General features: G+C 48.4%; 2 protein-coding genes across 9 annotated transcripts in view; one reads left to right on the top strand and one right to left on the bottom strand.

The window, feature by feature from the left end:
- The window catches only part of MYH10 (myosin heavy chain 10), a 141,504-nt gene extending 130,339 nt beyond the window's left edge, over positions 1–11,165 (top strand). For 3 of the 4 annotated variants that reach the window (XM_032801672.2, XM_032801670.2, XM_032801669.2), the window contains 8 exons: positions 1,041–1,202; positions 3,566–3,694; positions 4,990–5,078; positions 5,331–5,454; positions 5,575–5,783; positions 6,809–6,917; positions 7,913–8,085; positions 9,475–9,705. In XM_032801672.2, coding sequence (XP_032657563.1) covers positions 1,041–1,202; positions 3,566–3,694; positions 4,990–5,078; positions 5,331–5,454; positions 5,575–5,783; positions 6,809–6,917; positions 7,913–8,085; positions 9,475–9,619 — 1,140 coding nt within the window. In that variant the 3' untranslated portion in view covers positions 9,620–9,705. Of the gene's footprint in view, positions 1–1,040; positions 1,203–3,565; positions 3,695–4,989; positions 5,079–5,330; positions 5,455–5,574; positions 5,784–6,808; positions 6,918–7,912; positions 8,086–9,474 lie in introns of all 4 variants that reach the window. The other variant, XM_032801673.2, reaches the window with a different exon arrangement.
- Positions 11,166–22,507: 11,342 nt separating this feature from the next.
- Positions 22,508–66,210, bottom strand: NDEL1 (nudE neurodevelopment protein 1 like 1). Of its 5 annotated transcripts, none has more exons than XM_032801678.2 (10): positions 66,099–66,183; positions 47,114–47,211; positions 45,656–45,809; positions 44,128–44,276; positions 42,653–42,789; positions 39,856–40,029; positions 38,877–38,968; positions 36,352–36,503; positions 33,021–33,055; positions 23,791–23,883 (listed from the first exon to the last, which is right to left on the bottom strand). In XM_032801678.2, exons 2-10 carry the CDS (start codon positions 47,197–47,199, stop codon positions 23,876–23,878), a joined length of 987 nt encoding a protein of 328 aa, XP_032657569.1. In that variant the 5' UTR covers positions 47,200–47,211; positions 66,099–66,183; the 3' UTR covers positions 23,791–23,875. The 5 variants fall into 5 exon arrangements, with proteins under 5 accessions (XP_032657568.1, XP_032657569.1, XP_032657565.1 ...); XM_032801674.2 differs by lacking the exon at positions 33,021–33,055 and adding an exon at positions 34,256–34,387 and having other exon boundaries at positions 23,797–23,883; XM_032801676.2 differs by lacking the exons at positions 33,021–33,055; positions 66,099–66,183 and adding exons at positions 34,256–34,387; positions 65,392–65,554 and having other exon boundaries at positions 23,797–23,883.
- Between the last annotated feature and the right edge of the window lie 4,808 nt (positions 66,211–71,018).

Below are 71,018 nucleotides of genomic sequence, written 5' to 3'. Positions count from 1 at the left end.
TTTTCTCCAGAACAGTGAGGGCTAGAAACTTGCTTTTTTTTTTTTCTTTAAAATTAAAGCAATCCCATAATCACATGACTCAAGGAGCTGGGTCTTAAAAGAAAAGCATCAGCTATCCCCAAACTCTTGATAAAACTGTGAGAGTTGGAAACACTGGCCCGATTCCAGCTTCTATGGGACTGTTATAAACAATGGACAGAGAAGGGCATTTTTTTAGGCTCCCTACCTCATTCTGTTGTAAGCGTGCAAATTGCTGTATCACCACTGGAAAAGAGCTCTTGACATTCTAATACAAAATAGTAAATTCGATTCAGTATACAACAAAGTCAGTTTTGTGTGTTTCCTTTCACTATCCTCTGTGTAACAACCAAGTTTTCTGGCTCAATTTTAACATTGTTGCATAACTTGTTAATCTGTTTTGTCTTACTGTTGGCTGGTTGCTCATATATTTGATACTACTTAAATTGCTCTTCGTTTTTGCTTTGAATAATTATGGTTGAGATACAATGTCTTACTGTATGTGTTGGTGACAGATGTGCCTGAAGTAACCATTTAATTATAATTCTGTATTAAAAATGTTCAGGTTATTCTATTTTGTGTAAGAGCAGTTTAATAAGCTGAAATATTAGTTTCTGCGCTGGAACAAAGAAGGTAGATAAACACTGATCAGAAAATTGATCATGAAGTAGTCGAACGAGTAGAACTGTTTTTAGTCCATAGGCTGTTTAGCGTATGAATTTTCAGAAGTACTTCAGAAATTCCCTGGAGGTCATGTTTGCTTTGAGATCTTGCTTTGCTTCTCATTGCAAAAACTTCTGCAGAGATCACAAGCTGTCAAGATTTCCATAAGTTGTGTATGGGTTTTCTCCCTCATACTTACCTTTTGTAGTATTGTCAACCGGATAATGATCAAGAGCTGAGTTTTTCTCATGTCAATCCATGTGTTATCAAGACCTTCCTTGGTTCTTATCCTTTTAGATTCATTCCGAGATCTCCTTGGGTTTTCCCATTTCAGTAACAGAGCCTCTGTCACTTCACAGGTGCGGGAGCTTGAAACGGAATTGGAGGATGAGCGCAAACAGAAGGCTCTTGCTGTAGCTTCCAAGAAAAAAATGGAGATGGATCTCAAAGACCTTGAAGCTCAGATAGAAGCTGGAAATAAGGCTCGAGATGAAGCAATCAAACAGCTGCGCAAACTGCAGGTGTGTGAAGCCAATCCATGAATGAATTTGGAGTGTTTCTTGCTTTAGAGTGCTGCTTTTGGTCAAGTTTCCTTGCAGTCTGAGGGTGAGAACAGCTCCCTATCCTCAAGCTTCATTCTTGCCCCTGAATGGCTGCTTCCTGCAGCATATTGCAATAGTGTCTGTAATTTCAGTTCATTAATGTGTTTGTCAATGAGACGGTTAAAATTGCCTTATTTCAGTATTTTGTGTAAAGGACTCAGTTAAATATCTCTTCTCCCCACCCAAGGACCTCATAAAACAACCAGGTCAAAATAACTGATTGATAGCTGAGCAGTGACTTGAGAATGTGTGTTCAAATGTGCTAGGTGGGGCTGGTAACACTGGCTATTAAGGTTGCCCAGCACTTCTCATTATACTGTCCTGTTTTGAGTTGCTTATCACTTTGCCAAACTGTTTGGCCTGAAATTTTCCAGGCTGGGTGTCTGTCTCAAGCTGAACCATTTTTGGAAAGTTTTGGCTGAAACTGTTCAGGCATTTCCAAAAATGAGACTGGGAGAAGATGCATAGCTTTGCCCATGGTGGGGTGTGTGTGTGTGTGTGTGTGTGTTTTTTTTTTAAATAGTAATAATTCTGGTGACCTTTTCTTTGAGAAGCTCTAGTGCCCTCATGCTTTGGAACAAGGTTTGAAATTTGGAGAAAGAAGGGCAGAAATGACTTTTTTTTGTCAGGGATGTGCCTTTCCCATCCCTGTGAAAATCTGCCTAAATTTGGCCAAGTGGTAAACCTTTGAAACATCACAAGTCTCGCATTCTCAGTAGAGACTAGCTGGAGCATTGCAGCTTACATTCCCTGAAGATTCTGTCCACACTGAACATGCTCCAGTCTTGGGCAGTAAGGACGTAAACAGGACTTCCTCTGCAATTGCAGTTCCCGGCTGGTTTGGTCTGGGTCTGGATCTGGGTCTAGGCACCGGAACTGAGAGCAAGTAGCCTGTCTCTCCTGTGCTCTGTGCCCCACTGCTGCACCCAGGCAGTGTGGTTCAGGCAGCTTCTTCCTCTAAACGCAGAGGGGACAATTGTCAGACTGGGTGGGAGGAGAAGATACTGGGAGTTTGGGTAGGGGGGAGGACTGGGATCCTGTGGTTGGAGGGGGAAGGGGAAATGGCTCTGACAAAGAGCCGGGGTGTGGTAATGGAGGGGAGACCTGGGACTGGCTGGGCAGAGCTGGATTGATGGGGAAACACACTGGACAAAGACTAGGACAGGGAGCTAGTCAGGGCAGGGAATGTGGGCGTAGGGGTGCTTGGAGGCTGTGGGGAAGACATCTCAGATAAAGAGCTGAGAAGGGAACTGAGACTGGATGAGCAACCTCAATTCTGGTAACGGAGTGATTCGCAACCTTAATATTCTTTAATGTATTTTTATTTGTAATATAGCTATTGACTCCGAATCTCTGAGCATTTTGTGCATGGTTCCAGTATACAGAGGAAGCATGAAGTGCAACCTTAGGTTTTACAGTGAGACACAACTTTTTTCTTACCTGAGTGTTTAAGGATTAGATTCCTAATTTCAGAACCCCCCAACTGTGTAAAGTTTGACATCTCTTTATATCCCACAAAAAACCAGGTATATGACAGCATCAAATTTGGACTAGTTTTTAGTAGGGCAAGCCAAATGTGCGGTTCCATACCCTAACATGTACTGCTGTGTATTCTTTTAGGTATGTATAAACTAAGTCGTCCCATGGCTTGCAGATTTTGGCTTGCATCCATCACTTTAAAACAACTTAGTGCCATTTTTCTTAAAGGAAATTGAAGTTTGAGTTGTTTTTTGGGATCTAACGATATCCACAGTCAAGCCAGATTTTATGGAAAATCTGATCAGTAACTGTAATGTTCAGAACATTAAGTACACACTTTAAAACTATATTTTGCTAAATTTAATGTCACATATTCAGATTAATGGATCTTTTTGTGCATTTACAGACCTGAGGACATTTTCTATTACAATGTTCATTACAACATTTTTCAGTCAATTTAGGTAAATCAAACCTTTTTTCTCTCCAAGCCCGTTGAAAGCATGAGATCTCAATAAAATTCCTGCCGATTTTTATCCAAGTTTAAGCAGGCTTTTTTTTTCTGTAGCCCTGTTTCTTTATTAAAAATAAACACGGAAAGTTGAATAGAATCCAGTGGTGGAGTATGAGACCAAAAATGTGTGTTTTGGGATTACAATGAATAGTGATCTCAAACAGTAAGTAGGACTAGGCCCCTTCTGTGTATGTACTCTCATTTACTAAATGCTGAACTCCCAAAGGGATTATAGCAAATTCCTGCAGTTGTCCTCTTACAGATGATGGTTTTTCCTTCTCTTAAATTCCAGGCTCAGATGAAAGACTATCAGCGGGAGCTGGAAGAGGCCCGTGCATCTAGAGATGAGATCTTTGCTCAGTCCAAGGAGAACGAAAAGAAGTTGAAAGGCCTTGAAGCAGAAATACTCCAGCTCCAAGAGGTATGATTTAGTTGCCTTTGTGAGCGGCATGTATATTCTGTAAAGCTGTCTGGTGATTAGAACACTGGATTGGGAAGCAGGAGATCTGGGGTCTCTTTCAGCTCTGCTGTGAGCAGCCTGTGTGACCTTGGCTGTCATTTAATCTTTCCGTGCTCCGTTTCCCCACATGTATAACAAAGATACTGTCCTACCCCGTGAGGGGACATGAGACTGTATTGATTTCAAAGTGCTCAGACATTTCTCTGATGGTAGGTGCTTGAAATGCAGAATGTCAGTATTGCTAATAGAGAATTAGTTTGGTAAATGCACAGGAATTTTTTAATGCCTCATAACATGGATACAGAAAATATACTTATGCAGCATTGTAGAATATATTTGAAGTTTTCCTGACACTGATTGTGCTAACTACTAAGGCTTTGGCTACACTGGCGCTTTACGGCGCTGCAACTTTCTCGCTCAGGGGTGTGAAAAACACCTTCCTGAGCACTGCAAGTTACAGCGCTGTAAAGCGCCAACGTAAACAGTGCCCTTGTGCTGGGAGCATGACTCCCAGCACTGTAAGCTAAATCCCCTCGGGGAGGTGGAGTACCTGCAGCGCTGGGAGAGCTCTCTCCCAGTGCTGGTGCCATGACCACACTCACACTTCAAAGTGCTGCCGCGGGAGCGCTCCCAAGGTAGCGCTTTGGAGTTTCGAGTGTAGCCAAGCCCCATGTTGTGGGCCACAGAGAGAACCTGAGAAGTGTGTGCCTTTTAGTTTTAGTTTTGCCATGATTGGGTATGTTTATTGTAACCTCTGGTAAACAAAGACTCTTCTGTAGCTTTGTTTAGGGGGTGTTTATTTTTCGTGAGTTTCAAAAATTAAGACTTTTTTTTTCCCATAAAGAGAGAACCAGTAATGCAGTATGAATAATAATAAAATTGATTCAAGATATCGATGTATTAACAAGAGAGCTGGAAGGTAATTGACATAATTAAAGATCAATCTAAAATACTACAGTATTTTCCATTTAGGGTTAAGGGAAGTAAATCCGCTGCAGTTGTGAAGAAGCCATTAGCGACAGACAGGGAGTGTGGGCTAGTGGTTGGAACAAGGGAGGGAGCCTGGCTTCCTGGGTTCTGTTCCTGGCTCTTTTGCTGACTGACGGTGTGATTATCTGCAAGTCACATACTAGCACTTCACTGTCTCCTGGTGGTATTGGGGAGCTGAATTAATGTTTGCAGAGCTCTGAAATCACCAGTGCTATTTTAGTCTGTGTATTAAATAAGCAAATGAATCTTCTCATGACCACTTGCAGGATCTTGCTGCCTCTGAAAGAGCTCGTCGCCATGCTGAACAAGAGAGGGATGAGCTGGCTGATGAGATTGCGAACAGTGCTTCTGGAAAGTGAGTCACCAAACGGACTGTCATCCAGTCCAAGGCTGTTTATAAGCAGCAATGACTGTGTCTTCTGCTAATACACTTGCATGCCCCACACTAACCTCTTGGTTCACTGTTTTCCTGATTGAAGGGAATGACTAGCATAGGCACTGCAGCATCGGGAGAGAGTTTGCTGAGCTATTAAAAGCAAGTGGAGGTAATTACTGCATTACTTGGTTGGACCATGTAATATCCTCTATGCTTTCTTTCACCCTCCAGATCAGCTTTGCTGGATGAAAAGCGCCGTCTGGAAGCCCGTATTGCACAGCTAGAGGAAGAACTGGAAGAGGAACAGAGCAATATGGAACTCCTCAATGACCGGTTTAGGAAGACCACACTGCAGGTGAAGTACCTTTGGCACATGCTGCTTTGGGCACTTTTATCTCCCTTAAGTGTACAGTATAAAAGATCAATGAAGGCTTTGAATGTTGCCAGATGACTGGCTCTTCTTGCCATCCCAAAGGTTGATACACTCAACTCTGAGCTGGCAGGAGAACGGAGTGCTGCCCAGAAGAGTGAAAACGCACGCCAGCAGCTGGAGAGACAGAACAAAGAACTGAAAGCCAAGCTGCAGGAGCTGGAGGGATCTGTGAAGTCTAAATTCAAGGCAACCATTTCCGCTCTGGAAGCTAAGATTGGGCAGCTAGAGGAACAGCTTGAGCAGGAAGCAAAGTAAGAAGAGATGGTTGTTTGGTATTCCAAGTAAATACAGGCAACACTGGTTATTTGAAACTTCCATGGCGCTAGCAGGGCTTCTCATAGGTACTAAATCTTCCCATCTTAGCCCCAGCAACTGGATTTTCTTAGCTAGAACTCAGTTGCTGAAGGGACACTCTTGGACTGAACAGCATAAAAAGATTGAAGCTTTACACTGTGTTGACCTTATCTGGGTTTCAAGGTCAATTCCCTGTACAGAGGAAACTGTTGAACTGGTTCTTTCCCCAGACTAGCTGGGCGTTGGGCCTCCTTGTGATGCTGTTTGCAGTAATAGTGGATCCCCCAGTGTGGTGCAGCCATATAAGCATCTTGCACAGCCAGTGACACAGACCTCGGAAATTGGATAGCACCCACCCCCACAACCCTCTAACTACCTGGATTAGGAATTGTGTCCAGTGGGCAGTCCATTAACATCTCATTATTTTTGGTATTGTGGTTATTTTTCTGAGGTGAGGATGGCTTTTAATGTCCTGTCCAAGGACAAGGCAGCCTGGCTCTAGGGAAAAAATCAGCCTTCTCTTTTAGGACCATAATTTCTCCCTGTGATAAGACCATCCTCTCTAAATCTTCAGTCCGTTTCCCTCCATCCACTGTTGTACGTTAGGTGTAAGGGAAGACTATAAACCATCTCTCTTCTGCAGATGGTTAGCAGATGCCCTTGTTAAAGCACTGCAACTGAGCCCCACCACAGTGAACAAGCACCCCTGGTTTTAGCATGGGACAGCCAAGCCCACTCTGCTCCCGTGCTGACGGATTAGATCCTTCAGTTACAGCCAACACAATTACAAGATAGCATTTTAGAAAGGTACTTAGAAATCAAACCCATTTGTGCTCCAGAGTGAGACTCAGATCTGGATGTGCTAGCACCGAACTCCACCTGTGTTGTAGTTGTGCTCTGGAAAGAGAACGCTGCTACAGGTGAACCAATGTGTAAAATTCCCAGGCTGATTGATCCTGAGGTTAACGCTCTGTTTTCTTAGGGAAAGAGCAGCTGCTAACAAGCTGGTACGTCGTACAGAGAAGAAACTGAAAGAAGTCTTCATGCAGGTGGAAGATGAGCGTCGGCATGCAGATCAGTACAAAGAACAGGTAAGCAAAAGTGCACAGCCTTGCTCCAAACCCAAACTCCTGCAGATGTATCTGAGGCTCTTCCCAGAGCACAACTGCTGCCCCACAATCAGCCTGGAGGATAGAATACTCCCTGGAAACTCCTGCTGCAAAAGCCGCACACCAGACATAAAACAAACCCTGTTCAAATGTTTGCTGATGAGTCCCAATGAGAATATAGCCCAAGGTCGAAGTTCTCACAGCGGCCCTCCGCAAATCCAGGTGGAGCTGCTGGGTAGTTCCACGCTTCCTGTCTCCAGCTGCACAGCTTTTATGCTGTCCGCTTCTGCTGGGAACTCATGGGCCTTCCTCCATCCCCTGAGGCGGTGTTTTCTGTGGTCTCTCCAGCCACCTGAGGGGCCTTCACAGTGGCCCTATCTCCCATCCAAACACCTCACCAGCAGCAGCTACAGGCAAGCTGCTGGCAGGTGGAGCCTCTGTGCATGGGCGCGATGATGTAGCCTGTTGCTCCCACCTGCTTGAGCTGGAGGGCTGGGGATCAGCAACCCCATTAAGCTCCCACACTGCAATCAGTACAGCACTGGGTCTGCCAAGACTGGAGGTGGAGGGAACTGTGCACCTGGCATGTGTGGATGATCTCTGCCCGCGGGCTCCAGGCCTCTCCTTTACATCCTGCAGACCCCATTGCTAGGTAGGACACAGCTGGTGTCTCTGCAAGAATGAATTGCAGCTCTTCAGTTGGAGATTTGCATAGGATGATAGTCTGGTCAGTTAAGCTCTGGGCTCCACAAGATGCATTTGAGGAGCTTCACTCACTCAGGAGACATCTGGCTAGGACAGTACCACTTTGACATGTGAACCCGTTCTGTCCCGTCCCGATCAGAATCCCCAGCGAGGCTGAACGTGAAAGACGAGAATTCAGCTCTTTCCTTTCTGTCTTACCCCAAAACTTCACTCAGCTGCTCAGCTCTCTGCTTAGTCGAGCTTTGTGCTGACAGCCTGGCTCTCTCCCCTAGATGGAGAAGGCTAATGCCAGGATGAAGCAGCTCAAACGCCAGCTGGAGGAAGCTGAAGAGGAAGCGACACGTGTGAATGCCTCCCGTCGTAAACTTCAGCGTGAGTTAGACGATGCCACGGAGGCCAATGAGGGCCTTAGCCGAGAAGTCAGCACTCTGAAAAACAGGCTGAGGTAAGCAGAGCTGGTCTGCGGGCCTGGGCCCTGGAAGGAGCTCTGAGGTCTTCACAAACCCCAGTGAAGCTTTCAAGTAGCTACAGGAACTCGCTCTCACGGTGGGAGGCTTCCGTGATGCCAGGGTCTGTTAGAAGCAGTCTGGAAGTGCCATAGCAGAGCCAGTAATGTTACAGGAACTTCAAACTGGAATCTGGAGTACCAGGGTCTACACTGGGAAACATCAGTAAATCCTCATGAAGATCCTTGTATTCGGTCAGCTCCAAACCTTCCAGGCTCTGGTTCTGACAGGTGGGTTGGTTTTGGTCCATATGATTGATTCCAACCTCTGTGGAAATGCTGTAAGGGCCAGGGATGGGGCTCAGCTCCTTCTTGATGTAAGTGACAGACACCCATTTATTTCTGCCTTGTCCTGGCTGGAATTCAGCTCAGTGCCCTCTCTGGGAATGGTTCTCTGGCACACCAAGAAAGACATGTGGTCTGAAGTACAGGGGGAGGGGAAGTGAGCGAGCTAGGCACAGAGCAGCTGAACTAGCCAGCTGTAAGACTGGCAATGCCACAGTGCAGATGAAAGTTGCTGCTTGTCATGCTGGAGCTCTTGGAGCGCAGATCTCGTTATAATGTATAGCATCTTGGAGATCTGCTCCGGCCCTATTTTTTTAAACCTTCCCCTTTTCGCTCCTCCCCGCCCCCCCGAATCAGCACTGCCCCCCTCCTGCCCATGGGGTCTGCCTTGCTGCATGCATTGGTGGCTGCATGCCCTGTCACCCACCACCCTCTGCTGGGCTGTGCGTGTGCGGCAGTGTCATGAGGTAGTGATGGCCAGCTAGTGTGAGGTGCACAGCCTCACGGCGCCGACCCCATGGGCAGGGGAGGAGAGCCAACCTTTTCTGACCCAGTCCAAGCCTGACACTTTGCATCCCATCTGGCTCCAGTCAGGTTGCAGGGCTGTATGGCATTTGTTGTCCACAAGTCATACATTAGCTAGCAGTCAGTGTTTCTCACTATTAATGTGCTGTAGTTCTGAGCCCATTTCCTGCTGCTGTTAGATGTTCCTGCATCTGGGGCCATTAAATGTCCACAAATGTACTAAACTTCATTCCTTGTAAGCCAGAACCAGGGCATGACATTTGGGAAGGTGGTCTGCATTGAAATAAACACCTTTGTTACAAAGTGTCTTTAGAGGGACTGGCCCCAGTGAAAGTTTCAGGACCCTCCTTAGTGTGGGATGCCCAGGCATTTAGTGACTAGAAGGATGGATGACTTGGTAGGACTTCTGGGTTCCACCCTATACCTCTTGGTGGCTTTCCAGGTGACCCATTCACCCCACAGGCTAGAGAGTGAGCACAGGCCTGCATTCAGCAATCATTTGGTGTTTTTTTTTTCTAGGAGGGGTGGCCCGATCACCTTCCCTTCAAGTCGATCTGGTAGACGCCAGCTGCATATTGAAGGTGCTTCTCTGGAACTTTCTGACGACGATGCAGAAAGCAAAGGCAGTGACATCAATGAAACGCAGCCCGCCCAAACCGAGTAGAGCCGTTCACACCATTAGCATGCAGAGACCTTTTACACATAGTGGAATGCAAAGGACTTACATGACCAGCAAACTGCCTTGTGGCCGTGAATCTGCCTTATGTAATATTGGCATGCTACAAGGTTACTTATCACAGGTTGACTATGTCTTAAGGCTCTGTAGCCTCACCATACTGTACCCTGCTTCAATATAGGTACAACTGCTTTTTTTATATATAGTAAACTGTCTCTGTTCAGTGCATCTCTTTTCCAGATATTCCTTGTAAAGCCATTTTATAAAGCATCATGTGAAGGATACAACTTTTTTATCAATTCAGAAACTTCATTCCCAAGCGGTAGTTGGTTGGGGCAGACCCATTGTTATTACTATGCATGCTTTGTTGTACAGATAACACCCTTCCATTTCTATTGTGCTCACATGGCCCTCAGCTGTAACACGTCTGTTGGCACACTGTGAAGACCAAACTGCTCCCGTATCTCCTCTTTTTCTCCTAATTATTGTGAGCAACACACAATCAGGAAGTAAACTGTGAAAAGGCCTTGGAAGTGTTCAGAGGGAAATCTAGGGTTGAATGAATAGTATCCGTTTTTAACCTGCCATATCATTTTGAAGTGTTCTTGGCATCTGCTTCATCCATTAGTGCTTGTGCACTACAGGTAAATTGAATAGTATCACCGTTAATTTGTACAATACCTCGCATCTGTACAGACCTGCTATATCAGTCCGAAGGCATCTGTACGTAGTAAGGCTAGTAAAATATGAACACCAGTAACATGGAACAGAGGCTCAGGATAGGAATTTACTTAACTGCTGGCTGATTAGTCTTCAGAACATGGACCTGAATAGCTGCTGCTCCTTTTGATGTGAAGGAGTTTCACAGCCATGAGATGCAGGTTTAAGAAATACCCGAGCCAGCCTTGTGTAACACAGAGCAGGCTCACGTACCAGCTGTTGAGCCTAAAGCAGCAGGACCATCTGTTCTGTACTGTACTACGTTTTTGGCTTGTTTGGAGTCTCTGTAGTTTAGAGGTTAAAAAATGGATATTGCCTGCCTGAGAGTTGACATGCCAGTGGATGTGAATTCTTTCTTTGGTTTTTATTTTGAACAGTGTTACACCAAGTAGCTACATTCTTTTTGTTTAAATAGCTGAAAAACTGACATTACAGAAAGTGCCTTAGACACTACAGTACTAAGACAATGTTACATATATAATTTGCCTATATAACAATGATTTACTGTATTAATTTTTGACTGTGCTTCATATCATGTACCTCTCTAGTCAAAGTGGTGGTATTGATATTCAGTGATAATGAATCAGTGTTAAGTATGAAATCTCATCCCTCTGCAATGTGCTTGAAAACATGATTTTCCTTTGGGTTAAAAGCTTTAACATCTGTTACGAAGGTTTTGTTGTGCGTTTGGATATTTTTTAATTGAACTGGCTGTTGACCACCAGGCATCTGACTGCAAATATCTTGTTTTCTTGTATACCCATATTTCTAGACGATGATTTTTGTAAGACAATAAATTTATTCATTATAGATACTGATGCCTGCTCCATTTACTTACAAGAAAAGTTAGCTCCTGAGGCCTCCATAGATTTAATGAACAAGAATATGACTTTGGCGGCTGCTGTCTCCCTTCTCCCTGTTAGCTAGTCTGTTTTGATTTGTATAAAGGGCCTGTCCGGTGCTCTATGCTTTTGACATGGTTACCAGCCCAGTTTTAGCAGGTTCTTTTCATTGCACGCCCAATCCTTGAACTTAATAGAAATCCACAAGTGGGAAGATGCATGGTATTCTGCAGCCACCTGGATCTGTTTTATAAATGACCATCCGTGCACTTCTTGTGGTGATTTGTCTCCATTCTGGCCTTAAACTGAAGCTGAGGTCTTTCTGGATGGTGAAGTTCAGATTTCCAGTGTAAGAACTCCATGTTAATATCCATTGGCAGTTGCCACTGGAGTCCTGAACTGCTGGCTGTATACTTTATAGGGGAGGAGGTGAGCTAAGCTTTGGAGTAGGGCTTCTGAAGGAAAAGTTTGCCTTTATCCTACTGGATGGAAGTGTGGTTGATCTGCTTAATCTACCCAAAATAGACCTTGGATTCTTCTATTGACTTCAGCTGTTGTCATTTGGAAATAAATGTTCCTATACAAATCCTTTGTAGATAAACTGAAGTCCTCAAAAATAATGGCCATCAACATACTAATTCATACAGGGAAGCTACAGCTCAGGGTCTCCTCTTCACCCCCACCCCCCAAAACAAACCCCAAAAAAACAAACCACCCCACAAATTTCTGTAGCTGGCCCATGTCTTATCATCAGATGCAAATTAGCCTTTGAAAGGACTGGCCTGTAATGTCTGTTATATATCAAAGCCCTGTTCCCTAACCACAGTGCAGGTGGATGGCTTTAATTCAAAACCTTTTCTGTTCCTGCAGGGCACCTCATGGGATGTGGCCTGTATAACATTTTCATTAGCAGTTGAAGCCCTGGCCAGTATACACAGTGATTCATAAGTACAAGTTCTTCTTCGAGTGCTTGCTCATATCCATTCCAGTTAGATGTGCGCGCGCCGCATGCACATTGGTCGGAGAAACTTTTACCCTAGCAACACTCGGTGGGCCGGCAGGTCGCCCCCTGGAGTGGCGCCACTATGGTGCCTGATATATACCCCTGCCGACCCAACCGCCTCCTCAGGTTCCTTTCTTACCGCCCGTGTTCGGTCGTTGGAACAGTGTGAGCGCAGCTTAGCTGACCTCCGCTTCCCTAGCTACTCGTAGTTCTTGTGTATTTAGATATATAGTTATAATCCTTTTATATATATATGTTATGCTATACTTATGCGTTTTTTCTTTGCTAGCATAGTTAGTTTTAAACCATAAGTTAGCGGGGTTCGGGGACTAGCTCCCCCCGCAACCGGTGCCCAGAGCCGCATGCCCGGCTCACCGGTTCTTAGTCCGTGCTGTGGCGGCCTCCGGTCGTCGCTGACAGGAGATCCACACGGACTCCTGTTTTACGGTGGTCCTTGGGGGATGTATTTCACAGCTAAGTGCCCATTTTGCAAAGGTGTTTAGTCCGAGAATCAAAATTGAGAGCGGACTTTCTTTTCCTCCACCTTCTGCACCGAGCGCCTGGCTACTCGCGGACAGAAGCGCTGCCTCCTCGGCACCGGACCCCGCCGGCACCGCGTTACAGGCACCAACGTCGACTCGGCACCGCTCCCTCCTACTGGGTTGAGAAAGCCACGACTCCCGCCGCGCCAGTGCCCGACAGCTCCCCGGCACGCGCCTGTGGGTTGAGCTCCCATGCTCTCTGCTGCTTCTGTGCTCAACTGCACCGCAGCCAGAGAGCTCAGTTTTACGTCGGATTCGGATCGCCAGGCACCAACACCTGCAAGGCACTTGAGGACGCCGGCCACCGTTGATTCCCGGTCCGCGCGGGGCCGTCGAATCCAGTGCCCTGCCCTGCTCCCCAGCATGGGCCGTGGTTGAAGCCTCCTGCTCCTGCTGCTTCCATGCCACTGCGCACCGCAGCCAGAGAGCTCAACCTAAGTCGGATCTGCGCCGGTCACACGACATACTGCCGCGGTCACCGACACCATGCGTCGGCACCGACAGGTCGATCCCGTCCCACAAGGGCCATGCGTGAATCCAGTGCCTGGACCGCTCCACCGGCACGCACCGTGGTTGAGCTTCCTGCTCCCATCCCGGCTGCTTCCATGCCAACTGCATGCAAGCTAGAGAGCTCGCCTAAGTCGGATCGCTCCGGCACCGACAGCCTGCCACGGCACGGGACCGAACGTCGGGCAGCGTCGATCCCCGGTCCCACAAGGGCCCCCGTTGAACGCAGTGCCTGACCGCTCCGCGGCACGTCACCGTGTTGAGCTTCCTGCTCCTGCTGCTCACGCGTGCCTAACCGGCACCACAGTCAGAGCTCATCTAAGACTGCATCGCCCGCACCGACACCTCCGCGGCACCAAGACAACGTCGGCAAGCCCGTCGATCCAGTCCCACAAGGCCGTCGAATCCAGTGCCTGACTGCTCCCGGCGCACGCCGTGGTCGAGCTTCCTGCTCCTACTGCTTCCCGGCAAACTGCAACGCGCGGACAGAGAGCCTGTCTAAGCCCGGATCGCCCGGCACCGACACCTGCTGAGGCACGGCCGATTGTCAGCACGTCGATCCCGTCCCACAAGGGCCGTCGAATCCGTGCTGACAGCTCCGCCGGTACACACTGTGGTCGAGCTTACTGTTCTCTCCACGCTGGAGACATTTCCAACGACGAGGGAACTCGTTGCCGTGACAGAGTGGATGCTGCCTGAACCCCGGCACGCGTGCGGCTCTACAGTCCTTGGCGAAGCCTCCCTTGATAACGACCATCTCTGCAGCGGCAGCAGAGCGGCACCATCATGATCACGGTCCGCAGACGGTCCAAGTTCCCGTCGGCACTCCTGCTTCCGACGCACTTGCAGTCCACGCTGCTGTCCCTCGCACCGGTCGCACTCGCCGCACAGGTCGGTGTCCCGTTCACGCCGACGCCGAATAATCCGGCACCGTTTCTGGCTCCCAGCACTCGCTACACAGGCACTGTGACTCCTGTTAGCCGCTCCCAACTCGAGATCTCGGTCGACCTCCCAGCACCGCTCTGGTCGCAGGTCCGGATCTCGTTCCAGGTACCAGTGCGCCTTGCGTACCGTCCCAGGTGCCAGTTGGGCAAGGTCTGGTTAGAGTCAGATCTCTCTGCCATGATCTTTCAGCACTCCATGGCCATCCAGAACGCATCAGTGTCTTCCCACGCGGACAACTCTTATGCTCAGGACGCGATTCTGGTGTGCCCACAACAACCTGAGAGCCCATCAGGCTCTCCTATGGAGGGTAGCACTCAATGCGGACCTCATGCCTGCAGAGGTCCCGAGGTAGGGGGACCCGGTAGTGGACATTCTATCGCCGGTTGCCCCGCTAGAGGGGCCCTACCCGTTTATTCGGACCATCCAGGGAATGCCGATACTCTATGGAGGGTATGGGGGAGGTTACGACTGGTCTGTCCGTCCTCCTCCCTGACGGCACATAGTCATTCAGTTGGTCAAGTGAAAAGGGAACGGCATGGGCCAACAGGCGCCAGCCCAAAATCGAAGGGGGCTGGCGAACTGACCCTACTCAGCCGCAAGGTGTTTCTGCAAGGCTCTTATGAGCCCTGCATGGCAAATCAATAAGCCCCTGCTTAGCCCTATAATTTCATAACACCTGGATAACGGGGGATAATATTATGGAGCTTCTCCATCAAGACTCCGGCCAAGAGTTCACTGCCCTCTTGAGGAAGGGAAAAGGCGGCTAGAGCTTCTTCAGGCTCGTTACCATGAGAGCATCTCATGGCTTCCAGTTTCAAACCTCCGGCCTTCACAACTTACCCATTGTTGGTAAAAGGCCCTCTTGCGGTGAAATCAACCCAGGCTACAAAGCCTGGAGGGCAACAAGGTCTAATGAGCTCTCTCGGCATGCATACGCCGATGAGACCTAACGCAGCCTTTCCAATCCCAGCCACACCACCACACTCTGTGGCCTAGCCACAGTATCGTGGCTTTGGCAGTCGGCGCGACTGAGGTGGTCACAGACACGACCGTCAGCCACCCTAGAGGGCCAAGATCGAGGCCCTCACAATCACGATCGGGGACTAAAGACGAACTTTCAAAGGTGCGTGCCCGAGGGCAGCGTACGGTTACAAGCGGCTTTACCACTCTCTACTTCCTCTTGCGTGGTCCCAGTTAACTTCAATTCGCGGTCCGCTGCACATGGTGATGTTTGGGTGCCACCTCCAATTTGTTCCACCCTGTCCTCTTTCAGGGACTCCTCTCGGCGTAATTCCTCTTACAAGAGGCAAGACGCCAATGGACGAAGGGGGGCAACTATTCCCTAATCCCCGACTCGTACGGAGGTCTCAGACCTATCCTACACCTACGAGGACTCAACCAGTTTATGTTAAAGTTAAGTTCGCATGGCATCCCTGGGAACCATTATCCTGTCCTTAGATCCTGGAGGCTGGTATGCCGCCTCAATATGAAGGACGCGTAACTTTCACATTGCCATCTTCCCTCTGCACAGGAGATACCTCCGCTTTCTAGCCAACCGTTGGTACTTCTTCCAGTTTTACGGTCTGGCTGTTGGCCTTGCTACAGCCCCACAGGCATTAACCGAGTGTGGTGGCGTAGTCGCCACCCACCTCCGCCGATGTCGGATATGCGTTTCCCATATCTGGGCGATTGGCTTATCTGGAGGAGACTCCAAGACACAAGTCACTCAGCATGTGGGCATCGTCAAGACCTATTCACATGTCTAGGCTGATGGGTCACTACGGAAACATCCACTCTGGTTCCCACTGTCTCGGTCTCCCGGGTCCCACGGCTTTCTTGCTAGTTGTACCAAACACGCTAAGCTCTGCCTCTGTCAATCTCCAAGTTTGGCTCAAATCGGACGTACCGCTGGAAGATAGGGGCCAATGGTCACCATAGTCACCATCCCTGAGCATCCTAGGCTCCCTAGAAGGTGGGCTAACTCCTCCCTGGGTGTGGGCAAGGGATGCGCTCTATTCGCCCCCCCTCACTGTCCTGACGATGGAGCGCATCTCTCAGCTCAGGTGCTCACCTCAAGTAACCTTCGAGCTTAGGCCTTTGTCTTCTCAGGGGCTGGCGTTCCACATCAACTGTTCAAAGATGAGAGCAGTCTGCCTGGCGTGCCAGGGTTCCAGCAGCAGCTGCAGGCGTAGCGTCTCAGTGTTTACAGCCAGCACAACGGCCATGTACTACATAGACATGAACCGGAGGGACATGGTCCTCCTCCTTTGTCAGGAGTCCATCCATCTCTGGGACTTTTGCATAGCCACTCGATAAATCTGGTAGCATCCTTTCCTCCTTGGCAATTCGACTCAGCAGGGTTTTCCTGTCTCATGAGTTGGTCGCCCTGCCCTGATGTGATGCATTTTGTGGCCAGAGTGGGGGGGTTTTTTCCCCACTTATTGGACCTGTTCGACTTACCGCGAGACCGGGAAATGTCCGAGGTCCGCTCCTCTAAGGTCTCTCCCGGGACCCGATCTCGACGCTTGTCCTCATGCCGTGGAAGGGCAACACCTTTATGCCTTCCCGCCGTTCCCACGCCCGGCTCATTGGCTCCTGCTCAAACTTCGCAGGAGCAGAGCGCGCATCATCATATGATCACTCCAGCGTGTTCCAGGCAGCACTAATACGCCACGTTGCTCGGCTGTCAATAGCCTGCCCAATTACCCTGCCACTCCACCCAGACCTCGTACCTCAGGACCACGGCAGACTTCGCCTCCTGGACCTGCAGTTTCTCACCTCACGGTGTGGCTCCTACGCGTGATATCAGGGTGGCAGGATGCCTTCCACCTGGTCAACGTACCTGGCCAGTGGAAGCGTTCTCCTACAGGTTGCGCCAAACGCTTAATCTTAACTCTGCTGGGGTCTCGATCCCCCTCATTTTGGACTCTCCGGCTGCAACAGCAGGGGCTAGCGGTGTTCGCCGAAGGGTACTTGGAGCCATCTCTACCTTCCATCCAGGCTAAGGTGGTCGTTCTGTGTTCTCACACTCTATGGTTTCGGGATTCCTCAAGGACTTGGAGCGCATACATGGTACCCTTAGGTACGCCGCCCACCCCAACCTGGGACCTCAACCTGGGTTTAACCAGACTTATGTCTCCTCCATTGACCCGTTAGCTGACCTGCTTCGCTGCATAAACCTTGGAAGACAGTCTTTCCTCGTAGCCATTACATCGGCCAGACGAGTCCTTCGAGCTCAGGGCTCTTACAGTGGTTCCATACTTTAATGTTCTACAAAGACAAGGTGCAGTTGCGTCCACACCCGGCTTCCTCCCTAAGTGGTTTCGGCCCTTCATAGTTACCACACTCATGAATGACGGGGAAACAATTGCACTCCCTGGACATCTGTAGAGCGCTCGCTTTATGTTGAGCACGGACAAAACCATTTTGTAACACGCCCCAACTCTCGGTCGCAGTAGCAGTCCGAAGGAAAGGCCTACCTGTTTCCTCTCAGAGGATCTCATCTTGGGTGTAACGTGCAACCCGCACTTGTTATGATTTGGCTCACATTCCCCAAGCCACATCACCATGCGTTTCTACAGGGCTCAGGCTTCATCTGCCACCTTGCCTTGCTACTCGTGTACCTACCCACGAGATCTATTGCGCAGCTCCATGGTCCTCGGTCCATACCCTTGCTTCGCATTATGCTCTGGTTCAACAGTCAAAGAGATACTGCAGCCTTTGGCTCCGCAGTTTTACATTCTGCCATTTTCACTCCGACCCCACCGCCTACATAAGGCTTGGGAATCACTAACTGGAATGGATATGAGCAAGCACTTGAAGAAAAGACAGTTACTCACCTTTTGTAACTGTTGTTCTTCGAGATGTGTTGCTCATATCCATTCCACACCCGCCCTCCTTCCCCACTGTCGGAGTAGCCGGCAAGAAGGAACTGAGGAGCAGTTGGGTCGGCAGGGGTATATATCAGGCACCATAGTGGCACCACTCCAAAGGGCGACCTGCCGGCCCACCGAGTGTTGCTAGGGTAAAAGTTTCTCCGATGAACGTGCACGCGGCGCGCGCGCACACCTAACTGGAATGGATATGAGCAACACATCTCGAAGAACAGTTACAAAGGTGAGTAACCGTCTTTTACAAGCACAGCAAGAGGTGGAGAACAAAATTGCTCTTAATGTAGAGAACATTTGGCTCCACGCTGCAAATGCCAAAGACTGAAGAGCCTGCTGATTTAAAGTTGATGCATGGACCCAAAACTGAGCTGAGCACTGATTCCTGTGCTCAGAGACCTTGCTAGCCAGCCATGGACTCTGAATTGGATCTGGAGTTGCCTGGGGAGATAATGGCTACGATAGAGCTCTGGAGTGGTGATTTTTGTAGGTCTTCCTTACTCCAAACATGGCATGCGGCCTGTTGCACAAGCTGGAGTTTGAGTGACTTCCCATCCCGGGTACAGCAAGTGGGGTCATTCTGTCTGGAGGGCGATTCTTGCCTCTTAAGGCCAGAAGGGACCATTGTGATCATCTAGTCTGACCTGCATGACACAGGCCATAGGACTTCCTACAATTAATTCCTGCTTCAAGTCCAATAGCTGTGATTTTGTTTTTCTAAAAGATATGATTGAAATATCACCAGCGATGGAGAATCCACCACAAGCTTTGGTGAACTATTCCAATGGCAAATCACCATCCCTATCTAACTAACAATGCAGCTTATATCTAGTCTGAATTTGTCTAGCTTCAGCTTCCAGACATTGGGTCTTTGTTGTACCTTGTCTGTTAGACTGATGAACCCTCCACAGTAGGTACTGGCTGACTGATCAAATAACTCATTAATCGAACATAGTGAGAGACTCAAGGAGCTCAATCTAAGGCATGTTTTCCCCAATCCATCCGTTCTCAGGGTGGTCCCTGAGCCTTGTCCTATTTATCAACAGTCTTCACTTGTAGACAGCAGAGGTGACCACAGTATTCCAGTAGTCACAGCAGTGCCAGCTCCAGAGATGATAAATCTCCATACTCCTTGAGATTCCCCTGTTTGTACAACCAAGGATTGCATTAGCCTGTTCAGCTACAGCATCACATTGTGAATTCATGGTCAGTCTCTGCTTCCCAGGCTCGACCTTGGCCATTGTTAAACTGCATCTTGGTTACTTGCACCACCCGGATCTTTGTCATGGACAAGCTTTCTCAGCAACCTTTTTCTTCTAGTCACTGATGATACTTCGATCAAAGAGCAGTGCTGTCCTTTCCCCACCCAGATCCCACATGTAAAACTGGTGTGTGGAATAAAGTTATCACCTTATCAGGCCCAAGGCTGTGGACTAAAGGGCTCAGCATCTCCCAGGCATTAGGTTCTTAACCCCCAGCAGAGCCAGGGGCACCCTGCACAAGCGTGGCCCAGTGTGCCTAGAGAGCTGCTGCCTCAGCTTCACCCTGCACTGTGCACCCAGTGCAGAACAGCAGCACTTATCCTTGAGTGGGCTGGACCAGGCTGTGAGGCGGTGACCTGGAACTGAACTCTTACAGCAGGCGCTCAGGCCAAGTACCCATAGCATATGCAGATTCCTTCCCTCTCCCACCTGCTCTGTGGCACTGAGCCTATAAACATTTACACTGTGAGAGAACAGAGGTGCTGCCTGCAGCTGTACTCTGCTTCTGTCAGCCCCGATCCTGCCCAGCTCCTGGGAAACCAAGCATTCCCTGGGGCAGGATGTGGGAAGCAGAGCTACCATGGGGCTCAATGGTGGGTATTAAAATCCACACCTCACAGAGACTAGCTGCAACTGACAGTTAATCTTCAGGGCTCATTCAATTTGTGTATGGCAGCCTGCACAGGTGAGCACAACTTCCAGGTACAGCTCACTTAATTAGAGAGAGGCTTACATGGAAATATTCTTGTGGGACAGGTTTATCCCACAGCTACCAGCAGCAGGGTCCTTGTACCTTGACAACAGCCAGCGCCAGCTGCTTTAGAGAAGAGACAGGGTATGGAGCTGAGGCAGTCTGGCAATTCCTGTGCTAAGGGCTTTCTAGTGTCCTTCAGCTGGTAGAAAGTTGTTTGCTGGTCCTGGAGTGCTGTAGTAGCTAAAACATGCCAGAAGAGGGCAGCAGAACTGCTGTGTAAGGGATCAATAGCAGCGCTGCTGGGTGCAGGGTAAAGCCCAGCATGGAACAGCAAATCTATCTTGTATTCTCTGAGGCTACGTCTTCACTACCTGCTGTATCTGCGGTAGCAATTGATTGCTCTGGGATCGATATATCGATTCCGGAACTCCACCAAGCCGAGTGGAGTTGAGGAATCGACAGGGGGGGCTGCGGACGTCGATCCCGCGCCGTGAGGACGGTGAGTAATTCCATCTTAGATACTTCAGCTTCAGCTACGTGAATAACGTAGCTGAAGTTGCATATCTAAGATTGACTTTTCCCCTGTAGTGTAGACCAGCCCTGAGTGTCCCAGGAGCAGCCCTTTCCGAAATCCCAGGCTTTAGAGAGAGGAAGCTGGGCTCTGTGTGTACTTGGAGGACAATGCCTAGTGTTACTGCAAGGGATGGGAGAAGTAGCTGCTATTGCTGCTGGGCCTGATGTTGATCCCTCGTAGCCCTGCCCTGGTGTGAAGCAAACAGCCCAGGTCAGAGTTTGGTGCCATAATTAACCTGCTGGTAGGAAAGCCCCCATGCACTGAACAGAGCATTGTTCTAATGGCAGGGGGCTCACTGCTGCCAGCCTGTCAGGTTGCCCTGGGCAGCATACTGCAGAGGTTTGTTTACATGGCCCCAGGATCTGCGCTGGGAGAACAGCCTGCCCTACAGTCAGCTAAGGGGTAACAGCCTCTTGCCTGCCAGAGCACTGAGCTTTGTAGGCATCCCCCCTTCTGGTCCAGGTAAGCCCAAGGCTCGGCGGTGGGGGGGAAGCACAGCAGCCCCTCCCACCACAAGGACCAGAGGCTGGGGCTCAGAGTGGGATGTGTGAGAGTTGAGGCTCTTCCCCAAGTGACTCCTCGGCAAACCCCACGGGAAGGAAATGCTGTGGGCTTCAGCCAGGGTCTGGCTCCATGGTGAGGTGGCAGAAGCTAGGCTCTTGGAGCAAGGGCTGCTGCCTTGCAAGGCAAAGCCCTGGTGGAAGCTGGGAACTAGCAGCAGGGTGAAAATCACCCTCTCTCTGGGTTGGGCCTTGTCCTGCCTGAAGTATCGATGGAGCCAGGCTGTGTGCGCGTGCCTGTCTGCCAGGCCAGTTCTACCAGCTGCCATGAAGTAGCAGCTACACAGGCAGTGACCTGCACTGCTTGGGCAGAGAGACCAGGGCTGGTGGGGCTGGGGCCAGGGACTACACACCCAGCCATAATCGCTGCAGGCAAAGCCAGGCAGCCTCAGAAATGTCTCCCTCAGCACTGAGATCAGGGGCATGGCTTTGGGAAGTGCTCTGAGCATAAAGATGCTTGCTGGCTAGTTTCCCCTCTGCTTTCAGCAGCAAAAACTGCACAGCTCCTCCCTGCAGGCTGTCAGGGGGAGGGGCAGCCCCCCCCGACTGCTACAGAGCACCAGCCAGTCCAGTGAACCCCCTTGAGTCACACACAGCTGTCCAGCCCTAACAGCAGAAGGCTGAGACCCTGAGGTCCCAGTTGCAGATTCCTGCCCCATTAGCCTCACAGTGAGTGTGAATGATGCTCTGCTCCCTGTCCAGAAGGAGCAGCTCTGCTTCCTCCTGGGGGGACAGCTTGTTCTCTGCTCCTAGATGCAGACTGCTGTGTGAGCAAAGAAGGTGCTCAGCTTGCAGCTAGAGCAATGGGCTAGTGCAGTGGGAAAGTGAGTAGAGGCACAGATTTGCTAAAGGCCCAAGCCCATTGTTTAGCTAAGCCTGATCTACCTCATACCACACACACAAGTGCCCCTCATCCAAGAGCTCACTGGTCCTAGGCACCTTTCTTTCTATCATAAGAGCCCAGCACTGAGCTCAGTCACCTCGCCTGGCCAGAACAGGCCACCTCTGTTAAGCAGCCGCTGCAGCCTGGGAGTGGTCACTGCAGGCAGGGTTCCCTGTCCATTCCTAACCCAGCAAAGCCAAGAGGAGGGCCTAGGGTAGGATGCCCACTGGGTCATTCAGACACTGCTGAAAAGACACTTACTTCACATACAATTGTGGTGACGGACATCTAAGAGTGCGTGAATCCAGTGTGTTGTGGCATGAACAAAACCCCACCTGAAATGGCAGCCCAGCTCATCCATCTTCACTTCCCACAGCAGGCGTCTCTGAGAGGAACCTGCCCACCCCGAAATCACCCACAAAACAGCCTCCACCTTCTTTTCTGCAAAATCCACTGGTTCTACGTTAAAAGAGCTTTATTTTTTGGAAGTCGCTTTTTGTTTCTTTAAACCACATGATCTTTATCACCACTGTCTTATGATACACTGTCCTATTGAAACATGCCATATAGAGTCTGAATAAATAAAGCTACAGAGCCCAAGTTATGTACAAATATCTCAGGCAAAGATATTATGTTTACAAACCTATATACAATAAAACAAATGTAAACAGTCAAATGCAGCTAAGGATGCACAGGAAAAAGGGCCATACAAACCCCCAACATTAAGTGGTGATTCTCCTCCCCCGTTTCCCTTCCATTTGGGCAACTGGTTTTACTATGCAGTTGTAAATAAATCAGTTGGCACCTACAAGTGACATCCACAAAGCCAAATGAGGTGGGATGGACTAGACTGGAGGGGGAGATTTTTAAACCCACAGACCAAACCACTGGCAGGTTTGTGTGTCCTTTTTAAAATCCAACAACTGAGGCACAGAGAGAGATGGCGATTTGCACAAACACATCACTTTGCAGACCCACAAGGTACAAAGTGGCCCAGAACTGTCACAGAAGCCCATTGCTGGCACTGTAATGTCTAGTTGTTCTATATTACACATCTGAACCCTGGCCGATGCTCACACGTTTTTAGGGGTCTATTGCATTGGCAGCATTGCCAACACGGGTAGTGGCTTCTCAGAGTAGCAAAAGCAAGACTCTTTACCTGCATGAACATTTCACTAATATTCAAGGAGAGTTAAAGTTGTTTGAGGCCAGGTGTCTCCTTCCCAGGGCATTTGTCCAACAGGGATAACCCATCTAAACTGTACCTGGCATCCCTCAAAAATGGTTCCCTCCATACTGAAACAGTGGTGGCTGCGTGTGCTTAAGTGCCAGGCTGTAGGGGAAGAGGGGTTGTAAATACAGATTCAGCCAGCGGTTGCATCCTACCCAACCTAAGTTAAGACAGGTACAAGGTGAAGGCTGAGGATCAGCTGTTCGCTAGTGAGACTCCTGCATCCTGTGAGACAGAACACACACATCAGCTTGTGTGACCCACAACAGAGTGCGACCATGTTAGAGAACGTCCACTACGGCAATAGGAGAAAATAAACTGTATTGACATTGAGTGAAGGATTGTGCATGGCTGGGACTCCTCCAGGCAGCGGGCCGGCTCCAACGCTGCTCCACACCGCAATGCAGGCTGCGTTCCAGCAGGGGGTGCCAATGGGAAGGACTCAGAAGCAGTTCTTTTCTTGGGGGGCTTCTGTTTGAGAAAAGGGCTGGTTCAAAGGCCTCCTGGCTGTTCATACGCTCAGAGGAAGCATGCCTGGCGCTGATGAGGGTCTGGAGGATCCTATGCCCGGAGGGGGGCCTTGGTCAAAGCCATTTACTGTCCTAAAGAGCGAGAAGACAAGAGAGGCTAGTAAATGGGGAATACAGCGATACACTGTGGCCAATGTACCTGCATCCCCACCCCGCGGAGCAGCTGGAAGGGGGAGCCCGACTCCTTCCAGCTGCTTTCCTAGACGTGCGAAGGGCTGGGAGCCAGCCGGCTAAGGCGGGAGGGTGGGTGTGTTCCACAAGCCATCCGCCTGTCACTCAGGCCTCCCTTCGCCACAGGCCCCAGCACGGGCTGCTGAGCTCCATGCATCAGTGGGATGCCTCCAGTTATGCACATGTGCAAGTCCTGTGCTGAATGGGAGCCCTGAGCAGAGAGTCAGGATCAGCCTCCAGCCCAGGGTTTTTACATCCCACTGTGAGATAAACCCCCACTGGGGGGCCACAGAGCCGGCACTGGGAGCATACCCATCCCACTGGTAACAGGCTTCCAGCGCCATTACCCAGCTACTGGACATGCTCACTGGGCCATGGCCTCACAGCCAAGGGATCTGTGCATCAGATACAATCTGAACCAACCAGCTCCCCATGGGCTCACTGGAGCCAGCAGGCCGGGACAGCTGAAGCCTGTAGACAGAGCTGCCCCTTGGTTTAGATTTTGCTTCCAGACTATTTCCCAGGGATAGCTGGGTATTTTCTAAGCAACATTAATGTTTCAAGAATCCCTGTAACAAATGTGCTGCCCCAAGAACTGCATGGTGGTCACTGTGTCACCTGCCATGGCCACCCCGAACTGCACACTACAGAGGGGATAGAGCTCCCTGGTTCCAAAGGAGAATCTTTTTCAGCTGTCAGCAGTACGGGGTATATGAGACACAGCAGAGCGGTTCTGATTGCATCCAGTAATGGGGAGCGGTACACACACACATACACACACACACAAAGCCTGATGGGTTAGTTAAGGCAGCAGCTGGTTTGTGGTGTTAAAAGGGCACCATATTTTTGCTACTGGCTGCTACAAAGAGCAAATTTTTCTTGGCCAGGGCTCTGGCCCCTTAGCTCTTGGGCCCTAGGTGTCCCATCTGGCACGCTCTGCTACGGAGACAGGGCAGGATGTAAAAGGACTTGTCTGCATAAACATTTAATTCAGGACAAGCCAGGGCGTAGGTCTACCCTGCAGCAGCCTGTCACGCACCAACTGACCAGTGGACTGTGCTCTCGCTTAGTGCGCATTATTCCCATCCTGGTTCAACGTGGGGTAGAGCAAGCATGACAGGTAGCTGGGAGTGTGGAGCAGCAGGGTCCACGTTGTGCATGGCCTGCTAGTGCGGGGTAGAGTCCCAGCCCGGCTTGCTGCGCAGTCAGTGTTTGAGCCCAGAGGCGCCATCTAACAACACCTGACAGTCAGTTGCTTGTGAGCTCTAAGAAGCTGGAGAGGCTCCCTCTGCAAAGCCGACATCAGCCAGGAAAGTGGGGAGAAGCTTTTCTCTGGTGTGTCAGGAAACAATCACCGAGGTTTACAGTGGGAGCTGCTCCAGGCAGACACTTTCCACACATGCCCTGTCTGTGGCTTTGATTTGACCAGGCTCTGCCAGTTCTCTCCTAGTCTGGATCTTCATCACTTTATGGTGCTGGACTGAGGTTCTACATGGAGCTCCAGGTTCGGTTTACATATCCTCCGGAAAGAGGCAAATCTTTCCTTGGGGCTCACACAGCAATATCTCACTCTAGCTAAGGTATTTCTAGCAGCGCTGTAGTATCTGTGCACCTTGCAATCTTTACTGGTCTCATCTTCACCCCCACCCCCATGGGAGACTGGGCAGGGTTACTAGCCCCACTGCACAGAGGGGGAATGGAGTCCAAATGACTCGCCAAGGTCACACAAGAAGGCTGAGGGCTTGTCTACACTTAAAACACTGCAGCTGAAGATGTTGCCTATGCCTCCCGGAGGGGGATCGCTGGTCGGTGCAGGTACTCCACCTCCCCGAGAGGCAGGAGAATTCCCATGGACCTAGCCCTGGTGGAGTTAACTGTGTCACTCGAGGATCTGATTGTCCACACCCCTGAGCACCGCAGTTATATTGACCTCACTTCCTAGTGTAGACCAGGCCCATGGTGGAGCTGAAGCTAGTGTCAGACAAGGGCACTGTGACTGCTGGACCATCTTTCAGTTCCAAAAGCCACACTCAGCTTCAGAGCTCCCCAGGGCAGGGCTATGTGACGGGCCAACACCCAGAGTCGGAAGGTTCTGGTTCTACTGAAGATCCTGGCAGGGGGTTCCTCAGCCTTGACAGCTTCCTAAAAGGGGCCATCGAGGCCCCACTGCACAGCGATCAGGGGAGGGAAGACGCTCCCTGTTTGGCAAGTTCTATCGACTGGGTGGTTGTCTGCTGAGTCAAGTCTCTGTAACAATCACCATTGGTTGATGTCACTGGAAAGGATAATACCATTCTAGCTGCTGGTTCCTGCAGCTCCCACCCAGCTCAAGAACGGCTGCTCTTTAGCACTGACGGCGTTCACACTTGCTGAGGAAAAGGCCCCATCATTCTTTGCAGAACTAAAACAGAGTCACGGTGCAGGTTAGTGCACAGCCAGTGGCAATCTTTACTCCTTTGGGTGTTTCAGTGTTTGCCAGCTGTGACGCCAAGTCAGTATAGAGCTGTCATCTGTCTGGGAAACCCACAAGGTACACAAGTGTCTCCGTGCACAGCTATCAGCACAGAAAGATTCTTTATGACCCTGCAGAGGCTCTAACAACTTTCAAAGCGGTGCTGGAATGAGCCAGGGATATTCCTGTGTACACTGCCAGAGCTGGGAATTCCACCAACCTCTAACAAGCTCTTACTGGAGGTGTTTGCAAACTGAACAGCTGTGATAGTCTTTCTTGGTTAAAAAAAAAAAAAAAAAATTTCCAGGGAAATCAATTTACCAATTTAAATACTCAAAAGTCAAGAAAAAGTTCTCCTAGCCATATGCACCCTGCTCCAATGGGGATGCCAGATGTTTTCGGTCCCCAGGCTGCTGGTACATACACCAGGATATAACATGGAATATGCAAGACGTGCAGTGCAGCCAGGAGTGATGTTACCACGAGAACCTGCGTTTTAATTTCCTGATCTTTGAGCTTTACATTCCAAGTGTTACCATAACAAAATTTCAAAAAAGAGTTAATACACAGCATGGCTGAGTGACCCACAACCTCCCACCGATGGGGTTCTAGAGCCAGAATTACATCTTCATAGCACGTCCCAATTTGCAGAGCCATAAAACCAACTTGATTCCAAACAGCCACTGGCCAGGAAGCAGCTCCTGCAACTTGCTGAGTTATGGCAGGAGGGGGAGGGACAAAGTGCCTTAAAACATGGGGGCTTTGCTCTCTCCTGACTGAAATAAACACAGCTGAAGTTTGAGCCGAGGATCATCACTGGGAACGAGGCCACTCCTGGAGAAACGCCGAGGATCGAAACATTTCCAAAGTCCCCTGCTCAGCTCAACCAGCTCCTCTTCAAGGCTCGCAGGGTGTTCTCATTCTGGGGTGGTTCGTCCAAGAGGTATCTTCACCTACTGCACTACAGAGATTGCCCACATGCATCCTGGGCACAACCACTGCTCTGAACTGAGTTGGCAAATTTTATGATCCTGGGTTCAACCGAACTGCCCTGAGACTGCTGCCGAGGTGCTACTGGCTCTGCCCGCTTTGGAAGTCTCAGTAGAGGGACTGAGCCAGCAAATTGCTCGTTGGAGCACTGGCTGGAAGATTAACTGCTCACCTTTCAACTCAGAGCCAGGGTTATTCAGTGCCCAGCCAAGACTGGCATACAAAGGGATTCTTGCAACCATGTCAGCTCAATAGTGACCCCAACACTGTCCTAACAGAGCCAGGGGATGGGTTAGCAATGAAAGACCACACAAAGCATGGGAACAAAACCAGTGGGTAACACTCCACACAAGAAGCCTGGCTGGATTCCAGCTGGAAAATGACTTGTCCAAGGTCACATAGCAAGTCAGCAGCAGTTAGGGCTCAGCTCTCTTCACTCCCAGTCTTCTGCTCCAACCACTCGACCATGCTGCCTCTGTCCTTGTCTCACACAGACACCTGAATCTCGTGAGGCACATTCATTAGGGATGGCCAGTTACACCATGCCCATAACTACAGCCACGCAACACTCCCCAGAATGGCTAGCTCCCGCTCCATGGGAAGATGCTCTGGAGCCAGTCTGCTGTGATGCAGCCCTCTGGGGAAAATGCTGGCATGCGAAGGAGGTGAAATATCAGAGTTCCCCCTGGATCTGTGCCCAGCGGAAGGGCTGAGCAACAAAGCTCTGCAGGCTTGGGAAATGTAAACTTCTCCAACTGGGCTTCGTCCAGTGAATTACTGCTGCAGTGCGTTATGGTCAGCATGCCAACAGCTGCTAGCATGGGAGAATTCACCTCTCAGCAGCACTCAGGGCCCTTTCCAAAGCAGACCTTCCCCAGCAGCTTGCTGCCCTCTTTTAATATTGCTTGGTTCTTATCCACAGGTGCCTTGTACTGCCCTGCCATTTCCTGGGGCCGCAGAGTCCTCGGGGCCCTTCGGCAAGCTCCCCGCTGCAGCTGACAAAGGCCCAGAAGCCCTCTGACAGCGCATCGTCCGAGGCAGATGAGCTATTGATGTGGCAGAGCCCAAACGAATCACTGGTGCCAGAACTGAGCCAAGCCGTCCCTGGCTTCGCAAGACATTAAGGGGGAAGGTGGTTTCCGGGCAGGAGCTACCCGGGGGTGAGTCTTATCCACATCAGGAGAGTATCTGACTCCATTAGCTCTGCCAGCAGCTACATCAAGAGCCAGCAGGCTGTGCTGGGTCTCCCTGTGACCCTAACTCCCACTCTGGCCTTCCCTGAAGTGAGGGTGGGAGGCAAAGACCTCAAGGAAATCTGATGGGGTTCAGCTCCCAAGGTCCATGAATGTCTGCAGCTCCATGCTAATGCCCTGTTGCATGGGGAGGTTTGGGACTGCTTGTCCCACCCCTGCAGAGACTGGAACAAGGGGGAGGCAGGAGCCTCTCGGCGCCCCCTAGGAGTCAGGGCAACACGGCCATGGCTATTGGCGATGGCCTCTAGCTGGGAAAAGGGGCTTTGGGAGGGGCCCAGCTCATACTATAGGTTGGTTCCCTTATCCTAGTGAACACCTGGACCCGTTAAACCATGGCGCCGTCCAGAGTAAGGACAGCACTAGCATCTTTAGAAGAGCCATTAAACCTCACGCGTCAGGGTGTCAGACTCTCTCTGTGGGATTAGGACGAGACCTAATGTGGGGGGCAGATTATCCTCCACCTTCTACTGCAGGGTGTATGCCTATTCCTATGGAGCATCTGGCTGGCCACTGTCAGAGGCTGGGCACAGGGGTGGATGGACCTTAGCTCTGAAACGCTCTGGCAATTCCTGTGTTTTTCTAGACACACTAGAAACATTATTCAGCTAAAAGACTCCGTAAATCTTTTGAGCAATTGCCCCACTTGGCAGCACTGAGTGAAGGCTGAATAGTAGTTTATCTCCAGATCAAACGACTCCTGGAGACAATGGGATCAAGCTGGCTTGGCCATCACATCTCGGAACAGGGTATGGAGGAAGGCTGGGATAGGACAGTTCAAGACAGCGTAGCAAGTGGCAGGCATTGGGGGGGCAGAGTGCGAGAGACAGACCCCTCACCAAACTCGCCTGGCAGGCGGCAGCTCCCAAGACACAACACAAACATACGTTTCGGGGTTGCCCAAGCTGCCCTTCCTTTGGTACTGTGTTTTATTAGCTGTATCTGGGCCTGCTGGGCTGGCAGGCACGTCCACGCTACACAGGGGCTTCATTGCTTTTCTAGGAACATGAACCAATGCCCAAAAGCTTATTCTGCACGAGGACAGCTGAACTCAAACATTGCTGTGGAAACCTGATAGCCCATCTTCCCTGCCTGCTGGCCAAGGTGTCTCTGGACAATTGCACAAGATCCACCTTCAAAGATCTGACATCTACTGGGACACCCTTCTGGGAGTTCTGCAAAAGATGACGATGTCGAGCCCAGCTGGATTGACAGGGGTGTTTACTGATAACTCTGTACTGGATATGGGAACCTGCCAAGTCTTTATTTGCCTTTCTACACACTCTTCAGCTGCATTCTGGAGCCTGGGAGTCAAGTCCTTTGCCTTCTGTCCTTCTTTGTGCCTGAATCTGTAAAAACTGAACCAGACACAGTCTCCATGGATTGCTCTATGCCAAGGCATTGGCGAGACTTGCAAAAAAATGCCTGTATCTTTATACACAATACTGACATTGGTTAACGACTGCAAAACCGATTAGCTGGCTAGCTTAGAAGCAAGCGTGGCACAGGAACGATAATTATCTGATAAGGCACCAATATACTATAGTGAGCAAGATGGAGAACTATTCTTTACATTACACCAAAGGTGGGTCCTGTACATATAAACTCTGCTTTCCGCTTCAGAAGTGAAAGCTCCAGCTCTTGTTTAGGAGGTCTTCCAGGTTCCAGAACTTTTGATAACTAAAATATTTGCATGGCAACATATATAGAGCAGCTCTCCAAGGATCAGCAAGGAACTGGTTCTCACGGCATTGTTCAGATGTTGCGTGCCCTCGCTTGAGCTCATTAGAGAAGTAAACGTAATGCTGTTGCTCTGATTCACAGAGAGTTGATGGAATACAAGACTGCCACAAAGAATGGCTCCAAAAACTAGCAACCACTGTGAAGATACCAGAAGTTGGTGTTTAAGCTGAGAGTAGCGAGACCATATCCATCTGTACTGTCTTGAACGCATTCCCTCTTCGTGTTCATTTTCAGTTAAAATATTGTGCTGATCACAAACAATCACAATACCATCAGTGAAAGTGAGCAGACCAGTACTTGCATACTGTGCCTGCCCCTTCTGATCCATCCTCTCTTACTGACAAGACACCCATCGGGTCTCACATTTGCCCTTTAGGTCCTTCTTTTCAGACTAGCTTCTAAGATGCTCCCAGAGCAGTTTGCACTCAGTAGGTGCCCGTCAGTGAGACCTCTAGCCATGCAGCACACGACACGTGTGAGCAAGTGCTGTCCACCAAAACCTTCCAGGAGTCCCGCTGGTGTCAGTCAGGAGTCAGTCTAGTTCTTCCCCGACCAGCCCAAGGGCCCCACGGAAGACATCACAGGAGCCTGAGTTTCAGGGGATGCCAATGCTGCAACTGGCAGTGACCATCCCAGCCTGGCTGGACACACTTGTGTTGGTGGGGCTCACACAGTACACTAAAAATCACAGAGGGGATGTGGCAGCCCCAGCAGAAGCTTGGGGTGGCCACTCATCCCCTTGGGTCTGAGCTCAGGTGACCAGCCCAAGTCACAGCACCCACACTGCTATTTCTAGCACACTTGTGCAGACTCTGCGAGCACAAGTCTGTCTACCCAGGCTGGGAACTTTGCTGTGCAGATGTACTGTCTGAGGGCGGTGGCTGAAAGTCAGGCTCCTGTCAGGTACTCAAAATCCCTCGTCCTTTTTGGAAAGCTAGGCCTTAGTGATCTCGGAGAGACTGAGGTAACAGGGTCCGATTCAGGATCTTAGGCTATTAATTTCTTTCACTGATTTGGCAACTTCTCTCCTATCCTATCACGTATTTCCTCACTGGTTAATCTGCATTTTAAGCAATATTTAACGTTTACACAGCACCTTAATTTGGGAGAATGATCTCTCAGTGCTCTACCAATATAGCAAATTAATCCTCACAAGCCTTGGGAGCTAGACCAGATGGACAAACAGGCATATGGGTTAAGTGACTTGACCAAGGGCACAAATGAGTCTGTGGCCCAGCCAGGAATAGAGCCCAGATCTCCAAGCTCCTGACCCACCTCTTAACACCCAAGTCCATCCATGCAGCCAGTTTAGGGTCTGCATGTTGCGCCAGATTAAGACTCAATCAAAAGGAATCGACCATTTTCCCTGACATCCTTCTTAAGGGGATGCTCAAGAGCTTTCAAAAACAGACAGACAATCTGACTGAAGCCTCCATATAAACATCCAGATGGTCTCTGTGGACATGCTAGCCCTGCGGAGAGTGAATGGATTTGCCCAGGGATAGACACTATTCCCAGGACATCCTGATCCCATCTCAGAGCCTACAACTGCAACAGCCCTAAGGAGCCTCAGAGACTCCCCAGCCATTGCTCAGTGGCTTTCGCTGACCAAGGAACGTGTGATGCTGGAAAGCTCCTTTGCTACACTGACACCAACAGCCAAGCCTTTGTTCCAGATATTTGTGCAAAAGGTTCAGATTCGGGGTCTGCTGTGCAGCAAATGCTGAACAGCACAACACTGGCAGATACTGGGGGAGTGGCAACAGGGACTAGCAACAACAGCTGAAGATCAGGTCCCTTTAACCCCATGATCATTTGTATGTTTTCAGGGCTTCTTTTGAGACTCTCTTCACAACTGGATTTTTACAGGATAAGGGTGTTAACCTTATCCCCAACCCCTACTCCACAACCTGGAGGACCAGTGGATTGCTCCTTAGTCTGGCCCCTGGTTTGACCTGCCTGGCCTGGGAGACCCACTGAGTAGCATAGCACTCAGGGTCATGAGAAGACAAGCCCCTCCACCCCGTCAAGGTCATACACACCTAGAAAGGGGCTCGGGAGGGTTACAGAGCCAGGGAGCTGGCAGGGTTCTATTCTTGGCTCTGCCACTTACTCATGACTTGGGCAAGTCACTTCACCTCTGGGCCTCAGTTTCCCCATCCATAAAACAGGGATAAGACTTATCTGCTTCACAAGGTGTTGCAAAGTTTAATGAGCTGACATTTGAGAAGGTGCTTGGTGATCCTCAGATGAAGGACACTAGAGGAGCGGGACGTTTTGTCTGCAGTGATATGATGCAGGCCAGTATAAAGCAAAACCAGGGTGTGCAGTTCAGTCAAAGGCATGCATCTCTAACTGTACTGAGAGCACAAGCTGCATTCAATTCCAATTTCTCATTCTTAAGTCTGAAAAAGGTCACATGATACCAGGACACTTTGTCTGATGGGAGAGAGATTGTGATCAGACAAAAACTGTGGCTTTAAGGTTTCACTAATGGACTATTAGATCACAAATCTAAGAAGAGCTAGCCCCGTGCAGTGAGTAGAACTCCAGCTCCAAGCATGCAATGCATGCAGCTCATCACTCCAAATGAATCCAATTACCCATGAATAATGTGGGGAATATGACCTTTTCACGCCTGATGGAGGAAAATGGAAACAGTTTATGTAAACAGTACAAAGGAAATTCTCAGACAGCACCTGGAGGGTAGAAACGTGGGAAACACAACGGAGTTAAACTCAACCAGAACTCAGCTAAACATCCGTGAACGAACACTGCTAACCTACTCAGCAAGAGACAGCTTAATGGACCTACTTCAATGACAGCCTATGTCCCAAATTCCACCTGCTCCCCTCAGCTAAACAGCCGAGTAACCTGAACACAAGCCTTATGCCACTCACCTGTCATTAGAGTTCCCTGGAAGGCAGCAGACTCCGGAAACTTGGATCTCTTTTCCTGGGGGACATTCTGATAAAGATGGACTATGGAGTGTTCATGAACGCGAATGCTATTCTCATCCCCGTGCCCTATCCCCACCAGGGTAGAGTATCTCTGTAGACAGCAGTGGCAGTGATCTAGTTAAGGTTGGGCTGGGAGGGCTTTTCCAATTGAAATCCCAGTTAACGGCTAAAGAGATATTTTTTCCATTGTTGTGGGCTAAAGTGGGGATATAAAATGTCAACTAATGCAGTGAGTTTAGCCGTGGGGGTTAACAGTGAGTTAATGCCAGGTGTACCCCAGGCAGGCACTGGGCAAAGCTTTGCCCACACAATTTTGCCAGGGCCTCAATCCTGCTATTCCCAGGCCTCTATAGCAAAGCTAATCACTGTTGTGGTCAATTGTTTCCCAAAGTGGATCTGAAGCCAGGTTCCTCAAACGAACAGGATCCCCAGCTGTACTCCCCAATTCAGAGGCATTAAAAGGAAGAAAAGAAGTACCCAACTGCAGTTACCCAGATTGTTCTGCGACCCTTGGGGTCTGGACAGGAATGCTGCATTTGTGAAAGAACAACATTCTGCAGGGAACTAATCTTACACCATCTTGCACATGGGCTAATGCTCTGCTGGAGCTTTTAAAATCTTGACACATTAGGAACTTTCTTAGCTCTCCTGATCTTAGACCACAAGCCCAGCTGCTCCTGCGCATCTCTCGCATGATACCACTGATTGCATTGTTCCTTAAGCTCGGAGCCGGCCAGGCCAAGGGTCCCTCCCACCCCGTTCTATAGATGCCTGCACAGCTCCGCTTGCCAAGGAGAGATGAAGGACTTGTCAAACACTGTAACCAACAGAACAGCAATTTGCAAAGGAGACGGTACTATAATGATTGGCTGAGTTACCTCTGTCACAATCCCACCACCCAACAATAGGCTGTTCATAAGGCAGCAGCAGCAGATTGGATCGGGTCTACGGGCACACGAGGCTGTTTCAGGCTCCAACGACAGTTGGGGGCAGGGAGAAGAGTACAGGGGCTGGAGAGAAAGGAGGAGAAGAGGGGAGAAGAGAGGGCATGCCTCAGCTCAGCCTTTTGTGCCTAGCTACCACAGCAAGCCATGGGCAAAGCCCTAGCAGGTGCTGCACACCACTGGGGGGACAGTGATGTGGCTAGAGGCTAATCTTGTGCTGCAGTGTGTAGGCACAACAGGGCTGACCTCATTCATTTCACAGTACTTTGTGGCTTAAACGTATAGACAAAATACACAGGATCGACAAAGCAGTAGCAGAGATGTGGGTGGAGTACAGACGCTGCCCCAAGCTTCCAACACACACCCATTTCAAGGGAGGAGCCCAGGAGAGGGAGGGAGCAGGTGTGAAGAGTGGGATGCCAGGGCACAAATCTCATGGGGGGTGAGGTATGTGGCACAGAGAGGGGGAAGGAGGAGGTCAGGGCTGTGTAGAAACCACCATCCTGCATGCACATTCATCTGTCAATTACATTCACTCTGTGATGCTGCTAACTTCCTTAGGTGTCCATTATTTACATGCTGGATTTTTAAACTTTCCCCAGAGACAGCCTGCCCCTAACTGAAGACAACCAACCCACTTAGGCAGTGCAATGATAATCTGGATAATTAACAGTGACACCCCTCCCCACACAGCAACCAGCTTACTTGTCACACCACAACGCAGTGTAGCAATGCTGGGATCTTAAGCATAATCCTTCCCCATCAGCTTTCTTAAGAGTTTGCACCTGGAATCTAGGCTATGAATTGCAAGCATGAGTAGCACTGTGGTGTTGTGCTGCTAATCAATAGGCCTGCAACATGCAAACCAAGTGGAAGGCTCTTTGATTTGCACAACACTGAATTAATTTTTTAGTTTTTGCAACCAGGTTCTGGCCAAAGATTTCACATGGTAGGTTCCAGGATGTGGCCTACTCTGCCAGCCATACAGCAACACTATGCAGCTGAGCACAGGTTGCAAAGACTGAAATGTCAGTGTTTACGGTGGCACTCTAGAATTTTAACAGTCAGTTTAACACTCAGAGGAATTTACTATTGCAAGTTAAAGAGGAACACAAACCCCTTGCTCTGTAATATTAGCACCAAAGGGTATGTGGAAAACTGTAGTACTGAAGAGAGTATTAATACTGTGACCAATGACGATTATTCTAGCGCTGCCGGCGTGCACCACAGGTGCACAGCACTTCACAAAGACAGGAGAAATGCTCTCTGCCACACAGCTGCTTTTACTTCTGCCTGACACCCCAGTGCAGGAGTCAGTGGCAGATACAGTGGGGAAAACCTCCCTGGTGCTCCTCCAGTGTTTGCTCCTCGACATCACAAAGTGGAAGCTATGACTTCAGGCCTAACTGCATGAAGGTCAAAGGGAGTTTTGCATGAACAAGAAATAGAAGGATCTGGGCCCCAGGGGCTGGTGTGCAACACAGCACAACTTGATGGCTGGAGCCCAGACTCAGCTGGCTCGTTTTGCCCCAGGAAAAGGAAATCAAAGCAAGCTGTGCCCCACCCAGGTGGGAGTCTGCTGCCTGCACTAGGCCACTCTGACTGAGGAAAATCTCCAGGCTTGCAGAGAACACGTTCCCCCACGAAAGGAGCAACATGGTAACTATGGCAATTCCAACACTAATCACTTGACATTCTTTTTATGCTCACGTTCCAACTCACTAGCATTGTTGTTTTGCTGCCTGGGCTTGGAATTACCATGGGATGCAGCAGGCCAGGAAAGTAGGCAGTGGGAGAAACAGTAACATCCACCAGCCAAGAGAAGGGTTTAAGCAGTAGAGCCGTTTTTTCTCCTTGCTTAGTAGGAGTCAGCACTGTAACCTTGGCTGCCACTGTTCCCTCAGGGCTCTAACTCACATTATGTTTTATCTAGAAGACAAATGCTCTATTGGGCTAAAAGTGAGTGGAGAAAAGATCTGTCTGTTTAAAAAGTGACCCTGAAAGCCAAAACCCAGTCAATCCCAACTCACCCTTTGTCAAAGAAAGACGTATGCCCTGAATGAGAGAACTTTGTGCCGTTGCTGCTCATCAGGCTGCTGCTAACATTGCCTGAAATGTAGGATTTCCGTGAAGCCTGGTCCTTTGCAAAATTTCGGCAAGCAGCTAATTTGGATTCTAAGGCCTGTGGAAGGAATAGAGGGTACAGCTGTTAGAACAAAGAGCTCTTCTCCACTACACGACTTGAAATGGCCACAGGCCACTAGTGAGTGGGGGGCCAATGTGCTGAACTTCAGCACAAGCTAAGCTTCACTGTAACAAAGCTAATGCTTTTAGCAGTCATGGCTGCAAAGAAAACCTTCAGAATGGGGGCGCTGGGCCAAGTTCTCAAACGTGCTCAGCATCCACATTTGAGGGGGAAGATTTTCAGAAGCGATCAGCTCCTATTTAGCGGGCCCATTCTCAACAGGAGCTGCTTGATGCACAGCTCTTGAAAATCGGTCTCCAAATGTAAACTGCTGCAGCAGCATCTTCCTGAACCTGCAGGCAGCACACTGCTCCAATGCTGTTCCCAGCTTCCCCAAGCAGCTGACCAGGCTCCTCTGACTTTCACCACTGCTCTTCAGAACCTTGGACGCAGCTGCGAAGCTGACAAGAATCAGATTAATTTCACTCTGCTGCTGCTGCTTGGGAAAACAGAGCAACAGTGAAGGCAGATATTGGAGCTATTCACTGTAGAGGACAAGTCAGAATGGAGAGGACATGGGTTGTCAGGAGGAGTGGAGATACCCAACCACCTACAGCTCCCTGATAGAAATCCCAGCACCAGCCCCTCCCCAGGAGCTGTGTGTCTGTGTGGGAAGTTAAGCTGTGCTTCTCACTAGTATACTGCCCAAGTCACTGCTCTTCCCTATCAGCTTCTGGCTAACGGGTCTGGTCAGATTTTTAAGTCCTGCTTACGTAGCTGAAAGGCAGGGATGGCAAGAGTACAGGAGCAGATGAACAGATGTATCGACACTGTGACAGCCTAAAAGCAAAGCCAACAGCCAGCACTGCACAGCTGGCCAGCCTTACCGAGTGTGCCATACTGGGGGAAATCTGGGTTTTTAACCGGAGCCAATAAAGAGACAGGGGAGCAGTAACACCAAGAAGAGCTAAGGTGCTGAAAGTCCCAGCTAACCTCACTTTGGGGTGCATTCAGCACAAGACGAGACCCTAATTCTCGCGCTGAAAGTTTAAGGGTTAGGTGGGCTCTGCTGGTTCACTGAGGCAAGTGACTCATTACCCACCCAGATGTAAGAGAGGTGAGAGGGGCTCTCAGTGAGACAGAGGGGATCTAGATTGTGGGCTGAGCAGTCCCAAAGGAGGAACCCCTAGAAGAAGCCGAGCCCAAGAAGAAGTTCTGAGCCAATCTTTTTCTTACTATTCATAAAGACGGGTGAGTTGGGACTTTACACAGAGGGTGGGCTGGGTTTCTAAGAGTGGGCTGGAAAAGATGTCTGCTTACTTATGGACTCCAGCCCCCTCAGAATAATCAGGAAGCTCATCGATTGCAAATAAACTCCTCTACAACCCACACTGATTCTTACTCCTGCCTGCCCTAACTAGCCAGAAGCTCACAGGCAACAACTGGATTTTTAATTTTACCTTTGCTAAAATGATTTCCCTGATTGTGGCTAATAGTATTCACAGCAGATGGATGAAAATCAGCCCCAAGGGCTAGATTCTAACCTTAGACACTGTGTCCTGGCTGTAGCTTGAAACCTTGACACTGTGCACTGAGGCACAAGCATATAAACAAGTTTTTCTTGACTCAAAGCAAGTACAGCCATGTCCTCATTATATTAGTGAGCCCAGTGCCCTAAGCAGCAGATGTTTAAACCATTTCTCCTCCACTTATAATTGTAATCCATTTAACAGCTCAAACATTTCACTTCCCTACCAACTGCACCGTGGGGAATATCTGGCTCTCTCTTGGCTTATTTTATTGTCTGTTCACCAGCCTCACATAGGCCGCATACAACTCTGAGAAATGAGTCTGATCAGAAACTGCTCTTATCTAAGGGCTCCCTGGTTATTTTGGTTTTTTAAAACAGCTGCAGCGGGTTGGGGAGAGAGGGGCAGCAGCTCAGACAGCTGGAATGCACACTACGCCTGCCACACTAGGGAAAGTCAATCTGCACTGTGCCTGCAGCCCCTTGTGATACAGCTGGTGTGATCCTGTGGGCTCAATATTCAAATGTAAGCAATCCATTTAGGGTGCCCAGTCCCACAGTTGGATGCCCACACACCAACCCCAGCACCCCAGTGCAGTACTTGGAATCCCAATCCCTTGTTTATACCTGGGACTCTCTGACTGAAGGCCTCCCTGTCACACGTGTAGCACTCCCAGAGCATGATGTGAGAGATCCCTCGAAGGCTAAAGTGGGGCTGTGCAGAGGCATGGCCCCACAATCCCTTCTAGGCACGTCTGACATGACTGCAACTGGCAGCAAACAGTCCTAAAGCTCGGGTCGATCACAGCAAAAACGTGGGTCCTATAGGACAAGGTACTTACCCCGACTTTCCGTAAGAGATCCCCCACAATGTTCAGTGCCGATATTCTAGCAGAAGGCGTTAGGGGGCTGGTACCAAACCCATTTGGTATAGCTGCAAACATAAAAGCACTTCATTATATGGGATGCTTCTTGGAAGTTTAAAATAGCGTATTCAATAAACTAACTTCTGCATGAAAGGGGAAATCTAAAATTCCACCCCAGCACGGCTCCCCATGCTGCTAGCCCCCTATAATACTCACACTGTGGGATAACCAGCTTAATTTATACCAACCATCTGCTTTCACTGCACTCTGCCTATAACAAGGGTTTGCGCATTCCCCAGCTGCAGAGCTGGCTGCACAATGCATCCCCTACCACAGAGCTGTGCTGTGGAATCAACTTCTTTTTTATGTTTTTAAATTATGTTATTAGCCCTTATCATTGTGAACATCCTGGCACACATGAAATGAGTGTAAACCAGTGCTGTGCTGTCTCCCAGAATCTGCAATGGGAACAGGTGCTCAGAGGTGTGCATTGACAGCAGCATCTCATCACAGTCACTCGGAGACCTAGTTTAAATTATCAGCGTTGTGGGAAGACAGTCTGAGATAGTAGGATCTTTCTGCTAAAATGACCACCAGAGAAATAGGTCATGATACCCAATCTTGACCACCCTCTTTTGCATTCAGTGCAAAAATCTGCAGTATACTGAATACTCAAAGGCAGGGTAAAGAAAATTGAACGCAATATCAAATTAAACCCAAAGGCAGAGCTGAGTCACTTCCATATTAATTCAAAACTCTACTCCTGAATTTACCTGAAGCTGCCACAGAGTTTCTAGCAGGCTGAAGGAGATGCAGCTTTTAGACACAACTTGCTGCAGAGTACTTAGAGCCTGTAGGTTCCTAAGTTTACCAAGAGTGCTACCGAGCTGGTGTGAGTGCTGTATGTCAGCACAGTTCCGTGTTCCCACACAACCACCCCTGCTGCACTGCTCACCTTTTGGGGAAGGAAAGCTATTCTCTGATCCTTTTCCAACAGGCGTGGCTGGCAAAGAGAGAGATGCTTGGACAGCAGAATCCATCTTTTCACAGTCTAGAGTCGGAGAACTAGGAGCAGACTTCCTGGTGACCTCCTGTTGCCTTTCTCGGACAGCTAACTCTTGCCGTAAGTCTGGATGTTGGAAAAAGAAAAACACAAACATTTCATATTTATGGCTTGATGGTTAAAAATATAGCACCGCGGTCATCCCTGGGGGCACGTACGTGGCATTCTTAATGCAATCCAACATGGGCTCCCCAAGGCCACGCTAAATGGAGACTCAACCCTCACCAAACAAATGTGCTTCACCATCAGCTTCTCATCTAAGAGCCTGAGCAAACAGCTGGGCTTTGCACTGTGCCCTGAAGGTCAGCAGATACTGGCCTTTCAGACAAGGCGGTGAAGGGAAGCAGATTCTTCAGCCATAAGGCTGCCTGAAAATGCCCTTCAGCCATTCAACTCTAGAAACCCTAAGGACACCCTAAGCAAGAGCCAACCAGCTGATCAACTGCTGTGACACTGCAGGGGAGAGGTGGCCCCTGTCGCAGGTAAGAGCCAAACTGCATAGGGTGTTAAAGCTCAAAATCAACCCTCACATTGCAACTGGCAGTGAACAGGTAGCCAGCGGAGTTTTCACAGCATCAATGGAATAAGCTCCTTAGAGCCAGCACAGCTGAGTAAACAGACTCCTGTGTTCTGCCCCAGCTGCAATTGTGTGTAGTCATCGGGTGATCCTGTTTAGAGTGCATTACAATAACCTCTTGGGAGGTCACAAAGGCATGGATAACTCTGTGTCAGAACTGGAGAGAGTCATTGCTTCAAACACAAAGGTGCTTCTGGCCAGCAGCTCCACCCGTGACCTAACAGTGACAGCGAAGATAAACGCAAGCGAGGAAACTCACAAAGGCCATTCTTCACTGGACCTCCAGAAATTCCCAAGCAGAAAATGTGGTGCTACCTAGGTGGCCTGGATATGGTTTCACCTAAGTGGCCTCCGTTGTGGCCTAGATATTGCATGACAAACAGCATGTTTGTCTCACCCTTTATGTGACTTGTCTCGTAGCCTTACTGTTTTAACAACCAAGGCTGAATGTCCCTGGATGTGCTTCTATGCCCAACACTTCTAGTATCAAACTAAAAACATAATAGGCGTTAATTTAAAGGGAGGTGGGTGGAGAAAGCAGTTGGGCATCTAACTCCCTGAATGATCTTGCCAAGAGGGCAAAACCCCTTGGTTTGCCCACTAAACCCCCAGACACCAAGCAAAAGGGTTGTTAAGAAATTGAGAATGTCTTGGCATTGGAAAGGCAGCGTAATCCAGTGGACAGGGAGTCAGGAGACCTGGGTCTATTCCCAACTCTTCCAGTGATCTTTTGTGTGACACCTCCCCTTTCTGTGCATCTTCTTCCTCTACCTCCCTTTTTCTGTCTTATCTATTTAGATTTTAGTCTCTTGTTATACATATGTCTAGTGCCTGGCACAACGGGGCACCAAAATTGGCAAGAGGCTTTAGACGCTATGATAATGCAAATTAATAATACATAATAAATGGGAGGGTGTTATTTTTACATAAAGTGTGAACTTAGTTTTCCATTTTTATTTTAGGCAAACCAGTTAGATTTTTCACAGGCCATTGGTTTCTCATGTGGACTGTCAGAAAAAGCCAAAACAAAATGTGTTGCACATTAGAGTTTTTAAAATACCATGCACTTTTAGAGGTGTTTTCAAAGGCAAACTGCAAAGCAAAAATGAAAACCTGCCCAGATACACAGGTTTGAAGAGTCAGAAGTTTTGTATTTGAGTGAGAGCAGCAATTTTTTAAACAGCTAATATATATGACTGCTGGCCAGAAAATAATATGGTTTTGTTTGTTTGCTTGTTTTTCTTCCTCTATTTTAAAGTTGAACACTTTGTTCAGCCCATTTTGCAACTGGGTAATTAATATTGATCATTCAGATGTTCCTGAAGATTTGCCATGAGCTTCATTATTACTGCTCTTACTGTAAGTTGTGATTTGTATGTTTCGTTAGACAACAACATTTGGTCTTCCTTTTCGTCTTTGCTGTCAAAGACAACTCCTTGTTTGTATCAATAAGACATGAGTGATGTCGAGCACAGATTTGTGAACTAAGTGACTCTACTAACCAGGCTTTGGGATGCCATTTATCAGAGAAACTCATTTCAACCAGCCTTTTGATATTCTTCCCTCACTTCTTCTCGGTGAAATCCTTTTGGGAATTCCTGGTTTACTGAAGATGTCCCAGAATGTAACAGCACTAATCCCACAAGTCTCACTGCAATCCTTTCTGGGATATCTTCCATAAACAAGGCAACTCCCAAGAGGATTACAGAGGACAGCAGAGAATTTCACAAGGTTAGTTAGCATTTATTTCCATGTCTAATCCCATCCTCAAATCTCCCCAACAACACACATACAGTGTGGTTAATGGAAGCATTTGACACACAGATCTGTGCTTAACTCAGTTTTCATTTGGAATTTGAATTCTCCTGTAGCACTCATATTTAAAAAATCCTGATGGTATTTTCCCCCCACTCACCGGATGAGATTTCTTTATTCCCCTTAACTGTGTAGAAATTATTAATTATTATTATTATTATTGAACATTAACATTGCACAAGCAGCTTGGGCCCCATTGTTCTAGGTGTTGTACAAACATGAGCTGTAGTTAGAATACATCTCTACTATTCAACCACCCATGTACTAAACCAAAGAATTAAATCAATCAAGCTGTACCTCTCGCTTCATCCTTTAACCTCTGTACAGAAACTAGCAACGATTCCTTGTCATCCAGCTCACTTTCTAAAAATGCATTTCTCTCAATAGCCTGGTTCAGCCTTTGTTCAAAGTCTTCCAATGAAACTATTGTTGCCCTAGAAACAAAGTCCAAAAGATTAGGCTCTTCAGATCAGCTGACATAAAGCACATTGGAAAGCATAACAACAAAAGGAAAAGGTAAGCAAAGTCCAAAACTTTACAGCTCTGCCAGTGCTTCCTGGAAAAGACCATTAAGTGCCACAGAAGTGAGGTGTGTAGGCTGGACAGGACAGAACTGTAGCAGCTGGACTTCAAGCGATGTAAAACACAGCTGTGTAAAAGCTCACCACGCACTGATCTCCACTCTCTCTCCCTTCTGCTCAGCGACCAGAGCTAATCAATGCAGCGCTCTGCAATAACCCAGAAGACTTGCAAGGTGCTACCACCTCCATGCACCGAGCCAACTCAGTGACAACTCAGCAAGCCAAGACAAGTGTGGGACTAGAATATTAATTCAAGCCCCAAGTCAGTAAAGTACTTAAGCATATGACTAACACAACATGCAAGCCATTCCACTGACTTCAATGGGACAACTCACATGTTTAAAAAGTTAGCCATGTGCTCAAGCATCTTGCTAAATCAGGGCCTCAGTTCTGAGTCTGCCATGCCAGCTAGCCAGAGACCTAATACAGCTACTACTGAACTCATTGGCAACATTCCCATTCAGTTAAACAAAGGCAGGATCTGCTTGTTACTTTCCAAACAGGGTGTTGCTAGCAGCACTCTTGCTGGTTTTATGCACTTCTTAGCCAGTATACAGTCATTCCCTGCAGCCAGCCACAATGCTTACTGGGTAAGGGAAGAAGAGACTCCCTAGGCTTGTTTTATTTACAAGGGACTGCATACGGTATTAGCTTCTTATCGGAAAGAGGCTTTGTCCTGGAAGGATATCACACATGCTGTGAGAGTCACCTGGCTGCTGATGTCAAACCTGGCATGCTGGCTAGGCTTGCTTTTATGCTCTGCTCTCATCTTTCAGGAATCCATAAACTAGAGTGGAAATGACTGCTCTTGTTTCTCACTTGATTTACACAAAGTAGAATATTTTAGAATTCTCCAACAATCCAGGTTACTGGGCCCAATACCGGGGTAACCAGGTGGGGTTTAGTAGCCTGTGATATGCAGGAGGCCAGACGAGATGATCTGGTGATCCCTTCTGGCCTTAACCTCTCCGATTCTAGGTTCTTGCTGTACTGCAGGGCTAACGAGTGAGTGAGACTAACTGCCCTGGACATCTGACTGGGCTGGAGCCTCATTACAGCTTTAACTGCATGCGTGCAACAATATCTAGTGTCTCTCCTTATGGAAAGTTACATCCATTAGAGACAGTGAAGAGCTGTGAAGCTAAATGACTCGAGGAAGATCTAGCAAGACAATCGGTTTGTAGCCTTCACCTCTTAGCGCGCTCCAAGTCGTCGTTGGCCTGTTCCAGCTCCCTCACATATTTGTGTAGCTGGTCTTTAATGGCCCGTGTCTGACTCAGGTCATCTTCCAACACCGATACTTGCTTGTAACTTTGTGCATATTGGTGTTCAAGTTTCTCCTGGAAATAAGAGGGGAAGCCAGATTAATGTTGCTAATATACAACCTTCTGAGGCAAGCCAGAGCCAAACAAGAGGGAACAAAGTAACACATCAGAATCAGTCAGCTCCTGTGGATTTGTTGGTGGTAGCACATAGAAACGTGCTTTATTAACATGGATATTTACTAAGCATCAGCCCTGCACACCCTGAAATAAAGAAAGCCAACACTGTGCACAGCAGGGATCCAGCTATCAAATAACTAGTTATTCTCCCACAGACACCCATCAACCTCCATTCTCAATAGTCTATAATGGCAGGTCTGGGAGGCCCGGCAGACCTACAGGTGGCCAGAAAGCAATACAACTGCTCAAGAGGATTCTGACTGCCTGTTTCCCACACTCCAGACAACCAGCATGCTACAACAAGAACAGGCCTGAAATCCCACCGCTGAGCAAAAATAAAAGCCACTGGAATCTGCTTCTTGACTTCACAGGGAAGTTCACTCCAACACCTTCACCTGGAAAAACTGGAAGGTGGAGGCTGACAGTCTAATTGGTTAAGAAAGTCCGCAACTCTGAGGAGGCAGCTAGAGACTTCCCTGAAGAAGCTACTGGCCTCCTCAAGTACATGCAGATTTCACAGCTATAACAGGGAATGGACAAGATAACTAGGGATCCCACAGAGCATATTTGCCCTGACTCAGAACACAATGCTTTCCAGCTACATTCCCATTTCCTGCTCCCGATCAAGTTTCCAAGAGCAGGACCAAACCATGGTGCTCTCCAGGATCCCAGGGCAGGGTGAGAACAGATCAGCCCAGGTGCATTAATCAGAATAGTCTATTATCTATCTGAATACTCTACAGAACACTATTAAAATCTCTGCTGAAGGACATGCACAAGTCAGAGGTCTTCAACTGCCTTACAAGTTGCACAAAACTAAAGACACCCTGGGCAAAAACACATTGATTCACAAGAATTAGCTGCACAATCCTACTGTTGAAATGATGAACGAGACGATTCAATGGCCTAACCAAGCAGATCTGTAGTGTGTCCATCGCATAGCTACATTAACTTCTTGTAGTAACAACAAATCCACCAACTGGCAAAGTCTTCAAAAACCCAAATCTGCTGCATGGCCAAGAAACATAGCAAATTCCTCCACCAATTTACCTGACATCTAAGGTGGCTGGTAAATATCTGGTCTTACCCATCGGGAATATGTCACACTCAAAACTGGATCTCAAACATATGACTGCTGTCCTCCCTTTATATTCTGGGGACACATACTAAATTACCAAAAAAACCTATACAGACCAGACAGGTTTTGAATGACAATTTAGGACCACATTTTTGACTACCTGCAAGAAGAGGCCATTCCATTACAGACACTGCCATACCTTTAATGTTTCCACTTCATATTTCAGTCTTTGATTATCTGCTTGCAAGTCTCTATTCCTCTGTTCAGCCTGCACTAGCTGGGCCTCCAATTCAGCTTCCAATTCTCTGCTTCCCTCCTGGAATTCAGCCAGTTCTTCACGTGCTTCCTGGAAACTGTAAGCAGAGGATTCGTATCAGTCATAGGTTTAGCTTCTCAAGTTATAAACCCACTGATCTTGTCTAAAGTTAAACCCAGGAAGAATCTCTAGCACATTACAGGACCCATATAAACAGCATTTCTTTAAAGAGAAGAAGGGAACTGTGGTAAGGTAAGAGTTACATGAAGTTCAGCTAGGAAAGGAAATTCATTTCTGTGCAACACACAAACTGCTGTATTAAAAACATGTTTAACATCAATTCCATGCACCAAGGTCATTAATAGGATGACTAGGAGTTTGTCAAAAATTCTCTATTCATTAACTTTCACAGCTAGCATTTGTTAAATCATTTCATGGGCAGGTCTGGTATGAGCCACTGAATTTTTAACCTGGTTTTGGTTGAAAAACCATATGACTGAATGCAGTCTAACAATAGAGAACAATATTGCTATACCATACAGTCACACCAAAGTAACATTAAACCTCAACCCTTTTCTAGAACGTTAAGTTTATTAACCACTTAGGCAGGGAGCCAGCACACACCACTGCAAGGTATTAAATAGCTAAAAGTAGCTACTACCCACTGTATTCACGTCACTGACGTGTCTGTATCTGCCCTGTGCTTAACAGCTCAGGTCTCAGCAAGCAGCAAAGTTTATAGGAAAGTGAATTATAAGGGTACAGAAATCAAAGCTTTCCTTAACCCCTCAAGGCCCTGAATTTTTTCTGACATTCAAGAACAGCTCAGGAGACGCCAGATCCCTTCAGACGCTCCCTGAGAAATATGCCAGTTCTGCGTTTCTTTCGCCAATCTGACACATTCAGTGGTCTGGAAGCAACGTGAATTTATTAGCATCCTGGGCTCTGATGTGCATATTGGGACTGCAGGAAGTTTTGTTTGCTGCACCTGTGCAATCCATGACAGTAATGCAGAACAGAAAGACAACACTCCAGAGGAAAGCAGGCAGAGGTCCCCAAAACACAGAATCAAGCAGAGTATTGCTCCAGGGTTTTAGATACCAATCCGCAAACCCAGACCTCCTAATGCCAATAGTAGCCAAAAAATTCATACAATCTGCCCTAGGAGGCTGCAAACCATAACCTGGAGCTCTCAAGTTGGTAATGCTCATGCAGAAGATGCTCTGCTTCTAGCAGTGGGCTCTTACTGATTGACCTGGCATGTCTAAAGATGAAAATGAAGAAATTCATTTGGACACACCTGACACTTATCAAAGCCTAACTACCACAGAGAGACAGGTTGATTAGCTACATTCTGATAGAACTAACAGTAAGCACTGGTCTAGGAATCCAAAACGATACCTTTGTTTATACTTCAAGGAAAGCTCTTTCCAATATGCAGTTTCTTCTTTTGGACTCGAAAAATCAGGGATTTCTTCACAGTCCATGATCAATGAAACCTGCAAAAGGCAAACACAGGAATAAGCTAAGGACAAAGACAAACAGGACATCCCTGGTACTGCCGCTAAATATTGGAGAGACCCCATCACTGTGGCCTTTCTTGAGGTTTTTATGCCTTGCCGAGAACTGCAAGTGAATTCAGCGTTCATGAAACGGACACCAGTAGTCAATGGACAGGCATGGTGCAGACAGGCCAGCACCAGCCATCAACCTGCCCGCTGTTCCAGCTCATAGGATAGTTTTGTGATGGTTTGTGATCTGAACACATGGAGACCAGAAATTGAAGAAACTCTAGTCATATTTTGAACCTAGCGCTGAAGGTTTAGTAGCTTCACACACTTCTCTAGAACCTCTTTCCACAAGACTTGGTTTTAAAATTAGCAGTCATCAAATTTTAATATTAATCCACTTAAAATAAGTGTTTTTAAAAGGATGGGTATTTTGTCTAGAGTTGGTAACACTCTCCTTGATGCAAAGTATAATTCCCAATCAGGCTAATGAGAGTCACACATTTAGCAAAAAGACTTGTCCCCTTCAAGGACTGACAACCCAACCATACAGGAAGGAAAGTCCATTTATTTTTCCTTCACTAATTTGAGTTCTATTTGGTTTTGATCCGGTTTACATTTTTCAGGTAACAGAAGAAGTAACCAAATTAATTTCACTCACTCAGTCCTTTCAAATCAAATGAGAAACAGGTAGAAAGGGCTAGAGTCTGTCCTATGATTAAACTGCCCATCCTGGAACAATGGTTTTAGTCTAAAGACATTCAGAGGGCAAAGCTCCACTTGCCAGGGCATTTGGATCAGGCTGTACTGGTGGAGGAAAGTTAGCTCTCTAAGGTTATGCTGGAAATTGACTCAGCAGGGCATGAAAAATGCACTTCTTAATGGAAACTATCTGGCAATAGCACAGGGAAATTTACCAGACTCTTCAGTTTCACTGAAGTCTGGTTCTGAGCAGCAGCATCTACCTCTTTATTACATGGCACTAGTTACTGTCAGATCTGTGCACCTTGTACTACAGAGCTGCTCAAGAGCACAAAGACATAGACAATCCATCTCTGTCCCTCTTGACTACAACAAGGAGGATGAGTACTGCTCTGAGCAGCTCTGGGTATGTCTACATTACGAGCTGTGTCACTGTAGCATTTGTAATGCAGACACTACAGCGACAGAAGGGATTTTTCCATCACGTAGTAAATCCACTCCCTCGAAAGGGGATAGCTACGTCGACAGAAGAATTCTTCCATCAACCTAGTGGTGTCTACACTGGGGCTGAGGTCAGCTTAACTGTCTGCCCCAAGGTTGTGAATTTTTCACACCCAAGACACACAACTAGGAGGACATAAATTTTAAACATTGACCAGGCCTTAGTGGCTAGATTCTGGTCAGTTTCACAGTTGTTCAGCTAAGAGCAGAAGCAGCGAAAGTGACACATCTTGTAATTTTTATTCTGCTGCTGGGAAAGGCGATGAGTAACAGAGGGACGTTTGTTTCACAGTGGGGGGAGGCTTGGGCACCACACTTATCAGATCCCTCTTGCTCAGCTGATGTGAAAGATGTAGTGGAAGAACCCACCAGCAGGCCCCAATGGAAATTGTTCCCCAACTCTTAACAAGCATGCTGCACTGGGCTTCTTACCAAGATGCTGTCTCTGAACTCCCTCTGAGGAAAGCCCCATCTTTTATACTAGCATCTGACCCATTACTCAAGCCCTGTGACTCAGATGTCATTGTTAAATCCCATGAAGGAGGGTAGGAATGGGCTGGCTTCTCCCTCACTTTCAGGACAGACATTTTAAACCAGTGTTTCTCAAATGCAGCCACCATGGCTGCATGCAGCCACCAGGGACTTTTCTTGAGCCACAGCCTCCTGGGTGGTGATAGGAGGTGCGGGGGGGTTAAAGCAGCGGCCCCCACCCCCAGGGCCACTAGTAGTGGTTGGGCCCTGCCTACCTCTGGAGAGACAAAAGCTGGAGGAGCAGGCAGGCAGCGGGTTCCCCACCTTCCCAGGGCTGGTGGGGTCAGGCTTCAGCTCTGGGGTGGTGGGTGGCAGGCTCCAGCCACGGACCTTAAGGCTCTGTTCCCTGGCCATACGATGGTGGACTCTGGCCCCAAGGTCACCCCCCGCTCCAGGGCCCCATGCCCCCACTGGTTCCATATTCACCTCCCCATGCAGGGTTTGCCGGGGCTGAGTAAGTCTGTTGTGAAAAGTGATATTTGTAGGTTTGTTAGTATCACTTTCCACAGCAGACTTAGTAATCAGCACATCTTGAAAGGAAAAAAAAAAAAAAACAACCAAAAAAAATGCAAAAGACAAGAATGTACAAAGCACCTTATTTGTGTTTCTATTCTGTTTAGGTCCAGTAAAGAATAGAGACAATTATACATTAATTTTCATTATTGAGTCTGGAAAAAAAAATCCTACATCAATAAATTACAATGATTTAAATGTGTCTATGTGGATATTTATATGTTTTTCCTAAAGTTAATTAAGTATTTTAGGAAAAATTTTTGGAGCGGCCACCAGCAACTGATGGTGGCCCCACTCTGAGGCCACCGAAAAAAACTGTTGCGAGTACCCCTGCTTTAAACAATCCTCATAGCACGCTGCTCCTGTCAGCTCAATCAGCCATACTCAGCTTGTCATTTGGGGCTCTAACAAGCATCAATGCCCATTTCCATCCCTCCAGGCCTAGATTCGCCAAATTGACATCTCCTCCATCTCTGTGACCCACATTTTAGAGGCCTGGCCACGCTCAGTAAATGTGGAACAACACAACTACACTGCATTCAATAAAGGGGAAAAAAGCCATGAGCACCTTAAGACAGCTGCACTTAATCCATAAATAATACAGAGGAAAGCTGCCACTGTATCTCTCCAGCTCAGCCTACAGCTGCTACAATTCAGGTCAAGAGACCAAATTCATTCAAAGGGCATTAAGCACCTCAAAAACCCCTCTCCCTCTGCCCCTAGAGTCACTTCAAATGCACCTTGTTTTACAACCATGAGTGTATCACTATTTATCTGCTTTGCAGCTGCACTCAGGAGCCCTTGTCATGGACCAGGGCCCCAGTGCTAGGTGCCGGACCGAAACAGACCAAAAATACGGTCCAACGGCCAAAGATCTTCTGGTCTAAGTAGCAGTTTGTTGTCCACATTTCAGCGGACTGAGGATGAGCTTACATGTGGATCCCATGGAGCTTTGCTAGAATTTGTATCAGCACCATAGCAGCAGTAGCAGATTTTTGCCTGTTAATTTTCACAGGACAGCGCTACTTGAATATTCATTTATTTTGGCGGGGAGAGGGGAGCTGCGGTTGCCTTTGGCTAGGCAGAGCAGCGTGAACACACTTCATGAGTACTAGACAGCTCTGGAGCAGCAGCCTGTTCCTAGGCCGTAGCAACACAGGAGTTCTCAGCAGAAAACACTGGCTGTGAATTTATTTTCACAGCTATTTTTAAATCTATGAAAATAAATGTAAGGGAATATGTCCCAGTCCTACAGTACATTTCCTTGCACTGGTTATACCTGTTATACTTCTTACCAAGGCAATTTATCATTGTGAAGGTACAAAAGTTAAGCTTCCATGCAATGGCCTCGCTTATACACCCACAGTCCCCTTGACTCAACGTCATTAAGGCCACATAAGTGCAACCTATGTGAATTCAGTCCAGCTCTGCTCAAAACCTCACCCGTGAACCATGTTTGTTAACAGAACCGAGCATATGTTCTGACCTGTACCTCTAGGGAACCCATCACTGCAGCTTGGCACACATGACATCCTTGAGATCGAGAGCAAACACTTTCCCTCCCAGATACAGGATGCACAACACTCAGTCTCTCTGCAGCTCCAAAGTAGTTAATCTACTAAACAGCCAGCAAGTGACATGCCAGGAGATTCCAGTTTGGAAATGGCGGAGAACTTGGATTAGGCATCTTACATCATCTTATAGAAGTACCTCCATCCAAAGATGACTCCCTGCCCATTCAAATGAGCTACACCCTTGCGAACAAACACCCAAGTCATCCCTGCCAATTGCAGGGGTCGGGAATGGAACATGAGAGAGGCTAGCAGAGACCTTGAAGCTTTTATGGCTTTGTAGATTGTGCTTTGGGTGGAGGTAGGGTGGATTCTTTCTTCTCACGAAAAGGCTTCACCATTTTACTGTATAACTTGTATTTACACACACACACCCTCTTTCCCCTGCCCCAGGATATCCCAGCCTTCAGAGGCATAAGCAGCACATGGTCAAGCTACCTTACTATCTAGAGAGACCACAGTATCTGGAATAAACTTGCTTCAAGGCATGATAGGAGGCTGACTCAGCCTATAATCCCATGCAGGACCCTTGGGTGGGAAGGCTCAGAGAAGAAACGAACCTAGACCCATGATGTTTGGCGGAAGGTCTGATACAGGGTGTTCTTCGTCCCAGGCTGTATTGGGGCTCAGTGGTAGGAAGGCTATTCTGAGCCCACTGAAGAGCTCTTTCTTGGTTTCATTCCTGAATTTCACCCAGAAGTGAACTGCTCACCACTGCCAAGTATTACAATGATTATTGTTTGTTTCAGAGGCTGCTGTGGTTGGCACACCACCATCTCAACAGCTTGCTGACATTTGGGAGGTCACAGAGTGATAGGAAAAGTTTTAAAAAGCTCTGCATTTTTAGGGGTGCTTATAAGGCTTTTGAAATGCTTAAGAACTGTCATTTGTTAATTATCCATTTTTCCAATTCCAGATGGCACGAAAAGAAGCTGAAAAGCTCGGGGAACTTCACTTATATCCCAACGAGGTAGATCTGGTTCAGCCCCTACAGAAACCTAACTACAATTTATAACTCCTGGGGCTGGCTTGTAGATGGCTTTTATTGACTCTACATTTGAACAGAGAATCTATTTTCATAAGTTAGGCATAATTTGTGCCTTCCTTCATTTGACATTTAACTGTTAGATGGTTTTAAACAAAAACAAAAAAACTACCACCTACAAATAGCAGGATAGTTCCGCAGAGATTGAAAGGTAGAAAACCATGTTTCTAGTCCTAGCTCTGTCACTGATCTGCTGCCGTGTGACCTTGGACCAGTGCCTTTGCCTCTCCCACCCTTTTTCTTGTCTATTTAGAGTATACGCTTTTCAAAGCAGGGACGATCTTACTATGTATTTGTACAGTGTCTTATAGGCACTACCATTATACACATAAATAATAATAAGAGGCTAGTTTGTTGTAAGGCATATATATGCCAGTACAATCATGATAACTTAAGCTAACAATCAGTGCTCTGCTCTATCTATGGTTAATTCCTGGCCTTAGCAGTTCCATAGGGGAGTTCAGAGCCCACTATAGCAAGCCCTTACTCATGGACTTCAACAGGAGTTTTGCACATGGAGCATTTGCAATATCAAGCCTTTATAGCACATAACACTGAGGTTTTCAGAGTACAGCTGAGACAATGCACTGGCTTCTCCCGGGCTTTTCCCCACAGAGGATAATTTGGAGCTGGGACATCAAAGCAGGATTCACTGTATGAATACACAGACCAGCACCACAGCTCAGCATTCATTGGCTGCCCCTGGGAGAACCCAAACAACTGGCCAAAACTCCACAACTGAAAATATTTCTAAATCAAGAACCATTTTGAAAATGTGCTAGTTCCGTCCAAGCCCTTATTTAACAAGTGAACAGGACTGAACAGTCAGTAGGAGGGAATCTCAGACTGAGACAACTGTGCTAGTTTTAACAGTTGTGACCATCTTAAAACCTACCAGCTCACGGTCTATGTGTAGAAGTTATCTGAAGACACTTCTCTTTGCATGGGACCAATTGGCCCTCTGCCTCTGAGAGGTTTAATAATAGGACATAAAACTTACAATATTTCAGAGTCAAACGGTGAACCCACTGCACAGCTTGAGTGAACAGGTTTGGTGCTGGAAAGAGCCTGGGAATACTGTCTCCTAATGGTCAGTGTGTGACAGCACTAATAAAATGAATCCCTGTGAAGATGCTCTTCAACTAAGCCAACAGAACCGCACAGCTCGCTGCATAATAGAGTACCTTTAAAACTCTTCCCTAGCCCTCTATCGTGTGACTCAGTGATGCTCGGACTGAATATCAACTTGAAATATCACTGAGCATGGAACACAACACGGGGTTTAGAATGCAATGCCAACTTTCTGGGAGCACAGAATCCACCCTCACATGTCAATTCAAGTAAGTGATGCTTCCCTGGCAAGATACGCTATACAAATGTGGCCACAGTCTGTGAGAAAGGCAGACCCCCCAAGTATCTGTCAGATGCAGGCATGACTCAGCCAAGGTGCGGATGCATGCAACATCTGTCATTCCTGTAGCGTCCCTGATTTGAACCACTCCTCATCCTCCCATCTAAAGCCAGATTATCATTTCCTGTGGAAAATAAAACCAACCAGTGTATTTAATACCCATGAAACAGGTCATTTCAGTACGTGTTAAATAACTTCTCCTAGGCTACCTCCATACTAGAATCTCACTGGCTTCCTTCCCACCCACCACTTCTATCCACCAAATTATTCCAAAAGCCAGAAAATGAAACACAGAGGAGAGGCAAAGCAAGGCCACATCTCACTGTGCACTAAGGATGTGATTTCCAGCTTGCGTATACATACTCCCAGTAGTACTCACTGAGCCTGTGCAACCATAAATAGCAGCGTAGCTGCAGTCACACACAGGAGGCATGGCTTAGCCGTGCCAAGTACAAACCCACCTGAATCCCACAGGTAAATAGTGGGCATGGCTAAGCTCTGCCATCATAGCCTAAGAGACATGGCCTTCTGTTATCCAGGTCTCCCTAGACATCCTGGAGAGCAGCCTGACTAGTTAACCGACGCTATCATCCAGGGCGACAACAGACTTCCCTTCTCTAAAATCTGTCAAAGGACGCTTGGCTTGTTCCTCCGCTCTTTAAGGTGTCCCTATTGCCAGCTGATACCCTGAAGGATCAGATGCATATTTGACCAAGATGACACATGGCAAGAAGCAAAGGGCCTTTGGGATAAACAAACACCACATCACCACCCATTCTGGCTGCCAGATTCCTGATCCCTCCTGAAACTTAAGAGATCCAGGATGTTGCTAGAGAGTCATTCCCTTCCTGCACTAAAGATGCTCTCCAGTTCAGAAAGCTAGTGCTTTCTGAGTCATGAATCAGGCCATCTGCCGCTTCCACAGACACTGGTAAAAAGGGCTCTCATCCTTCCCGTTCTTTACTTTCTTGTACTAGCAGTACCTGCTGTGGCCACAGGCAGGAATACCAACGATAGCCTGTGCAATAACTAATTTTAGCCTGTTGGATTCTTGATTGCTTCCCTATCATAGTTCTCAGGACATGACCAGGAAGTGAATACTAGAAAGAGCTAACACATCCACGTTGATTTTTTTTTTTGTTAGTTAGTTATTAAACTGTTTGAGACACAGATTACATTTCTTTGGTCGATTTATTATTGCTTTGTGTGTCTTGAAATGGGAGCTGGAAGCATTTTCATACACAGATTGGAAGGCTGCCCATTTCCACTGTCGCTTTTTAGTAAGTGCACTTATATCCTTTACTGAAATACTATTTTTGCACTTAATATTCTCTGGTGAACCTCAATAGATATCTTATGCCTCTTACAACAGCAGCATCTGGGCTCGAACAGAAAGGACACCACTGTCCCAAAGCTGCTGCATAAACATAATGGCTCTTTCTCCACCAATGCTAACCAATCCTGCTCTTTAAGTTTGGGCCAGGAAGTCTGCAGAACCTAACTAAATCCAGCCTGGAAAAGATCACAATATAAAAGCCTTTAAGCTATCCAAATGAAGCACAGTGGAAGCCATGGTCTCCCAGTCTGATGCATCTCCCTGGAGCCTCCCAGTGAGGGAGGTGACAGTCTGTGACAAACTAAACAACTGTAAAATCTGGTATCTAGTTGTGGCACACGGAACTTGGTGCACTGGCAGCACAAGAATATAAGCCCAGACATTACGTATCTGAAACTAGCTAGGAGCAAGCTGATGCAAGAAGTCTTTTATCACACATCAAGGTACAATTGCCAAGGCATGCTCCACTAGCAATTGTAGCTTGATGTGTGATAAGAGACTTAACGATTCATCCTTTCCAGGCATTCACGTTTCACAATAACAGAATCTCAAGCTAAGTGAAGCACGGCACAGAATCTACCTCTGCCAGCTCCCAAATGGCACATGCCAAAGCACCTTCAAAGAGAAAGACAAAAGGCTCACTCAGGAATCAAACCTGCAGGGATAGGAAACAAATGCTCCACAAAAGTATAAACCTTTGAGAACAAACTAGATCCACATCCCTAGAATCCTTGAGGGCCAGACCCATTCAAACAGCCAGGCTGGGGTTTGGGGGAGCACACGTCCCAGCACAGAGACAGAGGCTATAAAAAGATACGCTCCTCCCTGCTAGTTTCTGTCCATCTCTCTGGAAAACTGTCTCTGAAGAAGTCAAGGGGGTTAGTGTCGATCTGTTGAGCCAACCCAGGGCTCCAGTTGTGGTAACAACGCTGCTCTCCCTTTGCTTCCCTAATAAGAAGTGGTTTGTTTCCACTTCCCGACTGGGCATGTAATCTGGCACTTGGAGCTTGGGAAAGGGATGCTGCAAAATGACTGGAGAGATGAGAACACAGTTTGCCATGCAGCCAATATCAAACTGTTTACTGTGGAGTTACAGAGATTAGATTGAGCTGGCATGGTTTCCAACACTAAGCAGACAGAAGACTCCAAATACACAACCAATGGTGCTTAGTAATGCTGGGGAATGAAAATAGGGGAAGTTTATGCATTGCCCTCCCAGAACCTCTGGTACGGTATATGTCACTGGTCTACATGATACACACAGGCCTTGTTAAAACTACACCGATGCCAGGTCTACACTACGTATTTCTGCTGGTATATTGTTCAGCGGTGTCCTTTGGCCAGTCCTGAATAGCTTATTTCACTCAGGCATGGTAGAATAAGCTATGTCGGCTACAGTGATTGGTTATGACTAGGCGTGCTTTGCCAGCGCAGTATACCAGTACAGCTCTATCGGCATAGCGAGCTACGAGGTAAACTCACCAAGATTAACCCAGGTGGAGATATTGTGCCAGACTTCATCAAGTTTACCTCACGGGAAAACTAAAGCACCTTGTCTTCCCTGTGTTTTTATCTTGGGACAGCTCATGCATGGTAAAACCCCAAGGTAAAAAACCACATCTTTTTTAGCAGCAAAGAAAAGGCCTTTGTTATAGCCAAGGCTCAAACCATGGCAGACCTGATGTGTGTTAGCTCCAGGAATATACTGCCTAATTACAACTGAGCCAATGATATGGGGGTGTGGTTAATTAGTACTATCAGTTCAGAACATCTGTGTGCATAACCACAGTATAATCATCAATGCACCAACCACTGAAAACAACAATCCCTTTTTGACCCTCTTTTGCCCCAGTACAATTCCTGCCTATTTCTTACAGCCCAATCCAACAAACCACTAGCCCTGGCAGCAAGCTGCTCCTGGACTAAGACTCCTTTACGGTGTCCCACAACCCGTTCCCCAGTCCAAATGCAGCCAAGTTTCCCAAGCAATTTGGTAACTCCCAGCTGCAGATTTTCATGTTTAATCAGCTCTTTTCTGTGTTTAGCTGTCATACTCCCAGCACAGTTCTCTCCACCTCCCATGACCTGATTAGCTTGTCAATTTCATTTGGAATTGAAAATTCCCATTAACCGCCACGGAACAGACCCTCTTGGGGTATACGGGAAGGTCAGGATAGCTTGTCTAGACACATCTCAGAAGGGAAAGAGATGCTTGAAAGTCAAGCTGTAGCCCTAGGAAATCCTTCTGTGTTGCTCTGTTGTTCCTGACTAGCATATCTGGTGCAATTTGTGACACCCATACATCACATTAGGACCACTAAGCAGCAAATCAAAACACCAGGTAAGCTGAGAGGTAGGTTTGATAGCCACCAGAAGAGCCACAAAATAAAGAAAACATAATTATTTAAAAGATGGCTGATCTATCAACTAGTTGACACGAAAACTGTAGACAGCAACTATTCAAATATTGCTGCACTTCTGCAGAAATGCCTAGGGAGACAGCAGCCCGTGCAGGAATGATGAATAATCCGCTTCTTACAACTGGCTTTGTTGTCAGCAGAGTTTGCTGAACAGACACTAATCAGCACTTGCTCACAATTACTGCTAATGCTGATGTTTCTCAAACTCTGGCCTGTGGGCTCCTGGAGTCTCTATAACCTTCAGCTGGAATGATGCCTCCCTGCCCAGCTAGACAGACACGCATTAGCTCTGCAATGCATGTCTGTCTAAAAGTATCAGTGTGGCTGTTGCGGCTCAGGCTTACCCCTCCCTCATCCCACCCCCAGTACGAGCCCACGCAACCCCCGGCTCCGAACTCAGATGGCGAGCCCACGCCGCTGCCTGGGCCATAGCATCAACGCTTCTATTTTAGCATGCTAGCTCAACTGGAACTAGTGCCTGACTGTGTACCCTCCCAGCCACAGCGCAGGAGAACCCTGGGAATCTGCAGAGCGCTGAGAGAACATCAGCCAGCCTAGCTGTCTCCCCTGGGGCCCACTGCTACATAGGTGGATGAGGAGAAGGAGCCACCTTCAGGAACTGTAGCGATCAGTGAAACTGCAGCTGCTAGGGACCAATAGGAGATAGGAACAAGGGGTGGCATGCCCAGGGGAGAAGGGAACCAAGCATCAGGGAAAGGTACCAGACAGCAGAGAACCATGGGCAAGAGAGAGGACAAGATGAGTCAGGATAACCAAGCTAATTGATTTTAACAAAAATTGGGCAAAATACTTATCGCACTAATGACACCAAAAACACACTAAACACTTCTCTAATGTCACTTCACTATGGAAGCAACCGCCATAGGCATGTTAAGTGAGCAGGAACGGGAGGAGAGGTGGTCCCCTCAACTGTGAATGGAAAGAAGGGCATCCAAGAGACCTCCATTGAGATGTGCTCCAGCCTACTAAGTAAGTTTGAGAATCCTTGGCTTACACAATTGTAAGTCCAAATCCTGCAAGCCTCACTCAGGCCTTTACCTGAGTAAAGACTGCAGACTGCGGCCTTAGAGAACTGTCTCTGTCCAATCAATGAACTCACTAGCTAACGAAAGCTTTCTTCCCCTACTACCAACCATCAGATGTCTGAACTAACATGCTGGGGTAGAGAATTAAGGTAAAGAATGTCTGCAGAATGATTCCTAAATACAATTTTAAAAGGTGGTGGCAAGAGGTAAAATGTAGTGGGAGTAAGAAGAAAATCTGTCTCCTTTAAACAGGTGCAAAGATGCTGAGTGCACATAAATTAGCAGCTGTTTTCAATGGATGAATTTTACGTTTTAGAGAGGTTCCCATTCAGCTAACAGGCCAGGAAACAAGTGTGGCAGTTTAAAAAAAAATAAATCCCCAAATACTGCATTTTGATAAAGAACCTGTTATCAGTGTGCCTATTCCTGTCACACACCAATGTCAAGGGAATGACTGTAATAAAGGGAAACTGCCTTTTACAAATATATATTTAATAGCGCATAATGTTCAGCCCACACAGTCACCTCAGTTCGTGAGAAAAGGCTGCACAGTGAATTGGGTTCTGCTGGAAGTGTCATTTTCATTTATATGTATGAAAATCAGTGTCTGTTGATGCCACATATGATGCTCAGGTATTAAGAGCGCAGCACACATTTCATAAGTTACGCAAGTTAGGGCAGCGCTCCAGAGTTAAGGTATCCTCAGAGCTGCAAAGTTTCCTCTGATTTTTCCACAGGGAGAATGAAAACCATCCAAACTCCAGCATCAACCCTCCCCATCAATTATATGATGCAACCCTGTTGTATTTATTAAAAACCAACCTTTCTGAAACTTGGGTGCCTTAACTTAGGCCCCTAAAAATCCACATGTTGTCACCAAATTAAAGTGAGCTGATTTTCACAGATCATTTGTTTTGGAACCTATCTTTAAGCACCCAAGTGCGAAACCTAAATTTTGAGGATATGCACATCAACAGTGAACCGTGATTCCAGCAACACTTCCTGTGTCCAATCAGATCAGAACTAGATTCAGTTCCCTGCACACAGAGACAAACACAGGTAAGAGTGGCTACTCCAGCTCACCAGATTAAATCCAGCATCTTCAAATGAGTTGGTCCAGCAGGCATTGGGCTGTTCAATGGGATCAGAATTCAGGTTTATAACACAGTCCATTTCTGGCTGGCAGAAGCTGAGGACACACTTTCTATCTCACTGATACCACACACTGCTTTCCATTGACATAGCAATGAGGCACTCTCCAGCTGCAGGCATTTAGCACAGGTTGTCCAAACAATAAGACATCTGCCTCTCAAACCCTTGTTGCAAGGATGGAGAGAAAGTAGTCCAGTTTGGAGCTTGGTCTCGACATCAGTCCAAGCTAGTGGTCATCAACTGGTTGATCGCCATCGACTGGTCGATCCTGGAGACTCTCCCAGTTGATCGCGATCTCCGGCCGCTAAAAGTCTGGCGGTCTAGCAGGGCTATTGCTAAGGCAGACTCCTTGCCTGCCACCCCAGCCCCACACTACTCCCAGAAGCATGCCCCAACAGCCCGGAATTGGGCGGAAGGGTGTCTCCGCAGGCTGCTCCTTCCTGCAAGCACCACCCCCGCAGTTCCCATTGGCCAGAAACAGAGAATGCGGCCAATGGGAGCTGCAGGGGCAGTGTCTGCAGAGAGGGGCAGAGCACGGAGCCACGTGCCCGTGAGGTGCTTTGGCCTCTTCCAGGAGCGACGTGGGGCCAGGGCAGGCAGAGAGCCTATCTTAGGTCTTGTCTACACTGACACTTACAGCGCTGAAACTTTCTTCACTCAGAGGTGTGAAAAAACACCCCCCAAGCAATGCAAGTTTCAGCACTGTAAAGTGGCAGTGTAGATAGCGCTGGTAGCTATTCCCCTCGCAGAGGTGATTTTATTACAGTGCTGGGGGAGCTCTCTCCCAGCGCTGGAGCTGTGACTACATAGCCACGTTAAACCACTGCCATGACAGAGCTTTAACGTCGGCTGTGTAGACATACCCTTAGCCTCACTGTGCCACTGCCTGGGAGCCGCCCAAGGTAAGTGCCACCTGGCGTGAGGCCATACCCCAATCTCTAGCTCTGAGTCCCCTCCCAGAGCCAGCACCCCATACCCCCTCCTGCACCCTGAACCCCTGCATCCCAAGTCCCTGCCCCAGCCCTGAGCCCCCTTCAAGAGCCACCCCATACTCCCTCTTGCACCCCATGCCCCCTGCCCCAGCCCTAACCCCCTCACTGAGCCAGCATCCCGTAGCCCCTCCTGCACCCCAACACTCTGCCCCAGCCCAGAGCTCCCTCCTGCACTCAAACTCCCGCCCAGAGCTTGCACTCCACACCCCCTCCTGCACCAGCCCAGAGCCCCTCCCACACTCCGAACCCCTTGCTCCCAGCCCAGAGCCTGCACCCCCTACCGAAGCCAAACCCCCTGCCCAGCCTAGTGAAAGCAAGTGAGGGTTGGGGAGAGCGAGTGACAGAGAGAGGGGAGGATGGTGTGAGTGGGGTGGGGCGGGGTCTTGGGGAAGGGTAGGTCCTGGGTTACACTTAAATTCAAAAAAGTGATCTTGTGTGTAAAAAGTTGGAGACCACTAGTCCAAGACGTTGGGCTGCACCTTTCTCCTGGCAAATACTGGAGGCAGTTCAGACTTGTCAGTTGGGCTCCAGGGCTTGGCCATACTCCTTCCCCACCCAAACCCCAGATTTTCTGCCTCCAGCGGTGCAAGCAGAGCAGACTCCAGGACTCTCATCTTCCCTAATCACTGACATTTCAATTTTTTAAGTTTCTTGGAGGCAGCAGTGAGCCCCTTCTTCTTTGGAGGTCCAACACCCCAAGGCTTTGCTCCCCAAACAAAACTACCTGCCAAGCTCCTTCTTCATCATGGTCAAGATTAGAGGGTTCAGGGCATCTCCTCCTTAGAAATGAAAGTGATCAGATGTCCTGTCAAGATTTCCAGGACAGCTGAGGAAGGAGCACATCCTGATTCAATCACACATGATGACCATGGGATACATAAACTAGCAAGAGGACACAAAAAGTGATACAGATTCTCTTCTGATTGGAGGTCATCTAGCCTCCACCAGGGCAACTCATACAAAAGGGACATTGAACACTGAAGCAGTCTGGCAAAGCCATCAGCTGACAGATATCTGAGAATGGTTCCTGAACAAAGAAGTATTCCAGTTGATATCCAAAGGGTCAGACTACTCCCGTGTGGACCCATCTTCATGCAGTTAAAATGCAAAAACTAAGCTCATGTTCACCAGAGCAGACATCACTGGGAACAAATGCCCTGGTTCACAAATGGACACATCTCTTATGTGCCCTTCCTGTCCCCAAGTCGGCTTTTGCATCCCAAACCAGGTTACACAAGTCTGACAATTGGCTATTGAGTAGCAACAAGTGGGATATTCTTCCATTGTAACAGATACTCTCTAAAAGCAGCAGAGAATCCTGCTTTCGTGGGTGAATACCCACTTCGTCAGACGCACCCACGAAAGCTCACGCTCCAAAACGTCTGTTAGTCTATAAGGTGCCACAGGATTCTCTGCTGCTTTTACAGATCCAGACTAACACGACTACCCCTCTGATACTAGATACTCTCTAAATGCTCTATCCTCTTGAACCTCACAGGATATGGACAAAACTCTTACTAGTGTCAAGACCCAGGAAACCAAACATCCCAGTTCTGCTGGATTTCTTACAGAACAGCCAAGACCTCCCCTCACTGCATCTCACATCTCAGCACTAAACAGTGTCATGAACACAGGCTGATCCAAGTCTGTAGCGGGTATTAGGGTTCCCTTGGGTGGTGGAAGGATATCTGTCCAAATCAACAATCAGGCCTATCTGCTTGGCCTGGAATCTGCACCAGAGTACCAAGCTCTCACACCATCCATTCAAACAATGGCATCTAGGTGTCTGTATTTCCGATCCTTGACGATATAGCTCCTGGTAGCAATCTCATCAGATAGAAGAGCCTCTAAAATATCTGCTATTAAAAGACCAGAGCCTTACTGGGCATCCCAAGAGCAAAAGGTAGTTCTTTCATACTCATTCACTACCCATGAAAATTCTTCTTTCCACACATGCCAGGAGATCATTCTTTCTGAGTTTTCCCCAAAATCTAACCAACCAGAAAAAAACCATGAAACTGTGGCATGCTAGATGTGAGAAGACCAGCTAGGGGGATCGAGTGCAGCATCAGCAAAACATGCAGGTCTAGACTGGTCTCAGAAGGGATAGCGCCTACTCCGCATGTTTTCCAGCAGCCTTCTGGGCAGAAAGACTGATGGTCACCAGAAGAACTCTGTAAAGGGGCAACCAGGTCAGTCATCAAACTCTTTATTAACGCACTACAGGCTCGACCTCCTATCCTCCAGAGCACCATCCTTCTGCAGGAAGGGGATCCAAGTGGTAATTCCAACATTAGATTAATTATAATTAGATTAATTCTAGGGAAGAGAGAACCTTCTTCTGTCTTATTCATTTCTCTCCCTGACTTTGTTTTTAACTGGTAACTACATATCTTGGACTGGGAGACAGCTCAGGATTCAGAAGAGAATGTTTGTTACCTAACCATGATTTCATTTCTATGACTGATCTCTCCCCAGATCTGCCCTTCCCAAGGTAAAAACTCTTCAGGTATGACTCAGAGGCCCTCTTCCTGGGACCATGTATATAGTTATCCCAGTTGAACAAGCATTACCTTAAAAAGTTAAAATGTATGACAAATAGTGTTTTAGCAGCAATGAGTCCTATGGCACCTTATAGACTAACAGACGTATTGGAGCATGAGCTTTCATGGGTGAATACCCACTTCGTCAGATGAATGCAAAACAGTGTTTTGATACCACTGTGGAAATAATCATCTGGCATGCAGTCAGAAGGGTCATGGCTAAGTCTTGGTGCCCTGTGGACAACGCAGAACTTCCTCTGATACCTCCCAGATGTCAAAGATGGGGAAAGATGTCAATCCCAGAAAGTTATCCAGGGAACAATTTTTCCAGAGTCACCCCTGGAGAAATTGGAGGGAATGGCTTGTTATGGCAAACACATCCAGGGATCTTCATTGTTTTCTAGCAAAAAACACGTGACAGTTTTATTGGGGCTAAAGAGCTGTTGAACTCCTGCTCCACACTTCTATCTGTCAATCTTTACGCAGCTAATATTTACAAGAGATAGAAAACACAATGGTAACTGTGTACACAAGGCTGCCCACGAGGCTATCCCTTTTTGCAACAATTAAGATTTTCAGCTGCAACAAGAAACTAATTTTCCAGACTACTCAGGACTCCGCTTGCCATCAAATAAACTGGACACGTTAAGCACAATTTTCACTCTATCCAAGCTGGACCATTCTATAGTTCATATTAATAATATAGTTAAAATGTTCAGATCAGAAACATCCTAGGGGACAAGTCTATTTTAGTTATGTGAGTGCAACGTAAGTACATAGCTACACAAATCAAAAGGGGAAGTTTGTATTATTTTTTTTTTTATTGAACAAGGACAAGCTATCCTAAATTAAAGAAAAGTTTCTGATCTCAATTTGTATTATTAACTGATCGCTTGAGAAACAACTCTAACCACAACAAGTGAATACTACAACATATAAAACATTCTGCCCAGAGAGGAGCACAGAAATCACCTTCATCCGTATAAAACCACAAAGATTCCTTGACTAGCAGAGTTCATGTGCACTGCAGAGGCAGCATACTCAGGCGAGCAGAGTGGAGGGGGAGGAGGAGGAAGACACAGCCTCACCAGCAAACTCTGATTAAGGAACAACAGTGACAGACAGAGACTGCAAGAGTCTTATTCAGGCAGAAGAATGGTGGCTGGAATATGGCACAGTATGTGTGTGGGAGGAAGCTGTGAAGTTGGATCCTTCCTTAGGGCTTCAGCAAGGTGTTGCCTGTTCCAACTGCCTTCACCTACCTAACAACAGATTTGTGATACTTAGTTTATGCTTTTCAGGGCATCCCCTCCCTATATAAATTCTCTCCTCAAGAATGGACTGAGCTAACTCCCAAACCTGCCGTTTTCTTTGCAGTAATAGAAACAGTATTTTTAATGACTCACTGGAACTAAGTGCATTTGACATCATGAGCATATTTGTGTATCCTAGCAACCATCTGACAGCAAACATTTTGCAGGCCTTTCCCTTTCTCCAAACACAGCAGCGAGGATGGATTCCAGGACATTCTTAATAAGAGAACTAGTTTTGGCAACCAACATATATACACCTCTTCCCTGACATAAGGCGACTTGATATAAGATGAATTTGGATATAACGCAGTAAAGCAGCGCTCCAGGGGAGCAGAGCTGCGCACTCCGGCGGATCAAAGCAAGTTCAATATAATGCAATTTCATCTATAACACGGTAAGATATTTTGGCTTCTGAGGACAGCATCATATTGGGATAGAGGTGTGTATATATAAAAAATGACAATCCAACCCCATTACCCAACTGCCTCCCTGACTCTAAAGTTTGCTTCACCAAGAAAAGTAATCATGCTGAAAGTGGGTTTTTACTCATTGGTTTAGTGGACATGATAATGACTGGCCAACAGAGACAAATCACACTCACCATCATAAAAGATAACCATTGGGAAAATCTACTAGGACCATGTTTTACCTACAACTATCTGACACAATGCTGAATGCAACGTCTATCCACACTAAGCACTCAGGCATAGTCAGCATCACATCCGCTACCCAGAATATTGAAATCACATGCAAAGAGGAATATACATTCTAGTGACTATGATCTCCCTGCTCCTCCTAACCGTTGCACCATCCATGTGGACCCTGCACCTCATTTTATTCACTGCTCCTGTCAGCCCATGGAGACCCTGAACTTCATATACCCCCACAGGGACCCCATGCCACCAGCCTCCACACCCCCCATCAATAATTGAACCCCCACAGGAATCTCATGCCCCCACACCTCACAACCTCCACACCCTCACCAGCCATGACGCCGACCTACGGGGATCCTGTGCCCTACAACCCCCCAGCTTGTGTCCCCCACCAAGCATCGCACCCACCCATGGGCGCCCACGTCCCCCAACTTCCACACACCTCATCAGTCACTGCGCCCTACATCCCCCAGCCCCCGGGTCCCCGCCAGCCACTGCACCCCCCACGGGCAGGCGAGGATGGCCCGAGTCGCGGTACCACCAGCCCCGGGGGGCCAAGGGCCGCTGCGCTCTGCTCCAGCGGGAGGCTCCCGCAGTGCCGGCTTCAGGGATCGCTGCCCAGGCCCGGCCGGTGAGTGACGACAACGTCACTAATGGCAGCCCGTAAGGGCTTCGACCCCGGCCAATGGCAATAGGGGGCGGGACCTGCCCCGTTGTCAATTTACATCCAATCCGGTGAGCAGGAAACCGTGGACCTTTCCATGGGGCCACCCGGCCTCCGTACGCCCCTGGCCAGCTCTGCCCGCGCGGCTCCTCTCCTCTAAGGCGCCGCTTTGCCCCGGCCGCCGTGTTCCTCTGCAGAACCCCTCGACCCTCAGACACACCCCCAGGTCCTCCCGGCTTCCGTCCGCGCCACAGGGCGTCTCCCTCCCAGCCCGGCTCCCCGGCAGCCCCCACCCCAGCGCCCCTCCCGGCTTCCGTCCGCCTGCCCGCCGCCGCCGCCGCCCCTGCGCTCCCGGAGCCCCCCACTGACACACTCATCCCCAGAGCCGAAGAGCCCCGCGCGCCTCCTCCCGAGCCAGCGCCCCGCCCCCGCACTCAGGCCGGCACCGCCCCGGAGCGGACACCGGGCCCGGGGCCCAGACTCACCCGGGTGCATCCCCTGTCACGGCAGCTGCATCTCTCTCGCCGCGTCCCCCGGCTCCGAAGCCTGCCTCATCCGGGCTCCGCAGGGGCGGGGCCTCCGCTGTGACGGCAGGCCGGCGGGGCGGGGCGGGGCTTGGGCCGCACATCACAGCGAGCAGCGAGGCGGCGGCCGAGACCCGCCCGCGTGGGGGCGGAGCTACGGATGCGGTTGATATACGGGGCGGGGCTAGGAACCGGCTTTCAGCCGTCAGACCACCTCCCCCGCCCCTGAGCGCCGGGGGCGGGGCGGGGCGCTTCGTTGGCGGGGCCTTGTCCAGCCCCAGCGGCGGCGGCGGGCGGGTCCTGCGGTTCCTCTGCAGCGGGGGAGCCCGGCGGGGGTGGGGGTGTTTGCAGCAAATCCAGTGGGGTAACGGGGTGCTGCGCTGTGCTGGGCCCGCTCTAGCGCGGGTCAGACGGATGCCAGGGCCCCTGCTGGCCCGATGGGAAAACCGCTCGGGGCGGGGGGCAAAGGGGGCAATGTGTGGGCAGGTCCCCCGGGACTGGGCAGCTTTGAGCTGGCCAAGGCTTTACCAGAAGCCAGTTAAGTAGGGGTTGGCTGGGCCGCCTCGCACCCCGTCCCTGGCATGCCCAGGTGCCGCCGGGATGATCCCGACTCACAGTGGCAGTGATTCCCCAGGCCTTGTCTTGGAAGTCAAGGAGGCGCAGACACGAGCGGTGCTTGCAGATATAGAGGGGGCTGCTGGGTCAGAGGGGATCGAGGAAAGCAGGGCGATTGCCTGGCACCAGAGCACAGCACCTGGGTAGTCCTGCTCCTGTGCCCCAGGGGACTGGGTTCAGATCACCCTTCATGCTTCAGATACCAAAGCAGCAATGCGTTCCTCGCAGGCAGGGCGGGCACTGAGCAAACGGAGCCGCGCTGCGCTCAGCGATAGCTCCCAGGCAGCCCAGGGTGGCAGAGAAAGAAACTTGGCTGGGTATGCTCTGCAGTGTGAAAGAGCCAGGCTGTTTTACCTTTCCAGACATGCTGTGAGGGAAGCACAGCGTGTTATCTTGAGAGCTGATAAAACAAATTTGATAGAAAAATGACTTTTTTTGTCAAACAAAGGCTTTTGTAGAAGTTACTTTCAATTATTTTTTCCCTTTTTTGATAGAAAAAACAGACATTAGTTAAAATTTGGGGGGGAGGGGTGTTTTAAAAAATTACCAAAAAGTTAAACCAAAACTGCCTTTTGTCAACCCTCCCATTCTCCCCCCAGTTTATTATTTTAAAGGAAACTTTAACAAAAAATATTTTTAGTTTTCCTGTGAAAAGTAATTGGCTGTTTGGTAAATCCCCACGGAAGACTAAGCACATGAGAACTCCAAGAGGAATCACCAGTGCTCATAGAAAAACAGCAGATCTGTGCCATTCCCTGGTAACTGTGGCATGCTTCATTCTCCCCTTGCTCTTGCATTTTTAAGATACATATTTTTATGGTGCATTTGGAGGGAAATAATGGATTTATGAGAACAAAAAGTCACAACTATGACCCTTATCTCCACTGTCATCCTGCTCTTCAGCTGGGATCTCATGAGAAGGATCCCCTGCATTTCTCCTTCTCTCCCCCCTACCCCACCCCACGCGCACACAGTTATAAATTGTATACTTGTGATAAGAGACTTCTTGCATCAGCTTGCTCCTAGCTGTGTTCCCAGTATTGGATTCCCTTCTGTTCTGACCTCCTCCTAGTATCATGTCCCCAGCTGCCATCCTACTGGTGGGCGAGTGAGATGTCCCAGCCACCCTGTGAAAGCAACAGCAGGCAGTGAAAGGGGCCATGTCTAGGGTAGTGGGAAAGAGGTTGCCGGACTATAGAACTACAGAGGAAATGAGGTTGTAGCAAAGAATTGTAGAATATCAGAGTTGAAAGGGTTTCTAGTCCAACCTCCTGCTCAAAGCAGGACCAATCCTCAACTAAATCATCCCAGCCAGGGCTTTGTCAAGCCTGATCTTAAAAACCTCTAAAGAAGGAGATTTCATCACCTCCCTAGGTAACCCATTCCAGTGCTTCACCACCCTCCTAGTGAAAAAGTTTTTCCTAATATCCAACCTAAACCTCCCCCACTGCAACTTGAGACCATTAGTCCTTGTTCTGTCCTCTGCTATCACTGAGAACAGTCTAGCTCCATCCTCTTTGGAACCCCCTTTCAGGTAGTTGAAAGCAGTATGCAATCCCCCTCATTCTTCTCTTCTGCAGACTAAACAATCCCAGTTTCCTCAGCCTCTTCACATAATCATGTGCTCCAGCCCTCTAATCATTTTGTTCCTCCACTAGACTCTTTCCAATTTTTCCACAATCCTTTTGTAATGTCGGGCCCAAAACTGGACACGTACTCCAGATGAGGCCTCACCAATGTTGATAGAGGGGAATGATCACATCCCTGATCTTGCGGCAGTACCCTACTTTATACAGCCCAAAATGCCATTAGCCTTCTTGGCAACAAGGGCACACTGTTGACTCTCATCCAGCTTCTCGTCCACTGTAACCCCTAGGTCCTTAGTCATAAGGGAGTGTGCAATTGGGCCAAATGCAGTATCGTGTCCAGTGTAGGATCTGTGGCCAGTCTGGAATCCTATTGACTCAGTAAATGTAACCAAAAAGGAACTGCTTTTCTGAGAGACCAAGATTCAGTCACTCTATGAAAGGGGAAGTGGGGGACAGGAAATGTGGTTAAAGTCAGGAAACAGAGCAGCTGACAGTCGCCTATGTGTTTCAGGTCTTCCCCACTGTTTCAGTTGAAACCCTGTGACGATCACATTGCGCATTTCGGGTGTTTGTTGCTAGGAGAGTTAGTGTCTGGTCAATATCTGAAAGTTCAGATGCCTGGTCTGGCGAAAACCAGTGAAGACAGAGGAGGGTAGTAGGAATGAGGCACTGAGATATCTTGGTGATGAGCCTAGTATAAGAATTTAGCTGGCAGATTGCATAGACAAGCCAGATCCCTGTTTTGTTGGATTGTCCCAGCATCTCTGCTAGTTATACTGGAACTGTGGATTGGGTCCTATCTCAATACTTGAACAGTACTTCCAGATTGTTTAGTCTGCTCCTTGCATGCTCTGGGATTCAAACTCTGCTTTTGGACACAGCAAAGAGAAGCCCCAGGACCCCAAAAGAGCTGGCTGGCCTCAAAGTCATGATAAAATAAGGGAATGAGCCCTGGAGGCTGCCGTAGGGGGATGCAGGGGGAAGTGCTGAAGCAAAGCAAAAAAATTCAGTTGATATCATGACAAAATGGGCATTTACTGCAAGTGCGGTATTGAGACTCGCTGTGACACGTGTGGAACCTTCTATATCTAGACTAGCAAATCCAGCTAATAACTACAATAAATCAGCCTGCTCCAACTGGAAAATGTTGACTGATTTTTAGTCTTGCTTCCTGTTCTTAGTAAGAGTGGGGTGAGAGCACCAGCAGACCCCAGCCCCAGTGTCACTCCCTCATCCTCCCAAGTTTTCTGAGCTGCCAGATCTGCCTGCATTTCCACCAGCCCACTAGCTGCCAGCCCTCTCCCAGGGTTTTTCTTATGCACTTGGTTTGGCACCATCAGGTTGCACAATAGGTAATCTGTGTAACTGCTTGGTCTTGCCATCACTCTCATTCTCCTTTCCATCTACTGTCACACTCACTTGTGTCTTGTTTCAAAGTAGACTGCAGGCCAGTGTTTCCCAAACGATGGGTCCCAGGAAGGTCGTCACATCCAGGGCCTGCTTAACCCATCCCTGGGCCCTGGCTTAGGCAAACATTCACTTCTTCCAGCCCAGTGTGGAGGGAAGGTCCCGGGTTGGGGGTGGTATGGCAGGGAGCACTCACCCTTCATTGGCACCTCCTAGTACAACACCTGGAGTAGGAGAACCAGGCCCAGGCCCACAGGACAAAAGCTGCTGCTGTGGGGTGAGCTCTGTCTCCACCCCATCCCCCAGAGCCTCCCTATGTACCGAACCAGGACTAGGGGCAGACACTGCATATATGCCATGGTGGGTCATAAAAAAAGATAAAACACGGTTTGTGGGATGCCTTAGTGAAAAGTTTGGGAACCACTGGTCTGGGCTCCTCAGGGTTGGTGTGGGTTCGTACAGCACCCAACATAATGGAGCCTTGGCCCTCTCAGAGCTACCACAATATAAATAGTGGGTCAGATCATCAGTGGCATTGCTGCTTTGACTTCAACAGAGCCACAATGGTATATCCAGCTGAGGATCTGGCTTAATATACATCCCAGGCCAAGTTCCCATGGGCTTCTGTGTGACTTACTTAGCTGCTCTGTGCTCCAGTTCCCTCCTCTGTGACAAGCAGAAGATAGTTACCTGCCTTGCTTGGCTGCTGGAAGGCTTAATTCATGTTTTGCAAAGAGCTATGAGCAGGGCTACGCGTGGTTTCACTGTCATTCCTGCTGCATGGCCCCCTGCTAGAACCCGAACTCCAACCACCCTATTGCCAAGCCCTTCCCCACAACCTCTACAGTTAGAGAAATTACGATATAGTTTTGTGTGCTAACATCGAGTTCCTTTCTACCTCTTCTCTAATGTGCCCCACCCTTCTCCCTATTCTGCCATCAGTTTTCTGTCTTCCCCCAAATCCCACTTTCTACCTTAGATTGCTATACAGCCCCATGTCTGGAGTATCTGAGCACCTCACAAGCTTTGACCTATTGGTCTTCACAGCACCCCTGGGTGATGGAGAACTGAGCCACCAAGAGACTAAGGCCTGGATCCACAATGGGACTTAGGCATTGCGATGGTCAGCTTTGCGGCACCTAGAACGTCACAGGAACGACGCTACAATCCACAAAGTTGTTAGGCCCTCAGACTCCCTCTCCAATGCATAGGGAGAGACAGGCACCTAAGAATGAGATCCACAAAAGCCAGTAGGCTAGGTAGGGAGCTA

The sequence above is a fragment of the Chelonoidis abingdonii genome, chromosome 13 (assembly GCF_003597395.2).
Source record: "Chelonoidis abingdonii isolate Lonesome George chromosome 13, CheloAbing_2.0, whole genome shotgun sequence".
NCBI classification, from domain to species: domain Eukaryota; kingdom Metazoa; phylum Chordata; order Testudines; family Testudinidae; genus Chelonoidis; species Chelonoidis abingdonii.
The sequence above is the reverse complement of the archived record's forward strand: the minus strand, read 5'-3'. Positions and strand labels throughout refer to the sequence as shown.

Coding starts and splice junctions, on each gene's coding strand:
- NDEL1 (XM_032801674.2), bottom strand. CDS start 47,199: ATGGACTGTGAAGAAATCCCTGATTTTTCGAGTCCAAAAGAAGAAACT. Junction 40,030..42,652: donor GTTAAAGGATGAAGCGAGAG/GTACAGCTTGAT, acceptor TCCAACATCCAG/ACTTACGGCAAGAGTTAGCT. Junction 36,504..38,876: donor ATCTCTTACGGAAAGTCGGG/GTAAGTACCTTG, acceptor TTCCTTCCACAG/GCCTTAGAATCCAAATTAGC.